Source organism: Phascolarctos cinereus, unplaced genomic scaffold (genome assembly GCF_003287225.1).
Source record: "Phascolarctos cinereus isolate Bilbo 61053 unplaced genomic scaffold, phaCin_HiC Scaffold_9;HRSCAF=440, whole genome shotgun sequence".
Lineage (NCBI taxonomy): Eukaryota > Metazoa > Chordata > Mammalia > Diprotodontia > Phascolarctidae > Phascolarctos > Phascolarctos cinereus.
Window position 1 is genome coordinate 125,642,520 of NW_027556402.1, and position 72,089 is coordinate 125,714,608.

Consider the following 72,089-nt stretch of genomic DNA (forward strand, 5'->3'; position numbering starts at 1 on the left):
AAATCACATTTGCTACTAGGGGCTAAGGACACTTCATTTCTCCCCCACTTTCTTTTTAAAAGATTATGCACTTGCACTCCCTTATGAAGTATGTATCTCCTGCATTTCCTCTAGTCCTTCTTCCTACCTCTTTTTCATGGGAATAGTTCTCGTCTTTAAGCAGTTTACAAGAATGAGATGCCAGGGGGGAAATGGCTAATCCTTTTCCAGCTGCAGTAAATTTAAGACGGTACCAGAGCCCGGCAGTAACCGCAGCAGCTGAAATGTTTCAGAGCCACGTCTGAGGCTGAGAAAGGAGCTACAGTTTATAAGAGGACCTGTGGATCGATGAAAAGGCGATTATGGTGTGTCTGAATATTAATAGTTATTGGATCGCCCCTCTCACTCTCCTACATACACAACACACACACACACACACACACACACACACACACACACACGATTTAAAAAAATGAGATCCTATAGCTGAGTCATCAGATCCGGTAGCATTTTCCCTCTTTTGACAATCCGTGTGTACATCCACGTAGAGAAGGACGTGTCTGCGTGTTTGTGTGTGGCTGTCTGTGTGCGCGCGCGCATGAGTGTGTGCGTGTGTGTGTGTGTGTGAGAAAGAGAGAGAGAGAGAGAGAGAGAGAGAGAGAGAGAGAGAGGAGAGAGAGAGAGAGAGGAGAGAGAGAGATGCGTCTGAATGGCAATGCAGGTTGACGGGGGAAAGGGTTTCTTCCCAAAAATGCAAACCAAGTTCCCATGGACTGAGTCCTCCCCCAAAACATACAGAGGTGGAGATGAATTCGAGGCGAGATAGGCAGATCTGGCTGTAAATAATCACTGCATCCACTTAAGCTGCCTTCCTCTGCTCTCTCCTCCCGCCCCCCACTCCCGCCTAAACCAGATGTAGCTGAACGGGAATCCTCTTCGCAAATATGGGTTACAAGCGTCTCCTAGCGGCCATAGGAGCTCAGTGCATGCAGGTTGCTGCTCGCAGGAGTCCTGAAAGATAAGACCCTTCTTTACAGCCTCTGCTTCTTTCTCTTGATTTTCAAGACCTATGAAGAGGATCATCCAGCCATTTGAGAAAGAAAATTGGCGATACGCTTTCGGAAGAAGTCTCTCTGTGACCCCAAGTCTCCACTGCTTTTCTCCGGCCGGAGCCGAACCACTGCACGGTGGGTGTTTTCGGAAGAGGCGGCAGTGAGGACTTAAGGGGTCCCTAGATCCCCTTCCTCTCCTCCCCTCTTTTCCCCTCACCTTCAACCTTCCCTTTCCCCGTCTCCACCTAGGCACATCCCGCTTTTCCGCTTTGGCTAGTGTCCTTGATGCTGACCCATAGTCCAGATGTGAGGGCTGTGCTGCTGATGGAACCTGCCCTTGCCCCCTTGCCTGAACTCCTAAATCTCTGCCCCCTAACTAAACCTGGTGCTTTTTGCATTTTGGGGTGCATTTTTTCAGTGCCTAGTAGAAGGTCAATTGTTTATTTATTGTCTCCCTGCTGAGCTGTTTGCATTGCCTTCCCATCCCCAGCCTCGAACTCTGCCACACAACACCTCCACCGACTGCAGTAAGGTACTACACTAAGCGGTGTGGCTGAGGCGCGCTTTGTAGTGGCTGAAGAACTAGATTAGCAATGCTTTTCCTGGGGAGCTCAAATGATGGTGGAGTTGAGATCTAGGGGCGGGGGAGGAACGGGAGAGCTCGGGTCTGGTGTGTGTCTGCTCCCAGCGATCATTTGAGTCTAACGGTAAAAGTGCCCACTGCCTGAGACAGAGGGTAAGGAATCTTGGAGCTGGGGCAGCGAGGTTTTTTGTTTTGTTTTGTGTTTTGTTTTGTTTTTGTTTTTGTTTTAAATCATTGCAAGGATACAGTATTTATCGAAAGCTATTTTTTTCATCCAGACAGTCTTTTATTGCACTTTCTAATTGCTGTAACAAAGGTGGAAGAACAACTGGAATGCAACAAATGTTTATTTGAGATATATTGCCTCAAACTTCTCTACCAGACTGTGGGATTTCTGTGCTCCCAGCCATTTTGAGCTGGAGGGGGAAATGAGGGAGCAGCTAGTTAACCTACTAGAGGACATATGAACGAGTATTTGCTGTAATGTAACGCGATTTGAAAGCAATTTGCTTCTAAATCCTTTTATTATTGCGTTGTGTTCAGAGCTTTGAGGGAGGAATTGTAATTGAATGAACATATGTATATATATATATATATATGTGTGTGTGTGTGGATGTGTGTGTGTGGATGTGTGTGTGTGTACACATATAGATACACACATATACATATACTTACATACATAGTGCATATATTTATGTATGTATTTATATAAAGTCTGAATGTGACTATTAACAGTCCTTCAAACGTCAAACTTACCCAGCCACTGGGAAAGGTGATCCCAGGCATTTATCTTGAAAGGCAGGCACAGAGAGAAGAGCCAACCCCAAGGATATTTAAACTGCATTTCATCAGGGCAGGATACCAAGGGGAAGCATGAAATATGCTTATTTTTAGGAGTGAAACATAACTAAGAGGGAAGCACTGTCCTGCTGGGCCACTGCCACAGATAATGTATATGGATCTTGCATATCCAAGATGCACCATCAAATTTTCACAGGAGTTTCTGTAACTGAGTAAAGCAGGGTAATTTCACCTGGTTCAAATGGCTATTTTAATTGCTGCTTTGTGTTGCATTAAAATCACCCGAGAACCGTTTAGTTGGTATTCTTAGAGAGCAGGATATGTGATGTTGCTTCAGGGGGGTGGAACTACATTATCTAAACCTTGCAAGGAGGAATCCACATCTCCATTTTGTGGAAACTGCATGCCAGGATAGAGCTTCCCAGCATTCTGCCCTTTCAGTCATCCGACAGGGCCAACATTTTGTTAAACTCTAAACAGTGAATTAAAAGCACTGACGACTTGGAGCTGCCCTCTAATGCAAAATGACAAATTGTACTTAGACGATACATGCACAAGAAATGATTTATAGATTTTTCATGATGGTCTGAGCAAATGAAGGCACTATGAATTATACATCCTAATGCTCACTGTATCATTTTCTAATAATACCATTTCGGCTGGGTTGCTGGTACACTGTACTCTTCAATAGGAGGTATTGATTAATAAGAAGTCCATGACTATCTATAAATTGGGTATTTGTTTATTTATTTATTTGTCTATTATTTTACTTGTTTGTTAGTTTGTGGTGCTGGGCTCAGATATGGATTTCTCTTTTTGGTCTACTACCTTTCTCTTCTCTACCTCTTTCTTCCTTTTTCCCATTCCTCCTAGGCTACTTAGGAAAATGATCCCTGTCCACACAGCCTATCTTCATGTAGCAGTTACTTTATAAATGAAGACTAATCTCTAGGACATATGCATTTTAATTCAGACTATCCTTCAGAAATGCAAATGCCTAAATTCAGAATGTGCTGTTTCTCCACCCCCCACCCCCCATGTATCAGGACTTCCCTCATCTACCAGTAAAACACATTAGCCTGCCTTACCTAGCTGGCTATCCTTATTCTGGCCATAATTAGAAATCCAGACTTCTCTAAAATTGCCTGTTGTCTTTTAGTGTTGTTATCATAACATCATAGATTTAGAACTGGGAGGGACCTCAGAAGCCATCTAATGCTTTGTTCTTTTATTATTTTAAGAAACATTCTTGTTATTCACTCACATACATTCCTAAAAGTGTTGCAGATCCCCACACCTCAGACAGTGAGACATTCAGCAACCTTACTTGGTTCACATGATGAATGATCTTTCAGAGTTTCTGAAATGGATGGTGGGAGTATCAATCACAGAAAGAGTGCAATATGATACTTGGGTGTTAAGGTACATTCGAACAAGCATTGGCTCTGGAGGCAAGAGACCTTGGTTCAAATGTAGCCTCTGATGTTTACTACTTGTGTGACCTTGGGCACTTAACCTTTCCCTTGGCCCCAGTTTCCTCATTTGTTAAATTCTGTGAATACAGAGGGAGGTCTAACTATTTACAACTCTAAATCTATGACCTTTTGATGTAAGAGAAATAAGGTACCATCCTTTGTCATACAGAATACTTTGGTGAAATAGGTCCCCTGAATTTCCCCTTCAGAAGGCCTGTTTAAGAGGTTATTTCTTGGTCCTTACCATTTTAAACAGTTAACAGTTTCACTATTTTAAAGAAAATCTTAATCTGGAAACTTCTTATCCTGAGATCTCCAGAGTCACATTATTTGGCTTACTTTTAATTATCCAGGTTTACAAACATACACTTTCATATACATAAGAACGAGCTCTCAACTCAATCCCACATTTGGCAGCATTAAAAAGCATTGTTACTGAAAGATTACTGAAATCAACGCTGTGATTAGGATTGTAAAGAACTATAAAACATCGCCATTTACAAAGGAGAAAGCCAACTCCTTTACTAACAGGGAGATGTGTGGGTTTTACCAATGGAGCCCTGAGGCAGAAAATCCAGCTTCAAATATCCAGGTCGATACAGAACAATCTCTGAAATTAATTGCAAGGCCTGATGAAGTTTATTTGTGTGCCAGGGAAGCTTCCCGGATAGGTCTCTTTGCTCCTCCCCCATGAGGTTTCTTCTTATTTGTCAGGGATAGAAAACGAGGGCAGCCCTCATGTTTGGTCTAGTTGGAAAGCATAAATTGCTTGTTTCTCTAAGGGGCTGCCCCTCCATTTGACTAATACAGCAGGAGAGTTAGCAAGTCCTGGCTCAGGGCAGAAGTTAGACAGATGTACTCAGAAGGGCTTCCAAATAATATTGTCAGCCAATAATGGTGGCACTTGTAATCTTGGTAAGACTCTGGAGGTTTCTGGTGTAACGGATAGAGTGCTAGACTTGTAGTCATGAAGACCTGGTTTCATAATTTTACCTCCAACACTCACTAGCTGTGAGTAAGCTCCTTAAGGAGACATTTCAATATTGTGTGTGTGTGTGTATTTCCTCCTATTTTTGTATGCACAGTGGCTAACTTTTTTTTTTTTTGCCTAAACAGTCTTAGAGATATGCTTGGTACACTGAGTGGTTAAAGTATCTTTCTTGTCCAGGGTCACACAGCCAGTATGTATTGAAGGTTGACTTTGAACTCATGATGTCTTTATTTAGGTCAGCCATCTCTCTACTATGCTCTGCTGTCATGTGTATAGCTGATGCTTGATAATATATATCCACTGAATTGAATTGGCTATGATAAGTCTTTTCTTGACTTAGCCTTTCTTAACATCACCTGTAAAATGGAAACAAAATCTCCTTCACAGGCATATGAGACACAAATGAGAAAATGTATGCAGAGTGCTTTGCCAATATAAACAGCAGCATTTAGTTTTAGGAAACATCATCACTCATAGTTTAAAAACAGCTTGATGGAGGGCTTTCCACTCCCCATCATTAAAGAATTCAAAGGCAGCTTTTCCCAGCTGCTTCATAAGGAATTTAGATCTTTCTATTGTATTGCATGGTTGGCTTAACTCTGCATAGAGGGAATCATTCCTTTCAATGTGTTTTCTTAGCATGATGACTTACAAGTGATATTTTCGAAGACAATTTATCTTAGTTTCATTTTATTTAAGAACTTCTTGGATTTAATTTGGTGGATTAACCAAATGTAATTAATGATTACAGAATTTAGACCTTTTCCATGTTTCATTACAGGCTAGGTTTATACAAGTGGGCAGCACTAGTTTACCCTAGTGACAATTGGTTGGTTGATCTCTGGGACATGGGGAAATTGGTGAGGGTTTTCACTAGATTTCATAAGTTCTTTGCATAAGTGAAATTATATACGGACATTTTCTTCCCTTGCAGGACCTTATCCTAAGGAAAATATATTTTGATGAATGGAAATGGCAATAAATGGAAAGAACAGAACCTAAAGGAAAATATCTCTGCTTCTTTGATGATGGATGGACATCATAATGATGGGGTTACTGAACCTAGCCAATTAGTTCAACAGTGATTAAAAGGGTTTAAAAAAAATAAGTAAACTGATCTTACAACTTTTAAAAATAAGATACACTTTTCTTTCCCTATTCATGTAAGTTTTTGAATTGAGCCTTAGTTTAAAATGGAAACAGTAGCACTTTATCATTCTTCATATAATGGCTTTTATTGTCTTCACTTCCATTTAGCCTGAAATTGAGAGATTGAGTACTTGTGTGGTGGCTTGTATTCTTAAAAAAAGTGAATGATTAAATTTGCATGACACTCATGTCAGCAGAAAAAAAAGAAGGCAAACACAAATCAGAAGAAAATTGATGAGAAATAACCAAAGATTGGACATGGAAAGCTGATTGTGGCTTTGTGGTAGTTCAGCGTAAGTATGATTCTTTACATTTTACAGTTAAGAGAATGTTAACATTGCTTGAAAAAAATCTTTTATTAATCCTTTTCTTTTCTCCACTTTCATTTCTGAATATTATCTCTTCCACCTCAACCACAGAATTAGAATCTTCTTTTGTAGCAAAGAAAAGCATAGCAACATATTGTTTTAAACAAAAACAAGCAACATACTGATCCTGCTGCTAATGTATGAAATACTTGACCCTTGGGCTGCTTCACCTTCGAGCTAAAGGGTGAGAATTTCTCATTCCTTACTGGTTTAACATTCTTGTTAAAAGGTTACATAGGAAAGCAAATTTCCTAAGTTCCTTGAGACTTTTTTTCCTGTCATTTGCTTTTCTTTGTTGGAACAATCCATATTCATCAACAGCATTTATTAAGCATGGAACACTGCTCCAATTACTTTAATACTTCACTGATTATGGAATCTCATCAATGTGTATGTTCCACCTAAAGATTAGTTTGTAATCTTTTAGAATCTTTTGCGTTAAAAAAAGAAAAACATGCAATCTTGTTGGGAAAAAAGACATCTGTAATGATTAATATATAAAACTAGACTCTAGTCTACTTTCCATTCTATATAAGCTAACCAGGTCCTTTTAGAAGATCAGCTTTCTATTATGATAATAAACTTATCAAAATATGCTTTGTTTTTCTTTCAGGTGATGTTTCTTTCTGCTATTTGGATGAACCATATCTATAAATCTTCCTTAATGGTTAAAGAAAAAAGATATGTTTTGTATGATTTTGGTAAAATTCCTAATTATTTAGAAATATGGAAAGATAGAACCAAGGTAGAGCTCATTTAAAGATGAATGTGAACTTAAAGATCACCTAACTAAATTTCTTCATTTTACAGATGACAAAAGTCAGGCCCAGAAATGAAAAGTGAATTGTCTAGGGTTACACAGGTAAGTCAGTATCAAAGTTGATAAGAATCCCCTATCTTTTGGCTCCTCTACAAGGTTTTTCTCATTTTACCACACTGTCTTTTCTCTCTATAGCTCAGACTTGAACTAGATGAACTCTACATTCTATACAGATTGAAAATTAGATTATTTTTAACTTTTAATATGTATGTAATATGTAATCATATACATATATTTAATAAAGGACATGGATTTTAACATTTACCCCATATACATATATATATTTAATAAATGACATGGATTGATAGAAAAGAGGAAAATATGGAGCATTACATATACAGAAATAATAATGTGTAGAGGACTAAGCAACTTGCTGCAGAGACTAAAGGAAAAAGTGAATTGTATTTGAGTTCAAGTCAAATCAAGCCAACAAGCCTTTATTAAGTCCTATCTATGTTCCTGGTATTGTGCTAAGTGCTGGGTATACAAAGAAAGAAAAAAAAGTTCACAACCTAGTGGAGTAGACACCATACAAAAAACCACATACAAACAAGATATATATATATACACATATATATGTATATATATATATATGTATATACATACATACATACATATATGATAAATTGGAGATAATCTCAGAGGAAAGGCAGTAGCATTAAGGGGATCTTAGGAAAGGTTACTTGCAGAAGATGAGATTTTAGCTGAGACTTGAAGTAAGCCAGAAGGGAGAAGCAAGGATGGGGTTCTTTATTCCTAGTTCCTGAAATTCCTAGTATCAGCTCGGCTATGATTTTTATGATAGGATTTTACCCCCCCCCTGCAGAATAGGAGCATTTTTTCTGGGATTTATGTTCAGTTTTCATAAAGAAAACTGGGAGCATTTATCTTTGTTTGGACTGAAGGCCAATGTTAAATCATAGAATTAAATAGAGCCCCACATTCCTGTTCATTTGGATATTTCTGTGTAAACTTGGCTAGCTGAAGTTTAAGTAAATCAATCTTATATGTGAGATAGGATCTTTTTTTGAAGTTTTTTTTTCTATAATCAGAAGTTAGTTCTGAAATGCCTTCCCATAAAAGTAATTTATATGATTTTTGAATCTTTATAAAGTGTCTAGACATTGCATAACTCTCTCTCTCTCTCTCTCTCTCTCTCTCTCTCTCTCTCTCTCTCTCTGTATATATATATATGTATATATATACATGTATATATGTGTGTGTGTGTATATATGTATATATGTGTGTGTGTATATATACATGTATATATATTTTAGTCAATTGGGATTAAGTGACTTGCCTAGGGTCACACAGCTTCAGTAAGTGTCAAGTGTTTGGTCTGAGGCCACATTTGAACTCAGATCTTCCTGACTTCAGGACCGGTGCTCTATTCTCTACGCAACCTCACTGCCCCCATAACTATATTTTTAAACAAATATTAAGACTAATTTCAAAAAGTTTAGGAATATCTTTCTTTCAAGTTTGTGCTCATTGCTACAAATTCTTCAGTGTCCTGTGTTGGGAACTTGCCTGTTCAGCATCCCTTGATATCATGTGTAATCATTTGATACCAAGTTGTCCTTTGATTCTTGAAATGAGTGACAATACTTATTTAACATCTCTATCTCTACTTTTGAATGAAGAGTAAGTCTCAGTAAAATCCCCTTGTTTCAGGCTGATAAGATAAGGACAGTTATGTGTTTATGGATAAGGCAGGATTCCCTTGATTTAAAATGTATTCCTTCTTCGGAAAAGAGATTCCACCTCCACTGATGCTCAGAGATGGTAGAGTTTGGAATGTAGAAAGTAAGATGTTCCTCCAGTCCTCATGAAGAAAAAGCTGAACGAACCTAGATGCTAAAAAAAAGGAACATATTTAAGCATGGACTATTTAATTTGATTCAAAATAATAAGCAGAGCTTAAAAAAAAGATTTTCTAAATATTTTCTCCCTTAGTCATTCTCTTGCATTCCTTATAGAAGAGCTGAATTCTCTGTCTCTTTCTCTCTGTCTCCACCCTACCATCCTTTTCTCTTCTGAAGTATTAGAGGATAGAACTGTTGTGAGGATTCTTGATACCTTCTCCGTGAACACTGTTCTGTTAGGCAGAGGAGCAGCAAAGGGAGTGATCAGAGGCCTGCTTTTCTGAGCTGAGAAGTGAAATGACCTTGGTAAGGTAAGCCCAACTGGGCCCATGGGAAGTGTGGTACCTATTCTACTTTCTAAAATAACATGTGTCTCCTTTATTAGGATAATTGTTAAGAATTCTAACATCATTATTTCAGAGTCACTGTTGATAGCGCTATATTTTTGTCCTAGGCTAGCAATTTCTCTGGAGAGTCTGTGACTTTGATGATCCCTTTAATATGTCCCTTTGTGGCTGATACTCTTCCAAACCAACTAGCTAGGGATAGCAGTGTAATCTGTAGCTATGTCAAAGCCTTACTGTACTCCCAGCTTCCCCATCTCTGTTGGAGAAGCAACATAACATAGTACTTAGGAAAACTGGAGCTAGGAAAGCCTCAGTACAGATCCTCTCTCTGAAGCTTACTAGTTAGCTATATGACCTTGGACTCTTTGAACCTTTATGTTTATCTGTAAAGTGGGAATCATGTAAGGCTCAAATGACACGTAAGTAAAAAAGGCATTCCACAAACTTCAAAGTGTTATATGTCTATTAGTATTGTTTCTGTGAAACCCATTCTTCCAGTCATCCAAACTATTCCTCAATCATTCTTTTTTTTTTTTTTTTTGGTGAGGCAGTTTGGAGTAAGTGACTTGCCCAGGGTCACATAGCGAGTGTCTGAGGTCAGATTTGAACAGAGGTCCTTCTGACTCCAATGCTGGAGCTCTATCCACTGCTACACCTGTAGCTGCCCCTATCCTCACTCATTCTTGACTTTTCCTTAAACCCCATAACTACTCAGTTCCTGAGACCTGTGGGTTATACTTTCAGAATTCTCTCTTATCCTTTTTCTTCATATATACCTTTCTTCCTAACAGAGCCCTACATCATTTCCCTGTTTCTTGTCTTTCCCTTCCATCCTTCACATGCCTGCCACATCAATTTGCCTACTGCACTGATCTGGTATTTGCTTGCTCAGAAATCTTTCCTTGACCATTAGCTTTACTTTCAAGGCCTTCTACAATCAGATTTAAACTTGCCTTTTAAACTTTATTTTAATTAATCCCTTGACAAACATTTATTAAACACCATGTGCTAGGTGCTGGGATACAAAACTAAAGCGTTTTTTGCTTAAGATAGTTATTCATTTAAGCTGATTTGAAAAATTAAGTGAAGTGGGAAAACAAATCCATGATCTCAGCCTGTAAATATATGGAAATATAAATGATTTCACACCTGCATACCTTTGCCATTCCATGCCTAGAAGTCGCTCCCTTCTCCCTCTGACTCATAGAATCCCTATTGTAATTCAAAACTAAGCTCATATGCCACTTCCTACAAGAAGCCTTTCCTGATCCCTCTAGCAGTTAACATTTTTATCTGGTTATATGTCTTTTTCTCCTTTCTCCCCTGTGTAATATATTATAAATTACAATTGACAGTTATAGTGTGCTTTTAAAGGTAGGAAAAATGAATTTCATGCATTATCTCATTTGAGCCTGACAAAAATAAGAAATGATCAACATCACCACCACCATTGTTGAGTTGTTATTGTTAAATTTTATTATTGTTATTAATTATTCCCATTTTATATAAAAGGAAATTGAGACTCAGGGAGGTTAAATTACTTGTCCATGGTCACACAACTAGTCAGAGTGAAAGGAAGGATATGAACCCAATTTTTCCTAACTATAACTCCAGTGGAGTTAGCTGTGATGCCTTGTGGCATGGAGGATGAAGTAGCAGTTACCTATGGTGTCATAGTCTTAGTTGAAATACAATAACTAAAGAATATAGAAAATGAAGACTTTCAAAATAATATGATACCAATAGTGTTGAACAGTGTATTTTACTATTTCCTCAGTGGAATTTTTATTTTGTTAAGCTGGAGTTAGTGAAATTGATCCTTATATCTGTCTGGTACATGTGCTGTATTTGTGCGTGTGTGTGTGTGTGTGTGTGTGTATGTGTGTGTATATACATATACATGTGTGTATATATATATACACACACACACACATGCATTTGTTATATACATGTGTGTATGCATGTATTTTAACAAGTGGGGGGCTGAAACTATAGCTATATTATGTATTAGCAGATAGAAGGAGATAGTTTGCTACCTAATTTAAGAACTTTATTCTCTGTCACCACCACTCTATTCTCCTTCTAACCTTTTAAATTTGTATTTAAGAATTTTTAAATTTATTTCCCCTAAAAAGAGGGGCATTAAATGAATGAATGAATGGATGGATGGATATATTTATGATAGGAAAAGTTGTTGGTGAAGTATTATTAAGGAATAGGATCTGTTTAGTGTTCATATTTAGTAAACCCTTATGAACTTTTGATTTAGGTAGGTTATAGCTGATATAAAATAGTGTGGAGACACTGCACATCTTGAAAGATGCTGTGGATTCATGCTAGTTTCTCCTTCATATACTCATTCTCATTTTAAGCATTAATCTTCTTTCAAATATTCCATGATTTCTAAATAGCACAAAATGTGAAATTTTCTGATATTAAATCAAAGATGGTATATCATTTTAACATCCTGGGAAATTTACAAGTAGCATCCCTATTCTCTAAAGCCATAATACCCAATTTGAAAGCATTACATTTAAGGGAATTATGCCTAAAGATTATGTATATAATGAAGAGAAAGTCATATTCTTATGCATATAAGCACACATTATAGGAACCAAAAATTCATAAAAAGAAACAACACTGCATACTTCCTAATTGGATTTTTCAGGATTACCAGAGCCCTTGGGTGGCATCTGAAATGTTCTAGAAGGTAAATGGATAATATAAATCAGCAAAGCATGGCATATACACATACCTGAAGAATCAAGAAAAGGTTAAGAAAAGGTGACTCTTCATAGTACAGCATACATTAGGTAAGCAGTAATTACCTAATTTGCAACCCAGTTTTGCCTTCTAGAATCTAGGTCTTTATCTCTGTGTAGAAATGTTCTCATTTGAAGAGAGGCATGCTAGCTTGGGAACCGGATTTTTTGTGAGAATGGTGCAATGAGATTGCACCAAACTTGAAAATTCATCTATACCAAAAGAGGAAATAGATGAAGAGTTCAGGAAACAGCTCCTAAGCTTAATACACAGGCGCAATATAATAGTCGTGGGGGACTTCAATTATCTGGACATCTGCTGAAGCTCTGTCTCTGCCAAAAACAGAGCAGCTAAACATTTCTTGGCTTGCCTTTATGGTAATTTTATCCTTTGATAGATGGAGGATGCAAAGAAAACTGTTCGCCAAGACCTGATTCTCACCAAGAATGATTGCTGAAATAGAAATGATAAGAACCTTGGAGAGAATTGGCTGCTCCATCTTAGAATTTGGGAGAATAGATTTCAAAGGATCAGAAAAGGGATATCGAAGGATCCTGTGGGCCAAAAAATCAACAGGAAAAATTAAGACAAGTAGTATTTGGCCCAATATGTCTTCTAACTTTGTGCTTTCCTATCTACATATATGATTTAGTAAAGTTAGGATTTACTTTCTTTTAACAATAAAATTTTAGGGTATATAGACACCAGGTTCTCAAGTAACTTTAGATCCCAAAGCTCCAGCTTAACCCAGTTGGAATTCCAGCCATGTTATAGTCATTCTGAAATTAATCTGCACTTTTGGGATCCCATGAAACTTCTAGTTGCAACTGAAAATAATCCAGAGATGTTTATTGTTATATTCTCTAATTGATGAGTTCTTGCTTGTATGGAAATGAAACCTTAAAGGTAGGCCAGATTAAATAGCTCAAATCAGAAATAGTTACCCTATGCTGAAATGTTTCAAATGATAACAGGGTAATCACTTGCTAAATTCCATACACACATACAGGTACACACACATAGACACATACACACACTTGAGTCGCTCAGATTGGACATTGGAAGTTGGTTAACTAGAATTTTTCCTAGATGACCTTTAAGGTCCCTCTAGCCATGGCCAAAGCATGGCATCATATTTATTATCATGCACAAAAGGTAAATTTCCCTCTGTTTGTTGTGTTGATGTGCATTAACTTTTACCCTGAGTATTAACTCTGGAAACTTATTGGGAAGTTACAGGAAAAGAGGGAAAATGGCTTGTTGTCATTGGTTTCATAGCTATCTGATTTCTCCTTGAATTGAACCATGTGGTCAGAGCTCTGCTTAGGAAGGTACATTTTTATAGACTGCCAAATTTCTCAACCTATTTTGGGGCCAGGGTTTTCAATCAAAATCAGATGTTGTTTTCCCAGTGCCACTTGAGATAACGAAAATACATGAAAGATCTAGTACCTCATCAATGTAGGGAAACTTCTAATGTGGGAATTCCCTCTGCCACTGTAAATTATATCTATGTAAATCATCTATGCATTAGTTGCTCAATCCCAGGGAAATACCTGAGGCATGTAAAGGTAAAGGTTAAATGAATAACCTAGGATGACATGCCTCATAAATATTGGTGGCAAGATTTGAACCTAAATCTTCTTGATGCTAAGCCTAGCATTTTGTCCTACAGCTTATATAATGTATTTATTGTATCACAATGTATATTCAACTAGACTGAAAACTCATAGGGGTTAACTCCTGATTTAAGCTGTTTTATTCCACTCCCCACCCCAGTTTCTAGCACAATTCTTTGCAAATTGTTAGTATTTGAAAAATATCAATTGAATAAATAAATTGCTCTCTTGTTTTGCTGAGTTATCCCAGACCCAGTTACAGAAAAAGGGCACACTTGAAAACTCATCAGTTGCCATTTTGTTTCAAGTTGGCACATATCAATCACAATATGTGTTTTGTTGTAATTGTAAAATGTAACAAGTTTCATCAATTAACCAACACCTTCAAAAGTTATCTTGGAATAAAACTCCAAATGTTAATGGCTGAGTTAAAATAAAAATTTCCCTTATTTAGTAGCTTTTGACTTCTGTAGTGGAAAGAGGCATAGTAGATTTTAAGTAGGACTAATTATTTCCAATGCTTATTTGTCCACAAGAAAAAAATAAGGAAAAGGTATCAACAAAAGCATGCATGAAGAAGTGGGGATTATTTGTATATTAGGAATAAGGGATAAAAAGATGGATAGTCTTAGTGTAATACAGGAATATGTAAATTGGAAGAAGATTCTCCATGTATTAAATAATCCTCTATGTAGAACTTATTATAAGATATAGAGAAGAGTCTTCCAGAATGAGAAGCCATGAAGAAGCTACGATCTTCATTGATGTTGAGAGTACCCACATTGATAAGATCATGAGTACATTGATAGAACATATAAAACATTCACAAAACATCAACTCATTTTCACAGCACTTGACTAGCATAGGAAATTAGGACCATTTCAGTTTAAAAATTCTTCTAAACAAACTTCCACAAGTGTAATAAGAGGTTCAGGAATTCCCTGTATGTATTCTTCCTTACACAGGAGCCGCTACTTTGAATGGGCACTAGAGGTGGAAAAGAAGGCTGTTGGGGCTAAAAGTTGCTTGGTGTGCAGTCTCTGCATAAGCCACCAAGTGGTACTATGAAGCATCAAGGCTTCCAGATCAAGTGTTGGCTATGAAGGTGGGCACAGATCAGCTTGGATTATGCATAGCACCCAGCCATGTCATTTAATTTAGTCTAGGGTTGAAAATACAAAGAGTGTCAAAACATTTAATTAATTTAACAAAATGTCTTAGACTGTATTTCTGTCTGTTTCTCTCTCACACCCAGCAGCAACAGCCAGGGGACATTTAAAGAAGAGTGCTAACAAGCATCCTTCTGGTATCAAAGTCACAGAGTGGGGAAACAACAATCTCATCATATTTAGATTGCCATCCTGTTCCTGGTAGAATCAGTTTTTGCTTCCTGGAAAAGCAGGCAGCAACATGTTGAGTCCAATGGTCACTAGGATACCTCAATGACCACTCAGACATAATTCTTGTCCTTTCCCTGAACCTTTGACCCCATGATCATTCATATGGCACTGCACTCTGACTGCTCATGTTGCAACCTGGGTGTGCTTTCCATGTGTTCTCACATTCTCTTCTGGGGTGTTCTCAGTAAGGCAGTTGTGTGCCTTTGTTTTTATAACCTTGCCTTTTTGAGGTCTTGACTTAATGTTAATCCTCTAGGAATCCCACAGGGATGTTATGAAATAGGTGTGAACTGGCTTAGAGAGGCAATTCTTAAATTTTCTTTGTAATTATTTACACCTCAGAAATAAGCAAATGTTAAAAATGCTACAAATTATTTATTATTTTGTTGACTATTTGGACAAAGTGATGGCAAAAATGTTAATAGTGTGTATTAAACATATAAGTGTATACTGGGCGCATTTAAATTTTTCCCCCCAGAGATCCTGGTTGTTAAAAAGTTTACTATTACACTCCAGGCTGTGTAAGTCCCATGTTCTCTGCCCCTTTGGTGCTTTCAGGATTATGCAGGGAAATGCGAAAGAAAGAAAACTGAGGACAAATGAAAGTTTGTCAATAAAGATTCTAGTTTTGGGCCTTGGAATGAAAGGAGGCTCAGCCCTGTATTGGAACTATATAGGTGCTATGTAGGCACAATTCAACAAAAATTTATTGAACCCTAGAGTCTACAAACATTACAGGGGCAGCTAGGTGGTACAGTGGATAGAGCACTGGCCCTGGAGTCAGAAGGACCTGCGTTCAAATCCGGCCTCAGACACTTGACACATACCAGCTGTGTGACCCTAGACAAGTCACTTAACTCCGTTGCCTAGCCAAAAATGAATAAGTAAAATAAAATAAAAATAGAAACATTACAAAGGCATCCACATAACTTTAAAATTCTAGTCCCAGAGTACTATGAAAATCTATTATTCAGAAAAAATATAATAATGGTAGGTCATACATTGTATGTTATATGATCATATCAATCCATATGTGTTAGCATATCTACCCACATAACTCTCCTCATTCTCCCCCACCCACCCTCCACCCCCAATATATTTAACTTTATTTTTTTCGAGGCAATCAGGGTTAATTTAATCCCATGGTCACACAGCCAGTGAGTATCATGTCTCTGAGACCAGATTTGAAAGCAGGTCCTCCTGACTCCAGGACAGGTGCTCCATTCACTGCATTACCTAGCTGCCCCCATATATTTAACTTCTAAAAATAAGAATTCAATTCAACAAACATTTAAGCACTTGGGTACCGACCACTGATCATGGGAGATACAAAGAAAATAAATGAAAGTTTCTGCCCTTGAAGAGTTTACATTCTCTTTGAATATGCAGAAAATTATGAATAAATGAATGGTCATATAGTCCAACATTTTATTCAAGCAGTAAAGAAACCAAGACCCAAAGGTGACATGGCTTACCCAAAGTCACACATCAAGGTTAGTGGTAGAATCAGAAATAGAATCCAAGTCCCCTGACTCCCAGGCCATTATACTTTCCACTATACCATAATGACTCAGAACAACAACATGTATATAATGATAATTCATATATATATTCAAGGTCTCCCAACAGTCTTAGTGTACTTTTAAGCTATTATATCTTGGGGATCTTATATGGTCATGTGCTATTGTTGATAAAAGAAATTCCTAGATGAGGAAACTCACCCTACTAATGCAAGTAGGAACCTTCTCAGCAAGTTATAGATTTAGAAAGGTGCCTTGGGCACCTAGAGGTTAAGTGAGGATTTTTGTTTTGTTTTGTTTTTTTCCCCCAGGTTCACACAGTTGGTGTGTTTCAGAGGCAGGAAGTGAACCAAGGTTTTCCTGACTCTTTAAACATTGTGCAGTGCTGTCATTTATATAATCTAAATAATAATAATAATAAAACTCCAAGTGTTCTTTATAGCTCCCATGTACTCTCTTCACAACAATCCCATAAGAGAAGTAGTGCTAGCAACTTTATCCCTTTTCTACATGTGAGGAAAAAACCTCAGAGAGTTCAAGTGACTTGCACATGGTAGGTAGCTGCTACTAGGTATCAGAGCTGCTACTCTGACCTGGGTCTCCTCCGTCCCTATTCAGAACTGTCCTAAGAATTACAGAATTATTACCCAGTATGATGCCTAGTCAGCTATTCCAGAGTTGAGCATAATTCCATCCCAGAGTTCATGCCCTAAAATACCTCCCCAAAGTCATGTTGGCTCAATAATCTCTTGTCATCTCAAGGTCAGGGAAAATGAAAAAAAAAATAAGCACTAGATTTGCTAATGTTTGATCCCCAAAACAAAGTTAGAAACATACTGTAGAGAAATGACATCTGTAGCACCAAGTGGGTTAGTAATTCGCGGGGTAGGGAGGGGGTCATGGAGGACAGAGTTGGAAATAATTGGAACCTTTAGAGAACTAGTAGATTCTAAAATGGCAGGAGGAAGGAATGAAGCTGTTAAAAGACGTAACAGCCTAGGACTGCTAAGTCTTAAGTTTGTAAGCTTAAACCCCCTCCCTCCTCTTTGAGTTCCTCTTTTCTGCTCAGTATGGCTTGGGTCCTGTGAATAGAATTTGGCCTATTGGTGTCACCCTTCTGGGCTCCAGAGATAGCTCATAAAGAACATTCATCAATAGTTCCTAGCTGGCTTCAGTGTGTGTGTGTGTGGTGTGTGAACAGAGGGGGGCACTAATTGGCCTAGCAAGGTGAAGACCATCTCATGTCCCACCTTTATAGGAGATGCCAAAGGTTGTTTTCCCCTGCTCCACAGGGGAAACTTTGTGTTGCTACACAGTGCTCAAATTCTTCCCAAGGCTGTACTAGTAAGTGAACTCACCATATATTTTGTGGGGTTCCAAACGGTTTCTGTTGACGATAACTGACTTCCAGGGAGGGATAGTATAAGAATGAGCAGTCATTTCCAATTTCTTCAGTATTTTCTATAGAGGAATGTTCTGGGAAGCAAGCTGAACTTGAACAAATTCTGTATGCCTCAGACTGTTTGGGCTTTTTCTCAAAGGTTTAAGTTGCGGTTTCTATTGCACCATTGAAAGAGAAAACAGAAACCTCAGCTATTTTGGTTTACTTTTGCTTTGAGCTGGGCAATCCTGGAGTGCCACACCATTTAAAGCAGATTTCCCATTAACCACTAAATTGAAAGTCTTCCTAGTAGGCAGTTCAGCAGAAGGGCTTGGTTTCACTGGAGGACCACGATAGTGGTTCTGGCTTCAGGCAGAAAGAGGAGAGGAAAGCTTTTAAAGCCTCGTTGTGGTTTGATGGAGAGTGATTCTCATCTGAAAGAGGATGGCTTTTTTTGAGTTTTGGCAGAGGTAACAAGCAGCATTTAAGAATGTGTCTGGGGAAACACACAACTTCAATTTATGGTTTGGTGAGGTCCCTAAAGGAGGACCAGCTGCCCAGAATTCTTAGAGGTCTTTAGCCCATGCATTGCCACTTCAGAACCTCAGAGAACAAATAGAGAAACAAACAAAAAGCCTCAATTCTTTATGGGAAAACATACTGAGGAGGGAAGAGGAGCACAGAACATTCAGTTGTTATACACACTAAATCACTGCCCCTTCTCCCAAGTGATGATGAAATCCTTCGAAGAAGATATATTACAAAGGTATAGGGCTTATTAAAAGGGATAGTTGACTAGGGCTTTGCCTCAGTGCAGAAAATATGGAGAATGATAACAGCACTGTGTCCAGGGAGGCACTTTCTCCCCTGACTGGCTCACTTTGTTACTGGGGAAGTAACAACGATGGTCTTGCCCTGAGGCATTTTCTTCTTTAGTAGGTTAAAAAACCTTGTGATGCCCCAGAGTATGCTTTCTCTGACTGGAAGCCACATTGCAGATGTGCCTAACCCACTTCCCAACCCCTGTCACTTGTACCATGTACAAAAAGTACTAGATATAGCTCTGCTCTGAGATGATCCTTCCACTGGGAACTTTGGATGGTGTATAGGGCAGCTGCAAGTGGAATGCCAAGATCATAGACTCTAGTTTTAATGAGACTTCAGAGATTATTTAGCCCACCCTCTACCTGAATAGGATCCGTTTCTACAATATCCCCAACTAGTAATGGTCAAGAGAATATAAATGTGAAGGTAGGAAGCATCTTTCTCTCTCTCCCTCCCTCTCTCCCCCCCCTTCTCCTTCTGTATCTCTTACTCTCTCTGTGTCTCTGTGTCTATCCATGTCTCTCTGTCTCTGTCTCTCTCAGTGTGTGTGTGTCTACGTCTCTCTGTGTCTCTCTCTGTCTCTCAGGGTCTCTGGGTCTCTCTCTCTCTGTCTCTGTGTGTGTGTCTTCGTCTCTTTCTGTGTCTCTCTGTCTGTGTCTCTGTGTCTCTGTCTCTCGGGGTCTCTGGGTCTCTCTCTCTCTCTGTCTCTGTGTGTGTCTTCGTCTCTTTCTGTGTCTCTCTGTCTCTGTGTGTTTGTGTCTCTGTCTCTCTATCTGTCTGTCTGTCTGTGTCTCTGTGTCTCTGTCTCTCGGGGTCTCTGGGTCTCTCTCTCTCTGTCTCTGTGTGTGTGTCTTTGTCTCTTTCTGTGTCTCTCTGTCTCTGTGTCTCTGTGCCTCTGTGTGTGTGTCTGTCTGTCTGTCTCTATCTTTCTCTGTCTGCCCCCTGCCCTATCCTGTTAGAATCACAGAATTCTAGAGTGGGTAGCAAACTCAGAAGTTACCTACTTCAACCCACATCTCAACAAGTACTCCCGCTACAATACACCTGACGAAGAGTCAGCCAGCTTCAAAGACCTTGGCTGTAGGGGAGCTCACCGTTTCCTTAAGAAGCCCATGGTATTTATGGACAATGCTAAGTTTTAGAAATTGTTTCCTTGCCTCAAGCCTAAATATCTTTGAGTCTCAGGCAGTTAGTATAGTGATTTAAATCAGATACTTAAAAAAAATTTGTTGAATAGATCAGTATATGAATGGTTACCTAGCCTTCACTTGTATACCTCCAATTATAGGAAAACTACTGCCTCCTGAGGCAGCTCATTGCACTTTTGAGTGACTCTAATTATTAGAATGATTGTCCTCTTATCACCTCTGAAAGCTGCTTCTTTTCCATCTTTAACCATTACTCCTGGCTCTGCCTTCTAGGGTCAATGGGAACAAGATGAATCCCTCTCTTGCATGACAGCCCTTCACAGACATCTGTCAAATTCCTTTGAAGACTTCTCTTCTCCAGGCTAAATATCTAAGTTCTTTCAAATGATCCTTGTATGACAAAGTTTCCAGTAATCTCACCATACTGGTCACGCTCCTCTGGATCCCCTCCAATTTATCAATGTCCTTCCCAAAATGTTCGTGCTAGTCCTGGAAACAATGATAACAACTTCCAGAACACCAGCTGCCCCCCAGGTGCCTCTCATAGCTTACTCACTAGTTATATTTTTCCCCTTAAGAAATATAAAAGAGGGGAAAAAAAGAAATATAAAAGGGGAAACATTATACAATGGAAAGTACACTGGACCTGAAATCAACATGGATGAATTCAGACCCTGGCTCTATCACTAATTATGTTGTTGTGGCCAGATCATTTTAGCTCTCTGAGCCTCAGTTTACTCATCTGTAAATGAAGACAGTATTTTACCTATCTCAAAGGTTTGTTGTGAATAAATTGCTTTGTAAATTTGAAAATGGCATAAAAATTAGATTTATTCTTAAAGTTGAGTTTACCTCCCTCAAACTAATTATTTCTCATTCAACAGATATTCCTGGAGGAATGCATATGCTATTTTAAAAAGTTTATAGACATAAATGTTAATCCCAGCTACTATGGAGGTATCAGAAAGCCCAGCTCTTAGTATTTTTTTTTTCCTAGAGTATGTTCTTTATGGAAGTCAGTTTAGTGCCATCACCTACTAATGACATGTGACATGAAGCCCAGTGGAAACTATTCAGGGAGAAGAGGAAGGAAGAAGACTAACAATAAATAGTTGGGCATGAAGATGTCAGGGCCAGTAGACTTGTTGTTTGCAAATGAAAAGGAAAAGTAGATGAGGCCTTGACACAGGTTGAACCACTAGCCATGTAAAAATGAGACTAAATGAGGAAAGGGAAGAAAATGTATCTATGTGGATGCATTTTGGGGAAGCTGCTGGCATGGGTGGTTGCTAAAATAACACACCATCTTTGTGATAGATCTAATTTCTTGTTCTTGGTTTTCTTTCCTTCCTTCCTTCCTTCCTTCCTTCCTTCCTTCCTTCCTTCCTTCCTTCTTCTTTCTTCCTTCCTTCTTCTTCCTTCCTTCCTTCCTTCCTTCCTTCCTTCCTTCCTTCCTTCCTTCCTTCCTTCCTTCCTTCCTTCCTTCCTTCCTTTCCCCTTCCTTCTTTCTTCCTTCCTTCCTTCCTTTTATTTTTCTCAGAGAAACATCAATGTAGGAGATCACTAATATGCAGATAGTTTCTAGCAGTGTGTAACAGACTTTTTTCAACAGAAGTGCTCTCAAAACTCTTGTTTTCTCTAATTCTCACTGAAATTCTACATTAAATTTACATATCCCCAGGAGGTTTCACTACACTAGGAAGCTTTTATTGTATTATATTGGTTCAATTTCAAATTTATCATTGACTTCCTTTTTACTGTAATTAAAGATTTCAATACTTCCATGGACCCGTGATCTCAGTAATAGGGGCACCGCCTACAGCAATGCATATAAAAACCCACCCGTGTCTGTGTACTCTGCAGTTCTTCTCCGTATACTCCCGTAAACTCTGATGATTTATTTGATGGCCCAAAAGTCTTCCTCTAGCTCTTTATGTTTTTTTGCACTTAATAGTATTTTATTTTTTCCAATTACATACAAAGATAGTTTTCAACATTCATTTTTGTGAGATTTTGAGTTCCAATTTTTTCTCCCTCCCTTTCTTCCACAAGACAGCAAGCAATCTAACATAGGTTATACATGTACAATCACGTTAAACATGTTTTCACAGTCATATTGTGAAAGAAGAATCAGAACAAAAGGGAAAAGCCACATGAAAGAAAAAAAATTTAAAAAGTGAAAATAGTATGCTCTGATCTGCATTCAGATTTCATAGTTCTTTTTCTGGATGTGGATAGCTTTTTCCATCAGGAGTCTTTTGGAATTGTTTTAGATTATTGTATTGCTTAGAAGAGCTAAGTCTGTCATAGTTGATCATAGCACAATGTTGCTGTTATTGTGTATGATGTTCTCTTGGTTCTGCTCACTTCACTCGGCATCAGTTCATGTAAATCTTTCCAGGTTTTTTTTTTTTTAATATGAAATCAGCCTGCTCATCATTTCTTATAACACAATAACATTCCATTACATTCAGATACCACAACTTGTTCAGTCATTCCCCAACTGATGGGCATTCCCTCAATTTCCAATTCCTTGCCACTGCAAAAAGAGCTGCTATAATATTTTTGTACACGTGAGGAGTTTCCTTTTTTTATAATCTCTTTGGGATACAGACCTAGTAGTAGTATTGCTGGATCAAAGGGTATACACAGTTTTATAGCCCCTTTGAGCATAGTTCCAAATTGCTCTCCAGAATGGTTGGATCAGTTCACAACTTCAACAATGCTTTAGTGTTCCAGTTTTCCCACATCTTCAACACTTATCAATTTCATTTTCTGTCATATTAGCCATTCTGATAGGTGTGAGGTGGTACCTCAGAGTTGTTTTAATTTGTATTCTCTAGTCAAAAGTGATTTAGATTTTATATGACTACAGACAGCTTTAATTCCTTCCTCTGAAAACTGCCTCTTTTTACTTTTACTATTTATCAGTTGGAGAATGACTTGTATTATAAATTTGACTCAGTTCTCTATATATTTGAAAAATGAGGCCTTTATCAGAGACACTTGCTGTAAAGATTGTTTCCCAGCTTTCTACTTTTCTTCTAATCTTCATTAGATTGGTTTTGTTTGTACAAAACCTTTTAATTTAATGTAATCAAAATTATCCATTTTGCATTTCATAATGTTTTCTGTCTCTTGTTTAGTCATAAATTCTTCCCTTCTCCATAGCCCTGACAGTTAAACTATTCCTTGCGGTCTTATTTTGCTTATGGTATCATCCTTCATGACTAAATCATAAACCCATTTTCACCTTATCTTGGTATAGGGTATGAGATGTTGGTCTATGCCCAGTTTTTGCCATACTATTTTCCCGTTTTCCCAACAGTTTTTGTCAAATAGTGAGATCTTATCCCAGAAGGTAGAATCTTTGGGTTTATCAAAGGGTAGATTACTATCGTCATTTACTACTGTGTTTTATGTTCCTAACCTATTCCACTGATCCACCACTCTATTTCTTATTCAGTACCAAATAGTTTTGATGATTGCCACTTTATAATATAGTTTTAGATCTGATACAGCTAGGCCACCTTCCTTTGCATTTTTTTTCACTAATCCCTTGATATTCTTGACCTTTTCTTCTTCCAGATGAATTTTGTTATTATTTTTTCTAACTCTATAAAATAATTTTTTGGTAGCTGTATTGATATGACACTGAATGAGTAAATTAATTTAGGTAGAATTGTCATTTTTATTATATTAGCTTGGCCTATCCATGAGCAATTGATATTTTCCTAATTATTTAGATCTGATTTTATTTGTGTGAAAAGTGTGTTGTAATTGTTTTCATATAGGTTCTGGGTTTGTCTTGCAGGTAGACTTCTAAATATCTTATGTTGTCTACAGTTATTTTAAATGGAATTTCTCTTTTTATTGCTTGTTGCCAGGCTTTGTTGGTAATATATAGAAATACTATTGATTTATATGGGTTTATCTCATAATCTTCAATTTTGCTAAAGTTGTTTTATTGTTTCAAGTAGTTTTCTAGTTGATTCTCTATCACAAAAGAAATAGTTTTGTTTCCTCATTGTCCATTCTTAGTGGTGATAATGGGCATCCTTGTTTCATCCTTGATCTTATTGGGAATGTTTCTAGCTTATCTCCATTAAGTATAATGCTTGCTGATGGTTTTAGATAGATACTGCTTATCATTTTAAGGACAACTCCATCTGTTTCTATGCTCTCTCATGTTTTTAATAAGAATGGATGTTGTATTTTGTCAAAAGCTTTTTCTTCATCTATTGAAATAATCATATGTTTTCTGTTAGTTTTGTTGATATGGTCAATTATGCTGATAGTTTTCCTAATATTGAACTAGCCTTGAATTCCTTGTATAAATCCCACCTGGTCATAGTCTATTATCATTGTGATAAATTGTTGCAATCTCTTTGCTAATATTTTATTTAATTGTTTTTTGCATCAATATTCATTAGGGAAATGGTCTATAATTTTATTTCTGTGTTTTAGATCTTCTTGGTTTAGGTATCAGCACCTTATTCGCGTCTTAACATGAATTTGGTAGGACTCCTTTCCCAATTTTTCCAAATATATTATATAGTATTGGAATTAGTTTTTCTTTAAATGTTTGGCAGAATTCACTTGTAAATCTATCTGGCCCTGGAGTTTTTTTTTTTTCTTAGAGAGTTCATTAGTGGCTTGTTCAATTTCTCTTTCTAAAGTGGGGTTAAGTATTTTGCTTCCTCTTCTGTTAATCTGGACAATTTACATTTTTGTAACTATGCATCCATTTCATTTAGACTGTCAGATTTATTGGAATACTGTTGGGCAAAATACCTCCTAATTATTGTTTTAATTTTCTTTTCATTGTGAATTTACTCTTTTCATTTTTATACTGGTAGTTTGATTTTCTTCTCTCCTTTTAAAAATCAAATTAAACAAAAGTTATCTATTTTATTGGCTTTTTTAAAAAATAAAACTGGCTCTTAGTTTTATTTTTAGTTCAGTAGTTTCTTTCCTTTCAATTTTATAAATTTCTCCTTTGATTTTCAGAATTTATAATTTGGTATTTTGTTGAAGATTTTTAATGTGTTCCTTTTCTAGCTTTTTTAGTTGCATGCCCAATTCATTAATCTCCTCTTTCTCTGCTTTATTTATGTAAGCATTTAGAGTTATAAAATTTCCCCTAAAAACTGCTCTGAGGGCCATCTAGGTGGCGCAGTGGATGGCACACCAGCCCTGAAGTCAGGAGGATCTGAGTTCAAATCTGGCCTTAGACCAAACACTTGACACTTACTAGCTGTATGACCCTGGGCAAGTCACTTAACCCCAATTGCCTAAAAAAAAAAAAGAACCGCTCTGGCTGCATCACATAAGTTTTGATATGTTGTCTCAATATTGTTCTCCTTGATGAAATTGATTGTTTCTATTATTTGTTCTTTGACCCCACTCATTCTTTAGGATTACATTATTTAGTTTCCAATTAATTTTTAGTCTATCTTTCCATGGTCCCCTTTATGCTTTCTATGAGCAATAATGTAGCACTCAGATTATCTGTTGTCTCTTAGATGAAGATGATAATGATTATAACTCTTCAAGGTTTGCAGAGCCCTTTACAAATATTATCTTCTTTGATCCTCACAAAACCTCTGGAAATAGGTGCCATTATTATTCTCCTTTTACAGATGAGGAAACTGAGATAGACAGAGGTTAAATGATTTACCCACAATCACATAGCTAGTAAGCATTTGAAACCAATTTGAACTCAGGTTTTCCTGACCCTGGGTTTAGCAATCTATCATCATCATCCTGGACAACATCATCATCATTATTATTATCTATTTTGCAAAACTTCTTTCATGCAAGTCATTGTTGGTAATATATTAAAATCTAGTTATACTCACTATTCATGTTCAATCTAACAAGCATTTTAAAGTGTTTTCTGTGTGCAAGGCTAGAAAACTGCAAGGCATGAGTGGATAGTGGGCTGGTCTTATGGTCTAGAAGACCTGGTTTCAAAGCCTGTCTCTACTTACTTAAAGTGTAATCACTGAAAAGTCATAACTTCTCAGTGTCCCCAATAAACTGCCTAGGATGACAAGTCACAGATGAGTTGCTGATCTTCATCAATGTAGGGGGTTACTCTATTGAGAATTCTTTACATCATCACAGCTCAACAAAAGAAAAAAGGGGAAAAAAGACAGTGCTAGCTATAATACTAATCTAAAAACAGTCCTTGCTTTTAGATAACACATAAAGAGTGAGAAGGGCCCTTAGAGGGCATCAAGTCCTATCTCTTAATTTTGCTGATGAGGAAACTGAGACTTAAAGAGAAATGGCTGGTTTGAAATAACACAGCTAGTGAGGGTTTGAGTTGCGAATCGAGCCTAGATCATCCTGCCTCTAAGTCTAGCCTTTTATCTACTATACCACATTGCCTTCAAGGAGTTTATAATTTATTGGGAGAATAAAACGTGTAAACACAACTGTTTGTACCTGCTAATTTGAGAAGGGTGTGAAAGCCAAATCTAACCTTCCATCTATTTTTCTATAGCTAAGAATGTTTTTTAATATTTTTAAAATAAAGTTTTATTGTTTTTAAAACTGCAAAATTTTACATTTTGAAATATTAATTATATTTAAATTTTAATAAAATATATTTGTTGTACCTCATTCAATAAATAGGACAGCCATGTGGAATAGTATATAAAGACAGGCTTGAAGTCAGGAAGATTCATCTGCTTGAGTTCAAATCTGGTCTCAGATAGTTACTAGTTGTGTGACCTGAGACAAGTCATTTAACTCTGCCTCAGTTCCTCATCTGTAAAATGAGCTGCAGGGTGAAATGGCATACCATTCCAGGATCTTTGCCAAGAAAATAGCAAATGGGTACATAAAGAATCAGACATGTCTGAAACAACTGAGCAACGACAACAACATTCAATAAACACAAAGACCATTCTTAGTTCTAATGACATATAAAAATAGTTTGTGGACCCTAGTTTTAGAAGATGGTACATGAGGTAAATCTTATAAGAAACTGGAGATTCAAAGAAAACAGGAGAGGATAGAGTACATTCCAGATATGAGGGACAGTTTGTACAGAAACTGAGGTAAGGGACAGAGTTCAGGGAACAAATACGACAATTTTGCTGAAATATAGAGGGCTCAGAGGGAGTAATGTTCAATAAATCTGGAAAGGCAGACTGGAGTAAGATTGAGAAGGCCTTTAAATGCAAAGCTGAGGAGTCTGTCCTTTTTTTTTTTCCTGGAGGCAAGTGGGATTCATCAAAAATTCTTAAGAATTCTTAAATTCTTAAAAGTGAGATGATCAGATGCACTTTAGGAAGTTTTGTTGATACTTATGTGGAGGATGGATTGGAGAAGGGGGAGACAGAAGCCAGGTGTTCAAATAAAAGGGAATTGTAATAGTCCCGATGAGAAGTGCCAGGGCCTTGAAATAGGGTAGCCTTTCTATTGACCTTTGGGTCACCTCAAATTTTAATTCTTTGAATATTGTGATGTTCTATGATTTGAATCCCTTTGTCCCTACCAAGAGAATATTGCTGTTAAAAAAGGAATTCCTCTCCCATACCCCTACTCCCTGACAGGGAGCAATTTGAAAGTATTAAAAGTGCTATAGAATTTTCAAAATGCAATAAACTTTGATCTTCCCATTCAATTCTGATCCCGGCCCAATATCTACAATGCCTATCTAAGATATAGATAATAATGCACTAGTGAAATGGTCTGCCCTTCCAAATGCATGTCATTGTCTAGACCATAGACATCATTTAGGCATTAGGTTTTTCCTCTTCAGATCTTGAGCCTAATCCCTTTGGGTCTTTATAAAGCTCACTGAGAAAACCCTGCAGTGCTGGGTATCTTGATGCAATCAGTACAATGTTATCTGCAAGCAGGAACATCTAGAGCACTAACTATAGAGAATCCTTCCTTTTTGAGTCTTTATAGAGGGCACCATCTATGGCAGTGGTGAGCATCTTTGACAATCTTGGTTCTCCGTTTCTTAATCTTACTTGACACTGATAATCAGATGATTTCTTTACTTTTCTTTTTCTTTTTTTTTTTGGCTAGGCAATGGAGTTAAGTCACTTGCCCAGGGTCACGCAGCTAGTAAGTGTCATGTGTCTGAGACTGGATTTGAACTCAGGTCCTCCTGAATCCAGGGCCAGTGCTCTATCCGCTGCACCACCTAGCTGCCCTCCAGCTGATTTCTTAAAAAGCTATTTTTGCATTGATCTCTATCAAAGAACACCGATCCTCATTTGAGAACATCCAGTGATCAAGACCCCACCACCTCCTAAGGAAACCTGCTCTATGTTAAGATTTCTCTAGGAAGTTCTTCCCTACAAATATCCCAGTTCTGCTGCTTAACAACTTCCACCCACTGTGCCTAGTTCTCTTGCATGATCTTAAAATTATGCACGTGAAAAGCTTCAGTGCAAAATCAGAGGAGTTTCGTGGTCAGGTGAAGAGTAATCACAATCTCTCTCCCAGTTAAACAGAATGCATGTGCCTTTAGGAAACAAAAGATGCAAATAAATTATAGAGCAAGGACACTCTATGCCTAGCATTCAGTTTCGAAGTTAGAACACAGTAATATTAAAGAATCTCAGAATCACTTATGTCCTCACAGGCCATTTAAACATACATACATAAACATATATTATATATATATGTGTATATATATATATATATAATATATATATGTTATATATTATATATATGTTATATATTATATATGTATATATATGTTATATATTATATATATGTTATATATTATATATATGTGTGTGTATATATATATATATGTATATATATATATACATATGTATGTGTATGTGTAATTGTTAGTAATATTTTTCCTTAAATCTGCCTCCTCAAAACTTACACCTGTTGATCTGACAAGGATTGAGTACAGTGGGACTCTCACTTCCCATGTTCACCATCCAGTCCTCCAAACAGAGGGTAGAAGAGGCAGAGAAAGGTGGTACGAATCAAGGTTTGAGTTGTCAGTAGGGTGATGAGATTAGAAGAGATGAGCTTATCCTGGGAGGAGCATCTTGTTCCTTAGAATTTAAAGCAGGCAGAGCAGCAGAAGCAAGTGAGTTCTTGAAGTCTCTAGAACAGTAAGCTGGGGAGAGAAACATGATGGAGACGGCTAGGTCCTCTCACGTCTTCCCAAAAAGTCTTTTCCTCCAGCATACTAAAATGGGATACTAAAGTGGTAGGCATCTTCTATCTTCCCTTTCCAAGCTGGAGGCAAGAAATGCCTGAAGCAACTGTGGGGCATGAAGAAACTGGAAGTACTTAAGAGCTCTTTCTCTCTCCAACTTTACCCCACACTTTACACAGTCTGTGGACACTGATCTGCACCTATAAGGAGAGAATCTCATACCAATAGGCTTTAAGACTAGGGTCACATTCTTATGAGAAAACTGAGGCCCAGAATTCTAGATCTTAGGGTTAGAACTGTAAGGGACTTTAGAGGCCATATAATCTAACCCTAATAATCTAATCTACAGCTGAGGAAATTGGGACCTATCCAGGCTAATTAGCTTACCTAATGTCACATAGGTAATAAGTGACTCATGTAGGATTTGAACCCAAGTCCTCTGTCTCCAAAGCCACTGCTGTTTCCATTGTGCTATGTCAATCAGAAGAGATACTGAGAGCATACAAATTCCTTGAGAGCAGAGATTTTATTTTTTATCATTGTATATCCCTAATGCTAAAAAAACAGTGCCTAGCACTTAGCATGTGGTTAATAAATGCTTATTGATTTGAATTGAATTAATTTTCAAGAAATAAGTTGTTTATCACCCAAATGGAAAGGGGTTATTTAACTGATGAAGGTAGGGAACTCTTTTGAAATGAAATTATTCCTACAACTTCCTGATGTGCATATTTAATGACAACCAGAGAACTACTGTTTAATTTATTGTAAATTATTTTCTTTCCATAAATAAACGTTTCTAGATAATAGACTAAACTAAAATCGAGTTGGTTCTGCAGGGTTTGAAGCTGAAACCTCACTGTTTTTACATCTGTGATATGACTGCTTCATTGGATTTCCATCCTATTTCCCCACCCTGCTATGAGACCTGATTAAAATGGCAAGGATCAGATCTCTGTTTTGTAGCGTTCCCCTTACTTATATGGGAACAGAGTGCTGAGGAATTAATTTTAGGAGTCAGTGCCAAAAAATACACTGAGTACTCTCATCTTCCAAAGGGAATCAAAGAGTATGTCATCAAAATGAACATTAAATGTTCAGATTTATTGAATGTCTTCATTTTAAAAGTGAAAAACCTGATCAAGTCACAGATGACAATATTAAAATGTGATTGCTAGAGGAGAGAAAAGGAAATGTACTGATTCAGCAAAGGTGTGTTTACACCACCTCAACAAAATGTCTTATAAAGACTTCTTTTTGTGGGTCTGCTAATTTGTCCTCCCTTCTAAACTTAATGCTTATGAGAGCAATCTTGCTGAGACATCTCCAGATAAAACAATATATCAGTGGTCCTATTCAGGCAGAAACAATCATAGAATGGGCATTTCACATTTTCTTATTGATATATCTGATATCTTAATTAGCCACAGTCTTAAACTCACCACTTTTTCCAGTCAAGACAATGTTGGAAAAAGAACATACCAAAGAATTTTTCTATTAAAAAATCATTTCAGTACCTTATCTGGCCTTCTAACCTTTATCTTACATAAGCTTAACATTTAACTGATGATTTGTGAAGTGTCTACTATGTGTAAGGAGGTAGCATTTAAGATACTCCATGATAGATAGAGTGGATTCTGACACCTAAAAATAGTGGAGGAGAGTTCTCTAGGGGGAGGAATTGAACAAAGGTACAGAGAAGGGCAAGCATGGGATACATTCAGGAGATGAAATAGTCTAGGTTGATTGGAGCATAAGGTAGATCAGTAGGGGAACAGTTGGGGGTGGGGCAGGGCAATGGAAAAAAAAACATAGACATAGAGGTGCAGGAGACATTAGAGGCAATCTAGTGCAAACCCTTTATTTTACAGACAAGGAAACTGAAGGCCATGGAAATTAAATGACTTGGTACAGGTCATTCAAAAAAAAAGAGTCAAGAGAGATAAAATTTGAATATAGGTCATATGAGTGTATGGGCAATTTTTTCCCCACATTGTGCCAGCATGTTTTCCATATGTTGGAGGGGAAGATTGTGGAATTTAAGCTTAATTCAATAGATAGTAGGTAGGCAGTAAACAAGGGGGTGGTGGAAAAGAAATATGAGAGAGAGAAGAAGAAGAAGAAGAAGAAGAAGAAGAAGAAGAAGAAGAAGAAGAAGAAGAAGAAGAAGAAGAAGAAGGAGGAGGAGGAGAGGAGGAGGAGGAGGAGGAGGAGGAGGAGGAGGAGGAGGAGGAGAAGAAGGAGGAGGAGGAGGAGAAAGAGGAGGAGGAGGAGGAGGAGAAAGAAGGGAGGGGAAGAGAAAAAAGAAGGAAAGAAGGGGAGAGAGGGAGAAGAGAGAAGGAGGGAGGGGGAAAGGGAAGGGGAGAGAGAAAGGGAGGGAAGAGGGAGAGAGGGAGGGAGGAGGAGGAGAGGGAGGGAGGAAAGAAGGAAGGAAGATGGAGGGGGAGAGAGAGAGAGAGAGAGAGAGAGACAGAGAGAGAGACAGAAAGAGAGAGAGAGAGAGACAGAGAGAGAGAGAGAGAGAAAGTCAAGCTAGCCCCCACAGTTGATACTTTCTGGGCAACATAGGGAAAACTTTCCTACTAAAAGAAGTATAATGAACTTCTTTTTAGAGATAATACAGTCTGGATGGCCTCAAGCAAAAAGCTCATTCAGAGATGGGTTGAATGGTTAGATGGTCTCTCAAGTCCCTTATTGCTCCGAGATACAGTTTTTCTGTATACATAATTCTGGAATTCCAGGGTGTGGGAAAAATACTCAAGTTGATTCAGCTGGACATCTATGTATTATTTCCCTTACTATGTTCATCAAATGAATCAACTCTTGCTATGTGTGCTGAATAGTTATTTTCCTCAATCCCAGAAAACACCTTGCCAGCTAGACTAAAATAGATATTACACTTGGGTATAGTGGTATAAGTTTACAATCCCAGGTCTGAGGCTGGTGGATCTCTTGAGCTTGGGAGTTCTGAGTTGCACTGGGGTTGTGTAAATAGGCTGTCTGTAGCAAATTCTTTATTAATATGGTGAGTTCTTTGGTTTTGAAGGGCCTTCCTGTGGAAGAGCAAACCTACTCACATTGAAAAATAGAGTAGGTTAAAGTTGAGTGTCAATCAGTAGTGAAATTGGGCCCCTGCATTTCCAGCTTGGGCAAAATGGAGAGACCCGATCTTTAAAAAATAAAATAAAATAGATGTTATAGCTGACTATATCCACCCCTCCTCCAACTCTCTGCAAATGAAGGTGTTAAAACTCTTTGCTAGAAAAATCATTATCTCAGGAACTTTTTATACATCTTGCTTAAATCGCAGCCAGTCTTCAACATAAAAAAACCCAGTTTACAAAAAATGTGGAAGTAAAACTGAAAAATGAATTCAACTGAGAAAATACTGATTTAGCTCCTACTATATTTAAATTATTATGTTATACCTGACTTTAATGACCTTACAATCTAGTAGAAAATAGCTATCACAAAATTTGTCCTACTTTATACATAGAAAGAACTTTAAGATAAAACCTTATTAATATAGAGATGTAAATAAAATACCCTTGTGTAGGTAAAAGGGATCTTTCTGCACCCAAAATTAACAGATCAAGAAAGACACTATAAGCCCCTATTCTTCCCCGACACAACTGAGGTTTTTTTTTAACTTGAGGAACCAAAGATTACTGAATAAGAGTGTAGAAGGAACAGGCCTTAGAGTAATTTATTTCACCTAAGATTAAGGTATCAAATCTTACTTCCTACATCTAAAAACTGATTTGTCTGTTTGAAAGAACCTCACCCTCCATACTGAGGTATATGAGATGTTCAAGGATTAGCACTTCTAGTGTGAGGGCTTGTTGAGCCCTTTCAGCACTACTCATTAACCTTTGGTATCCAAATCTTCCCCAACTCCCACCTGTTGCTCCAGAAACTGTAGCATGTGCAGCAGCCATGCCCAGGTAAAAGTGTCTGGAAAAGATGGATTAAACCAGTTTGAGGGCAATTGATAGGACTCAAATTACCTGTGAGGTAGGGGGAATATCTATTCCAAACATGTGAAGACTTCCCCAGGGAATGAATGAATGAAAACAGTTTATCCCAATTACTATGAAGGTGGCTGAAGCAGCCTCTGTGGAGTGCTTTGAGCTTGGTCAAAGATCCAAGGTTTTCCACTGCATCACAGGACATAGCCAGTCATTCTGATGTTTGTCTTGCCATGTTTGATGTTTGAGAACTCTGGGAGAGAAAGTAAGGCTGATAACTGTGCAACTCTTCCTCACTTAAATCCAATTCATGTGCAAGTTAAGACATTACCTTAAGTAGTCATTGTTCCTCTTTGAAAACAAAGGATGGACCACAACCTCCCATATTGATTGAAGCTTGACTAAACTCATAAAATATTATTATACTCTACTTTTTTAGTATTATCTTTCCACATTGTCCAGGTGCTTGTATGGGCTTTCTGGAAAAGAACTTTACCTCCAAGAGAACTGTTTCTTGTCTCCACTACCATCATCAACCCTGCCACTTCCTCTACTTGCAAACCTTACTGGTTACAAGTTTCATGGGAATTATAAAATCATAGACCCCAAAACTGGAAGAGACTTTAACATCTATCTAGTCTAGAAGTTTTCAATCTTTTTGGTTTCGAGACCCCTTTACACTCTTAAAAATCATTGAAGATTCTACCAAAAGAGTTTTTTTTTTAATTTATGTGGATAATATCAACTGATATTTACTATATTAGAAATGTAAACATCTTAATATGTTTAAAAAATAGTTTGGATTTCACAGACCCTAGAGAAAATATCTAGTCTAATCTGAACTTGAAGAAAAATTCTTTTACAAAATATCCAAAAAATCAATAACCCTTCAGGCTCTGCTTGAAGATCTCCAGTAAGAGGCAACCCACCATATCTTTAGCCAAATTCTTTTAATTTTGGATAGCTCAAATTATCTGTATGTTCCATTAATCAGTCTTAGATTTGCCTCTGCAATTTTGTCTCCCCAATGCTCCTACTTCAGCCAGTTAAGGTGAAGAATAGGTCTAATATTTCTCTTGAATCACAGTTATCAGGTCTGGTTTACTGTAGTAATCAGTTGACTACATTACAACACACAGCAGGTTAGAAGGAATAAAATGGAATGAGAGAAGTGAAAGTAGAGTATGAGAATGAAAATATAAGCCCAACCATCAGATATGGTATTAAAAACCTCCAGTGAGTGGTCTGACAAACCCAATCGTTTCAACAGTAGAGGGGTGTATCCCTCCCCATAGCACATAAAGAGCTATAAAGGAATTTAGAAATCATTGAGTCTCTCACTGCTTCCATCCCATTTACTCCCACATCATTTATTAATATGGAGTGACAAAATAACTTGTTCACAGGGAGCTACATTAGTAACATATGACAGAACCAATATTTAAATACTGATCCCTAGACTAGAAATTCATGATCACAATGAAATATTTGTGTTTATAGGAAAAGTTATGAGAATTTGGGCTAACTTATGTTTAACTTGATCTGTTTGTAAAGGGAAATGCATTTCAGAAAAAAAATAAATTTAAATTTAAAATTAAGTTTGCAGAATTAAAATTAAAAATCTGAAAATTTTATTTATAAGGAACAGCTAATTTTCACCTAATCTTAGGTAAATACAAGATCACCCCATCTAAAATTTTATTGGGGATATACAGGCCCAAAATACTCTTATCAGTTACTTACATATTACCTGCTCAATTTATTGATATTTTTCTCAGTCTCACTCTTATTTTCATGTACATATGTTATATGTATCTTTCAGATTTGCATCATCTGCTTTGCCTCTTCCTTTATTATATTCCAAAGTCAAGTAATGTCAAATCTGAAGGAATTTGAACTAGGCTTTGTAATATTTTAAATTAAATACATACATACATATATATGTAATTTTAAATTATATATAAACCACATTTAGATCATCTTTCCATTTTTTGTCTTTTTTTAATGTATAACTAAGTCATTGTAGCGTAAATTTAGATCTAGATGGAATCTTGGTATCTACTCTAAGACCATATTTTCAAAGGTAAGAAATCTGAGACTCAAGGGCATGAAAGGCCACGCATGGAATAAGTGTCACAGGTAGAACATCAACCCAGGTTCTCTGATTCTAAATCTGGTTTCTTTCCTTTTCACTTTATAATCACTTCTAATGTTGTTATTGTTGTTGCTGTTTTTTAATGAGAAAAATGACATTTTCTTACTCCTACTCTGGTTTCTCCAATAAATCATGAGTTCTTCCAATGGAACTCAAGTTCCTCCACGAGAGAGTAAGAATTTTTGAGGTCAGAGATTGTTATAGGTTTTCTCTTGGTATCAATAGGGTCCATCTCAGTGGTTGGCACACAGTAGGTACTCAGTAAATGCCTCTTGGATTGATTTGGATTTAAATGATATGGTCAGTTGTAGGACTTCAAGTGATGATGGCTTGCCAAGCACTACTGAATTTTGAGCTTACATTTATTAACTTAATCAATATATTTTTACACCTCTGGTTCAGTGTAATATTTATATTCCATAGGCTTTCTTTCATTGAAGAAACAAAAAAACTCAGAAACACAAAGTTACCCATTGAATCAGACCATTCACATCCTAAGAAGCTTCTTTTGGAGTTCAAAGGCAGAGGGAGGTCCCTTGTAGTTCACATCACCTATTCACTTCCTCCTTTCTCATATGGTTATGTTTCATTGTCTCCAAGATATCCCCAAATAAATTAATACTGGATGTTTACTGGACATTCAATTTGAGATATCTGGAGTCCAAATTGGAGATGCAAGTTTGGAGTTCAACAGAGGGTTTGAGGCAAGAAAGTTAGGTTTCAAAATCATTAGTATAGAGATGGTAATTAAATCTGTGGGAGCTGATGAGATCAGCAAGTGAAGTAGTATAGAGAAAGAAAAGAAAATTGAATCACATATTCTTATTAACTAATGTTATAACTTGCAGAGATGCACTTCCATACATGACATTTTTTCTTCATAGACCTCAGTAAAAGGCACATTTGAGAAACCTTAACATCTGTGGACTCACTTATGAACTCTATCAGTTTAGGGAGGGGGCAACCATCTTAGGAGAAGGTCACTCCCAATTTGGATATGGGAGGGGTGAATTTTTCAATAACAAGTCTGTGAAACCATCTTTATCCTAGAGGATTCCGCATCCATACCACCAAAATCATAGAACTTCTAAGTTTTGAAATGATATACTTCTCAATAAGAGGCTGCTTGTCAGGTCACTCAGTCTGCATATTTATAATCCCTTGCAGGCTTCACAGAGAGCCAGGAAATGGGCAACTGACAACAGCACACCCTTGGTTCCTTTATTTCATTAAGAATCTGACCATCCCCATTTCACAAGATCTTCCTTTTAGACGTGGGAGGGACCTCAAAAGTCATCTAATCCAACCCTCCCCTTCTTTCACAGATGAGTGAATGGAAGCTCACAGAGACTAAGTGACCAGCCAAAGGTCACCTAGATAATAAATGTAGAGCCAGTAATTGACCTCAAGTCCTCTTACTCCAAATTTAGGGTACCACCTTACCTCTCATTTCTTTAAGTATTCAGATAAACTAATTGGTCAAAAGATCCCTGTGAATGTACTGCTCTGAGTGTCATTTGGTTGGAGGTTGGTTTACCATATAATGAACTTCAAAGGCCACTTTTATTCATCCTGAAATATTGTAGTGGAGCATTGCTAGATGGAAGCTGGAAGCCCAAACATGTTTTGATAATAATAATCTTGCTGTCACTCAATACTTTCTTTGTATCACATTGATCAAATATTCAGTGTGGTCCAGTAATTTCTTGACATCCCCAGGCTATTAACACTATTCTTATAGTGTCATAGTCTTATATAGATTTTTTTAAAAATCACTTAATTTCCTTCAGAAGAGAAATTACTGTTTAGTAAGGAGAAAGCATAAGAATTGTTGGAATCATTGTCTTAGAATGTAATTTTTTTTTTTGGTGGGGAGGGGAGGGAGAAAACATCTTCAGTAGGAGATTCCATATTTATTCTCAATAGAATTCAGATATCTTTAGTGAAATGGCTAGGTATGAGCTAGTGTCAGGGTGGGAGATTGTTGTCCCTGAAGTTCATTCCGCAACTGGTTCAATTGTATTGGTGGAAATGGGGAGCAGTTCATCAGAATGTTATTTTCATTGGCCCCTTAGTTGATGGTGATGACCCAGTCCTTGGTCTTTGCTTTTGTGTAGGTAATTATTTGTAATTAACACACTGATTATGCATATATATCCAACATTTGCTAAAATGTATTTGAACCCCACTCTTAAAGAGCTAAACTTCTTTTTCTTAACTATTGTGCCTCACATACAAACTTTCAGTGATTTGACAGATGAGGTTGAGCTGTTTCCTGCCTTGTTTCACTATTTTCCAAGCAAGGAAGTCCTTTTATTTTTCATCGTAAATGATGAACTTGTATCCTGACTGCAGTTAATGTGTTAATCGCAATAATTCTTATCTGCTCAATAAAACAAGATTTCCTAAGATAAAATGAATGAATGAATGGTTAAATTAAGGCAACATTTATCAAACAATTAAATATATGTTAGGTACTCTGCTAGTCACAGGGGATAGACAGAAAGACAAAAAGGGAAAAAGTAAGTGGCTAAATGGTATCATTCTTTTAATTTTTTTTTTGAGAAACCCTGTTTCTCTCTTGAACTTTTTAGTTTAGATCAAGCCAATGGTGTGTGTGTGTGTGTGTGTGTGTGTGTGTATAGACGGGGGTGTCAGTGGTGGAGCCAAATATGCCTCACATACTCTTTCTAGATTGAGGAAAACAGCAGCTGCCATTTCAGGACCATAAGCCCTGGACCCCCCCTAGTGAAGTCATTTCTAGCCTGCTGAGTTGAAAAAGTTTAAAGGTCTATTGTAAAAGACACAAGAATTCTATTCATTAATTAGACTAGTCAGAGGCTGCTTTGTATTTGCAACAATGAATAACCTTTCTTTCCAGGGGTGCACAGTTAAACCCTTAAGCTAATTTGATTTTCTGTGCCCGGTTCCACTTAACTTTCATGTTTCACCTTTATAAATTTATTTGCCATTGGATCAATTGTAGTATAATGTTTTGACCCTTCTTTCAGCTTGATAAGAAAGTGAAGAATAATTTCTCTATGAATTAGCAGCCCCAAAAGGGGACCTATGAGCAGAGCGAATGGAGGCTCACCTTTGCTGCAAGCCCCCCCTGGAAATGGTTTCATGATTTCCCTGATCTTCAAATGGAAAGTAGAAATCTATCCATCCCTGACCCTCCCATCCTTTTATCAAGACTTTTTTTTCAATCCTCTTTGAACAGTCAGTGGGCTCTTAACCTGGAGTTCATAATTTTTTTTTTATAACTGCTTTAATGTAATTGGTTTCCTTTGTAATGTTGTGGGTTTTGTTTTTGTTTTTGTATTTAAAAACATTATTCTGAAAAAATAGCCATAGGTATTACTAGACTGCCAAAGAGGTCCACCAGAGACAAAAAAAGGTTAAGAATACCTGTCTTGAAGCTGTTGTTTTTTCTTTCTCTTTTCTTTTCTTTTCTTTTTTTATACTTTCTTCAGCTCCGTTCCTTGCAACTGAGGTTTGATTCAAAGGAGGGACTTAACAATGTGTGAATTTCTGAAACCTAGAGAGAGAATGACCAAACTGTGTTAATTCAAACTTTAGGAATTCAGCAAATGAATAGCATAAACAAGAGTGAAAAAGAAATGTTTACTTTCTTGGGACAGCAAACTGTTTTTTTAGCACTTGAGAAGTATCATTTACACACAAACCAAGTAATTACTAAGTAAGTAGAGACCAGCATGGTTGATGGTATTGCTTTGATATGCTAATTACAGATCACTTATCTATTCATTAAATCACACTTTTTTCTAAACAGTCTAGTTTTTGTTTTTTGCTTATTTCTAGTAATAAAAGTATTACATTTCTTTTAAAATATTCTATAATTCACCAATTCAGTACAAACCAAAGTAATGAAGTTATTCAGTTCAATGATTTAATTAAGTGCATGCTACATGTAAAGTTGTAGCTCTAGGGACCAGGGATAAAAAGTCAAAAATGAAAAAAAAAATAGTCCTTACTCTCAGGGAACTCACACTGTAATGGGTTATGTAATAGAAAGATCGTCTTGCGAAGAAACAGGAATTTTTCTTATATGATCCTAAGGCAATAGATTTAAAACTGAAAGGAGCCTCAGAGGTGATCTGATCCAAGCCCCTCATTTTACAGGTAAGAAATTTAGGCCTAGAGCTTTTAAATGACTTGCCCAGCAACATACAGCTAGTATCAGTTAGAATGAAAACCCAAGCCTGATAGCTGGATCTGACACTGAGTCCATTGCACTATGCTGATACTCCTTGCTGTTATTAAACTGTTTATAAGATTAAAAATTAACCTATTTTTATAGAAATGATAAAGCTTTTTTTTACAAGCATATGTATTTTGATAACTTACTTAGAAATAATGAAAGACCCCAATTTAACTAAATCTTTTAACCTATTTTACTAACAATAAACCATATCATGAAATCATATAATAATTGATATGAAGCTAAACAAAGCCTTAGATTTTTTTTTTTAATATTAACTGATCACTTTGAGATAGGAAAACTGCGGCTCTAAGACGTTAGGCTACTTAGCAAATGTCACAGAAGCAGTAAGTAGAAGCATTAATCCTAGGCTACTTAGTACTTCTTGTACAATTTTGCACAATGTAGAAAGGTAAATTTGACTAGTGAAGAAATTATCCAGCTGCTTGTCTTCATGATTATCATCTGAAACAACAATATTTGCTCTCAGGATATTGATATCAATGACTGATTTCAAGAATTGATAGTCATGAACTATGGAAGAAAATTTGAATCTATTTTATAAAATTTTAACTATTCATATCATTGGGGGGTTTTAAGCATATTTAACAAGTATTTCATGGAATACTTAAGAGATGTAAGATTAAACATTACACTGATTCTCATTTATATAGTCCATCTGCTGTTTGCCAAGAAGTAGGAAGCATAATTTATCATCTGTCTTCTGGAATAGTAATTGCATTGATCAGAGCTCTTAAGTCTTTTGAAGTTTTGGGTTTTTTGTTTGTACCTTTACAATATTGTACTCATAATATAAATTGTTCTCCTGGTTATATTCACCCCATGCTGCCTTAGTTCATTTAAGTCTTCCTAAGTTTCTCTAAATCTAAAACTTCAATTATTTCTTAGGTCAGAATTATTTCCCATTATATTCATATACCATTGTTTTTTCATTTATTACACATTTGATAGAAATCACTTTATTTTCAGGTCTCTACTGCAATGAAGAGTGCCGCTATAGAGAATTTTGTGCATTTAGGCACATTCCCTCTTTTAAAAGAAATCTCTTTGGGGCTATATATCTAGTGCTGGTATTACTGAGTAAGCAGAATATGTGCAGTTTAGTGACTTCGTATATAGTTTCAAATTGATTTCAGAATTGTTGCACCAATTCATAGCTCCACCAAAAGTGCATCAGGGTGTCCACCTTCCCACAGCAATTCCAACAATAGTAGGATCTTTATTTTGCCATTTTTGCAAACTATGCAATGATTGAGTTAATTACCCTTTGAATATATGATGTAATTTACTTGTGAATCCATCTGGTCCTGAGGTTTTTATCCTTGGAAATTCCTTTAAGACTTGTTCATTATCTTTTTATGAGATTAGGTTATTCAAATTATTTTGTTGTTCTCTTAATAGGGATATTGAGTATTTTTATAAATATTCATCCATTTTATTTTTTTTAAATCATCTGGGGGCATATAATTGGTAAAATAATTTCTGATAATTTCTTTTTTTTGGCAAATTCTCTTGTTCTTTTTTTAAATTTTGGAAACTGATTTTCCTCTCTCTTTTTAAAAATCAAATCAATGGCTTGTCTAACAATTTTTTTTCTGTTTGTTTCCAGGTTTGTTTATTATTTCTTTGTTGTTGTTCTTGTTTTTCAGAATCTCTCTTCATGCTTGGTTCTGTTTTTATTTTTCTTTCTTTTTTTTTTGCTTTTTTTCTTTTTCTTTTTCTTTTTTAGCTTGTTTAATGACTAATTCACTGATCTGCCTGTTTTTTCTTTCAGTGAAGAGAAAAATTTTCTCCTAAGATCTGTTTTATTATGTTGTCTAGTTGTCATTTGCTCTGATGAAATTATCTATTGTTGCTATGATTTGTGCTTGACCTACTTTTTTTAGGATTAAATTATTTAGTTTCCATTTAAGTTTAGATCTGTCAAGTATACAAAAACTCAAATCAGCTAGGTGGTCAGCATAATAATAGTGAGCCATTTTATTCAGGGTCAAGGAATTGCAATGAGGGCACTGCATTATCTTGCTCAGACAGAGATGCCCAGAGAGGGGAATTACAGAGGTTATATACACACAAGAAGGGGGTGGCTAGATAGAAAGATGGAACAGTGGGTCACAAATAATTTATAGCAGAGTGATAGCACCTTCCTGGAAAAACCACAGGATTGGTTTAAGCTGCCTCTAGGTAGCAGAGACAGGCAACTGACTGGTCCTCAAGTTTGGGTCAACAAAATAAAGAACTGCAGGAAAGGAGGGGTTGCAGAAGTGTCCTTGACATTATCTCTGTCTAGGAGCAGGTAGAAACTTCTGGTCTAAGCAGAGTTTCTCAGGAGTTTACCTTAGGAATAGTGACCAGTGATGGAGAGAGGAGAATGAAAGAGGTTTACTGTTAGTAAGAACAGGGTAGGGGCCCAGAATTTCCCAGGGGTTGATATTCCTCCCTTTTGGTCAAGATGGACCAAAAATTTGCCCTAGACTGATGAGAGGCTTTGGGTCAATTCCAGGCACTGCTGAATCATGGCAGTGTCAGTAACAGGGATCCCAGTATGAGTAGGGACATGTAGGCAACATTTAATTCCTCTCAAAAGAGTAAGATGCATACAAGGATAGCAAGGAGTCCCTGAAAAGATGGGATAGATAACATCCTTAAGGCCAAAAAGACTACCAGGGGTGGGAAGAATCAAACTCAACCTCACCATGAAAAGAAACCTCTGAGCCAGGAATGTCAAAAGTCAAATCTTTCTACCAAGGAATTATGGGTTAGAAATGACCGGCATCCAATGTCTATTTAATCAGCACATTTTATCTTTAATCTCAGATGTCCTTTGTAACCATCTGGTCTTCTGGAAAGATCTTCCCTGGGGTCAGCTCTTAAGTGGACTACTGTTTAGTGGATTGGCTTCTCTGGTTCAATATCATTTGTAGCTCCTTAGATGTTCTTGCTAAAATCTTTTACAAAACTTAGATCTCAACACAATTTAGTACAACCTCTTAAACATTTCTTTTCCAATAACTGGATCATGTGGTGGCAACTAGTTCAAACCTTGTGGTTCTGATCTTATTAACAATGGAGCCAAATTGAGAACTCATAGTTCACTTGAAACTTTAGAGAATTTCAGTTCTTAAATATCCCTTGCTATTTCTGTCGTTTTCTAAATCCTGTGCTTGATATAAACATTGTCATCAACAGGCTGAAGGATCTTAAAAATCTGTGAGAATCTGACTTGAAAATGGGCCCAGAGTTTCTCAGGGTTTGACAGATCCTTTCTTTAAAAGCTCTATATTGGTTATAATTTTTATTGTGTTGTTCTAAATAAAAGATTCTTAACTTTTCTGCTTTTCTGCATTTGTTTAAGAGGTTATATCCTAGCATGCAGTCAATTTTTGTTAAGTCTTATATGCTGACATATATCTGTGTTAGTATATATATATATATATATATATATATATATATATATATTTACATATACATATATACACATATATGAATATATACATACATTTGTGCACATGTGTATATACTTATGTATATGCTTATATACATCTATGTATATACTCCAATGTCTGTGTGTATTTATATTGTTTCCAAAAATCTTAGTGCAATTTTAAGCTATTAAGCTCTATTTAAATTTCTGTTCAGTAAGCTCTAAAGATCTATAATATCTACCTTTTTAAATAATCTATTTAAACCTTTAACTTATTTCTTGTTTATCTTTTGTTAAATTAATCTAGGTGTTCAAAACGGACATTGAAGTTCCTAACTATTATTGTTTTACTATCTATTTCTTCTTGTATTTGGTTAACTTTTTCTTTAAGCATTTAAGTGCTATGACTTCAGTTAATATACATATTAAATATCAGTATTAACCCATTATCTATGGTACCTTTGAGAATAATGTAATTTTCCTGCACTTTTCTTTTTAACCATATCTGTGTTTACTGTTGCTTTGCCTGAAATTGTGATTATCACTCTCTACTTTAAAAACTTTACTTGATGCATAATAAATCCCTTATTTTAACTCAGTAGTCATCATTTTTAAAATTTGGGATGAAGGTGTGTTCAGGGAGGACTAGCACCTTTGATGTGAGGGCTTGCTGAGACCTTTTCAGGGCTGCTCATCTACCTTTGGTATCTACCTCTCCCCCAAATCTCACCAGTGGTTCCAAGAAGCTATAGCATATACATAGTGGCCACGTTCTGGTAAAACCATCTTGGGCAGATGGGCTAAACCTGGTTGAGTGTATCCAACAGGAAACCTGTCAATGAGTTAGAGGAATGTTTACCCCAATCATGTGAAGACTTTTCCCAGTGCAATGGATAGATCAGAACGATTTGTACTAGTGGACATGAAAGTGGCTGAAGCAGGCTCTGTGGAGCATTAGAGCTTGGTCAGGCATCAAAGATGCCAAGGTCATCCACTGTATCGTGGACCATCACCAGTCATCTTCAGTTTTGTCCTGCCATTGGATTTTGATGACTCAGGAAGAGAGAATGCAAGTGACAACTTTGTGTAATTCGGCCTCACTTAAATCCAATTCATGCAAAAACCAAGACATCACCCATAATGGCATCGATCCTCTTCAAAAAAGGACAAACAACATATTTTTTTGTAAAGAATATATTATTAAATACTACATCCTAATATATTCTGTTACCCTCCTCAGTTTCATAGGTGAGTTCATGCTATTATTCTATTCATGTTCATAGTTATTTGTTAATTGTGTATTTTCTTCCAGTTTCTTTTATTCACTAAGGCCCTCCCCCTTCACATAGAAGATGAAATAGAAGCAGTGTGATCAGCAATAGTAAGTTCTAACTGAAGTGATCTCAGGTATCTGCTCCCCTCAATCCACTTCAACGAGACTAGGATCTGATCATTGTTTCTTACACTTTCTCTTTTAATGTATGCTCTAACTTATGTCCTACCCACTGAAGTTTTAGTCTATTACTTTAGACCTTTGCCCCTCTGATTCTGCCGTCTTCTTAAATGCTGCTCTCCCTTCTCCCTAAGCCTGCCTGTTTCCTTACTGAATTTAATGTATTTCTATATCTGTGAACTACTTTCTTATTGATAACTTCCATATTTGATTGTCTATTTTGTCACTTGGGGTTGAAGTAGAGTAGAAGGAACATATGGATGATCTCAACAGAAATCACATAAATCTCAAATTAAAAATGCCATTATTTCATCATGCTTGATTTATCACCCGTTCTTGTAAGTGCTTTGTTATTGTTAACTATGTAATCCTGTGAATTAGTTCAGGATGAGATTTTATCTCTGCTTTATAGAAATCAAAACTTGGGATAAAAGTAAGCAATCATTTACTTAGCATTGCTCACTGGGGACCAAGACTATAATTTGTCTTTCTAATTCAAATCTATAGTTCCTCTTATGGGACATATGATAGCTAGGCCTTTGCAACTTGTTTGCTTAACCCTTGACATAAATATCCATCAAAGAAGTCTGGCTGGGGGAAACAACATGAGAATGAGTTTATGCATGTGTGTAGATAACTATGTATATATATGCATATATATATATGTATATATATATATATATACATACACACATGACTGTGTATATGTAACCATACCTATATACACTGCATGCATGTATACACATGCACAATGACACACACATTTCCCTTGATGGTAGGGACTATTTTTCTTTTGCCTTCCTTTCCCCAACTCCCAGCATTTTTTTGTATGTAGTAGTTGCTTAATAAATATTAGTTGATTGAATAGTTTACTATTACTTTCTGCTGCCAGCTTCATATCTTCCTTGCTACCTGCAAGTCATATCACCTCCAGTCTTCTATGATATAATAAAAGGCTCAATAAACCTGGCCTTGATAAGGATGGCCTTCCTGCTCTTTAGTCATGGTCTTCACATCAAAGGACTAAAAAAAGCCAATAATAATGCCATAAGGCTAAAATTTAAGGTTTTTCTTTTTCCATTTGCCCTCCATTTCTGGGGCAGAAATTGTAGTCCTCTGTCTTGGAAAACTATCTCATTTGCTAGAAATGCCCAAGAGTGTCTTTGTCAGCATGTGAATGACTATAAGCTAGAACAAAAGGTGAGCTAAGGAGGCAAGGTTGTTATTCTCCACCCACTCATTCCACATGTTCAGTGGCTGCTTGGGTGCTTTATTTCAGCTGGCAAACTATCTTGCTGTTTACTTCTACATGGAGCTTTTTTTTTTAAGTGAATAACAATAAAGAAGAATACAACATTTGCGACCGGATAGTATAGCCTCATTTCAATTTAAGTTACAAAACTCATATCCCTTCTTTGGGAAAAAAAAAAAAAAAACTCTTGCCTTTACAGGCATGTACAAGAAAAGTACAATTATTTCTTCATATGAGCATTAACTGTGAGCAAGTAAAAGTTCACATTAAACCAGAATTTTTTAAGGCCTATCACATATTTAAAGTATATAATTTTAAAAAGGATGTTCTTAGAGGATTTTGTGTTTCTCAGTCTCATAGGAAGCCACCACGGGTAAGCATACAGTACCTTAAAAAAAAGGACATTAACAATTCTAAATTTATTGAAGCTCTTCTAGCATATCACAAAGGGTTTTTCTATCATATTGACAACTGTTTTTATTTTTTGGCAGATTTTAATGGATCTATAGCCAGAAAAAAATGTTACTACAATGTATGAGCTCACCCACAGCCTCTTCTAAAGCTGAAAGTAACTGTCAGTTGTAAGAATAGCAGAGGAAGATTTAACACCTCATCAAAATATCAGCAAAGAACTTTACTTAGGGACTTAAAAGCTTAATATAGAAAGCCAGAGAGAGAGAGAGAGAGAGAGAGTTAAAATGTGGGAGAAGACTGAATCTTGCATTCTACTCAGGAGCTTTCTCATCTGGGTTGCAAAGCAATGAAATCTTGGAAATTGGAGCAATATTTCATAATGCTCATAATCCATAAACAACAAATGGTTATCCATAAATAACAATAGGTCACTGTACCTACATGGGCCTCAATTTCCCTATCTGGAAAATGGAATTGAATTATATGGCCTCTGAGGCCTCTTCCAGCTTTAGGCCTATGAACCTATGGTCCTAACTGCATGATAAAGCTAAAGGGACAACTATTCACATACATAGATGTGACTTGTACATACATATACATACATATTATTATTCAGTCGTTTTTCAGTCGTGTCCAATTCTTTATGAGCCCATTTTTTGGGGTTTTCTTGCAAAGATACTAGAGTGGTTTACTATTTCCTTCTCCAGTTCATTTTCCCAATGAGGAAACTGAGGTAAACAGGGTTAAGTGACTTGCCTAGGGTCACACAGTTAGTAAGTATCAGAGGCAAGATTTGAACTCAGAGAGTTGACTGCAGGGCCAGTTTGCTATCTACTGCACCACCTAGTGTGTCGTATTTGACTAAAGGGTAATGGAAGGATAGAAGAGGCAATGAGTTGTAATAAAATGCCAGGTTTGGAGTCAGAGAGAGGATCTGAGTACAGATCCTGTCCTACTACTTACTACCTGACTTTGATCTTTCTACTTAACTTCTCTAGACCTCAGTTTCCTCTTCTTAAAAGCAAGGAGATGACCCAGAGGAATCCTCAGGCTCTTCCAGTTTCACACCTGTAATTGTGTGAAGAAGGGTTCACAGTCTGAACACTGGACAGAATGCTGATCCTGGAGTCAGAAAGACCTGCCACAAGCTATGTGACCCTGGACAAATCATTTAACCTCTCTGAGACTCAGTTTTTTCAAATATAAGATGGGGGCAATGCTAACATCTCCCAAACAGGATTATTGTGAAGCTGAGACGAAAATGTATTAGAAGTAGTTTGCAAAGCTTAAAGAGCTATTGAAATGTCATTTATCATCATCCTTACTTTAGTGGCATAGTGCATATAATGTTGGACCTGGAGTTAGGGACACTTGAAATCAAATCCTGTCTCAGATATTTATTCAGACATTTACAATTACACATTATTTTGAAAGAAAAATCCTACCATCAGTATCATACTAAAGATTTATACATTTGTTCATCCATTCCAAAGTGGCATTAGGTGGAACTTGATGGTAAAGTGTTAATAATATTATTGTAAAATAGTTATGGATTGTATATTTGTGGTATGAAGTAGCAAAATATGTTCGAGTAATAAAAATAACGTCACAGTAATGTGGATTGTACCTGTGATTTCATTGTTATAAGGAACTCCCAGGTATGGAAATTTTCTCCACCGATTTAGGTCACCATATTCTCTACAACATATAATCCTAGAGAGTTGCTTAGCATTAAAGTGTTAAGTGATTTATCCACAGTCAAATAGCCAGTGTATGTCAGAGGCAAACCTTGAACCCAGGTCTTCCTGGCTACCTGCCCAGATCTCTTATGCCATACTGCCTCTCTGGTACTATGTGAGTAGCATTCTTTAAATCTTGAGATGACCACAAATTAAGCTAGTACACTGGAGGAAGTCAAAACAACTGATAAAATAGAGAAATACAGTTATAAGAAATAATCAGAATTGGATTTAATTGAAATATGTATCTTTTTATTTTATTTTTAATAATATTTTATTTTACCTCAATTACATGTAAAAACAATTTTTAAAATTTTTAAAAAGTTTTGAATATGTGTCTTACAAGTAATTTAGGCAAATGTTAAGTTGAAAATATGGATACATACAAATGGAATTAGTTGTATTCAAGCCAATAGAATCATTTGGGAGCTTAGAGTAGGAAGGGATCTATCTCAGTATGAATAAATCCAATCCCTATTTGAGCAGGAATGATTTCTACAATACCGATTGCAGAAAGTAATCTGGCCTCTGATTGTCTCCTCAAGTGATGGGGACCTCAGTACTTTCTGTGACAAGCTATTCCACTTTGGGTCAACTTTAATTATCAAGAAAATAATAAATCCTTATATTGAGCCAAAATCTTTTAAAAATAAATCAATGAGCATTTGTTAAGTTCCTGCTATGTGCCACATCTTGATCTAAGAGGTTATTTTTGCCATTTCCAGCCTCTGGAACAGAAGTGTGCTGGTAAATGCTTACCAACTAGTTCTTCAGGGGAAAAATGTACTCGAGACATATTCTTAAATTTAGTCAGCATAGTTAGTATTTTCTTCATCTCTTTCCTAATTCTAGACATTCAACAAAACAATGAATCAAGCCCTGATTTGTAATGTTTGCCAGTTCCCAAGGTATAAATGCTCATGCTGAAAATTTAATAATCACCTCTTACAAGCATAAGGACTAGATCTAGCACACCTCTGTGAGTCTGTAGCCAAGCATAATTCCTTTTAAATGTGATAGCTTTTCAAAAGCTTGAAGACAAAAATCATGTCTTCTGTAAGTCTTCACTTTTGTCTTTACATCCAGTGTCCACATGGCATAGTTACATGTCTCTTCACTGTCTATTTTCCTTCTTCTGGACTTGTTACAACTCGACAGTGTCCTTTCTAAAATGTGATATCCAGAATTGAACCCAATACTTTGAACGTGGTTTGATCACCTGGAGGGCATCTAGATCAAAGGAATTACAATGATGAGAAGACTAGCTGCCATGTCCTATAAAGATTTATTAAAAGCACAGTAGACTTTCACTTGGATAAGAGATTTGAGGCAAAGGTGGGGGGCAGGGGGAATGATGACTGCTTTCTTCAAATATTCAAAGATCTTTCACATTGTAAAAGGATTAAACTTCTTTTGTCCTTTGCAGAACTAGGAACAATGATGAAGAAGTTGTAGAGAAGTAGATTTTGGTTGGATAGGAAGACAAAACATTCTAAGAAGTAGGACTTTCTAAAATGGAATAAACTGTTTTTGGAGACTGTCACATTAAAATAAATTAAATTGGAATGGAGCCAAGATGCTGAGAAAAAGCAGGGACTCATCTGAGTTTTCCCCAAAACCCCTCTTGAACACCTTTAAATAATGCCATAAAACAATTCCTGGAACAGGAGAATCTACAAAAGGACTGGGTAAAATAATTTTATAGCCAAAAACAACTTAGAAGGTGGGCAGGAAAGGTCTCTCACACTTGGGTAAGAGTAGAGCACAGTCCAGCACAGGCCACACCATCACATGCCCAGTCCCAGCAAACCAGGAATAGGCCTTAAAAGCCGCTGAAATAGCAGTGGCGGTAGCTGCTTCCAGACCTCTCAGCTCACAAATGGTAAGGGGATTGAACAAATGGTCAAAAGAAGATTACAGGGGGGTCTCTTTGCTAGCACTGAGGCAGTACTCTGTTGTTTTGCCTGTACTCAGATCTGTGTCACAGTCCTGTGTGGTAGTCCCAGGGCAAGGAGGAGCAATGTTGCAACCAGTCCAGAAATAACTCCCTGAGGAACACATTTCTGGGATTCTGGCTCAGCAGAAACAAGCTGAGATGCTGCTCTTGGACATATATTTGGTGGGACTAACACCATGTGAAAACTGAGCTAGATTGTGAGTTTAATACACTACCAAACACTGAGGTAGTGTGGAGGGGATTATGCCTCTGAAGTGTTGGGGGGAAATGCATGCTTGTTCTTCCTGTTTCTGTGAAATAAACCCCCCTTTTCTAAAAGCCAATTGTTATTAAATGGAACTGGGGATTCTATTCACTAGTTCCCTAAAATGAGAATAACACACTCAGTCAGGGCAGGATTCCTTGCCAGAATAAAAAAGATACAGCAAACCCCTTAGGTTATCTGAGCACCCTGAAGGGAAACATTTAATAGGTCTGGTCCTCAGAGAGTAGGAAACAAGCCTGCATGTTACATTATTTACCACAATAACTGTTATGACCCCAACTTGTTTCCTTAGATCTGTAAATTAAACTGTATATTCTTCAAATTTTGTGAATTATGTGCTTGCAAAGAAGAATTGATAATGAATGGTACCTTGGGCAATTTCACATGGGAAAGTTTCTAGATTGTCTGAGTGATGGCAACATACTAGAGAATGAGGACATCTCCCAAACTATATCCGGGCCCTTTGTGTTGTGTTCGTGCCTCTGATACAAGGGTTGCAGATGCAACTACAGAGATAACTGTGTTCAAGGATCCTGAGCATCAGCATCAAGGGAGGCATAAAACAGAAAGCCATATGCTTACTGAAGGTGTTTGACGGTGTCATGGAGGCCGTCCCGTGAAAAGTCCAGATAGAAGCAGGATTGTTTACGCATGCTGAAATTCTCCAGATGCTCTTGTTTGTTCAGGAGATACTGTGGATTTCATTGAACCTCAAAATATTGGAGATCTTCCCTGAGGTCAGTGCTTCCACAAATGAGATCAGCCCTTTCATTCAAACAAGATAAAAAAAAGTGAATGAAATATGTATATGGCCCAGATTATTACTTGCAGTTGGATGGGCAGGCTGATGAATATCACATATATATGTATGTTGTGTGCGTGTGTTTGTGTATATGTGTATATATGCGCACTGACATATATGTGCATACATACACACATATACATATAAATATATTTGTGTGTATATACATATGTATGTGTGTGTACATATATATGTATATATGTGTATATATATGTGTGTGTGTGTATATATATATATATATATATGTATGTATGTATAAAAGAAGGACTGACAGTGGAAAATGAACTGGGTTGGAAATTGAATAGGAAAAAGAGTTAAACTGCCTATGGGAAATTGTACAAGATATCCAAAGACAATAATTACAAGTTGTTACCTACTACAAAACTCCATTGCTGTAAAGCTAATTTTCTCCTTTGCCTGTATATGAACCATGGAATGTTAGAGGGATATGAATTTCAGGTGATCAATGCAAATGCCATGGAAAGATACATGACTGGATCCAGTGATGCTGCTACTAGGTCCATATTCCAAAGAGGTCAAAGAAAGAAGAGAAGAACTCATATGTACAGAAAATATTTATAGCAGTTCTTTTTGTGGTGGTAAAGAATTGGAAGCTGAGAAGGTGACTATCAACTGTGGAATGGTTAAACAAGTTACGGTATATGAATGTAATGGAATACTGTTTTATTGTAACAAATGATGAAAGGGATAGCCTCAGAGAAACCTGGAAGAATTTGTATGGATTGATGCAAAGTGAAGTGAACAGAACTAAGAGAACAATTTTTATGATAAAAACAACCTTATAAAGACATATGCATAAACAAACACACATATACATATAAGCATGCACTTGAGTGTGTGTGCATGCATACGTATATATATCTCTCTCTCTGTTTCTAGAAAATATGGGAATTTGTTTTGCTTAAATGTACATATTTGTTATGTGTTTTTTTCTTGTGTTTTCAATGGGGTTGGGGTAAGGGAAGAGGGAGGAAGAGAATTCAGAGCTGAAAATAAAATAATATTGATTTTTAAAAAAAGATGCATGACAGGTGCTAAGGTGGCTCCAATATATTTTCACCAATGATTTGGGTTGGTGAATCAGTTTAAAAGACATTCTGGAGGATAGGAATGAAAGGGAAATGAGAAAATTGGCTCATGCAGTCAGTGTAAGAGATAAAAGATAGACAGCCTTCATGTTGCATTGGTGTCTTTTAAGTTTCCATTGAAGGTCTCGAGAACACTGGTTACTTCATCTATGGAGGATTTATGATACATGAGCAAGAATTACTCAGGAGGAGAGGGTGAGGACGCATTGTAGTGTACACTGCTGGAGAGAGCACAATTTCATTGATTCAAAAATCACAGATCCATAGCTAGATGTGCATAAGAAAACTTCAAGTCACCAAGGGAAAAGAAATCATATTCTTACACATGACCTATCACAAACTATATTTTATCAAAGGTGAGAAAAAGTTATTTATCAAATGCACAGATGATAAATGAATAGATTGTAGTACTTCCATAGCATTTTCAGAGGAAATGAAATCCTAAGGAATTATTCCAGGAAATTATTTGGAGTTAACACATCTTCCCAAATTGTTTCCTAAAAAGCAGAAATCTTAAAGCACCTCCTTTTAGGGGTATAGCTACATTTGTGATCCTTTGGGAGAACAGCACTTATTCCAACAAATTCTTGATGGTTTTGGACTGATTGATACTACAATTTTCTTAGTTAATATATTATTACTGTGTAGCCTGCTGATAAGACACATAGTGTTGTATTGTCTGAATGCTATCTTGTATAACTAGGCAGGTGCTCGAGGGAAGAGTCATTTGAATAATTGAAGCCTCTCACTGGAAGGTTGGAAGAGAATGGTAGTAGAGCATATCAGTTCTGCTCCATGGTATGCTATCATAATTTTGAATTTTGCTATCAATAACAGCAGCTTATAAAGGAATCTTTTCTACCTGGAACAGTAGTCTGTTGAAATGCTTCATAAATTCTTTCTTAAAATAAAAAAGGAATATAATTACTCTTTTAAAAACACATCGGAGATAATCTTCCCCTCAAACAGAAAATCTTGCCATTTTTTTCTAAGATGTATTTATCTGCAATTCCCTCTCCAAAGTGAACTATGACAGATGAGTGTAACCTCTGTGCTTTAACTGTAGTATATTTTTATGGAAATTGAATGTCTGTAGGTGTATTTATCACAATTGAAGACATAGCACAATAAATTTATCTCTCAATATTCAGGGGAAAAGGTACAGGAATCAAAGATGATATACTTTCAAGGTAAAACAATCTTTCACTAGGGAAAATGTCTGGAATTTCTGTGGTGGTGAAAAGCTTCATCCAAGTTTTTTTTCCCATCAGATATCCCATGTCAACAAGTTTGGGGAGGGTCACAAGCTTTATCTTGTAACCTGTTTGCCAGTCTCAAGGATGGGATTACTCTTAGTCTTCAGACTGAGCTCATGATTCACGACTGCAATGAAGATTGGGGCTGGAAAGAATTTAAAATATGCCCCCCTGTACCACCAGGACAATGGACTTTTTTTGCAAGCACTAGAAGTTGGCAGAACTGCTGAAATGAAAGGTCACTTTTTTGAATGAAATCACTGCATCCTCATGCTTATGAACATTGTTTAACAAAAGTGGGTTGGGAGAGAAATTGATCCTGTACCTAAATATGACTTGTTTGTAAAATGTTTTAGTCTGCCTTTTCAGAAAGAGCCATAATGATGGAAATATGTATCAATCCCTAAATTCCTTTCAATATTGCTCATTCAAATGTTCTCTGTGGGTAATGAGATGAAAAGGGAATTGAGTAGTCTCTGTGTCTGTGTGGTCATGTGTTGTGTGTGTGTGTGTGTGTGTGTGTGTGTGTGTGTGTTGAGATGTTCCTCCCTCTTCCCCAAAAGAAGAGAAATGATTAGGGAAGCCTAATAGCAGTTGGCTCAAGGAGCAAAAGACACACTGGGAAAAAAAAAGAAAAAAGAAAAAGAAAAGGCATGGCTATAGACTAGGGCTTAGCAACCTTTGACCTTTGTCCCAAGGATCCATGTTTTCATAGACTATACTATAGATGAGCTCCTTATGTTATAACTAAATCCGCTTTGGGTGTAGTCTCAAATAAAATATCAAATCTGGTGCTTTCTCCCTCAATATAATGAAGCTTTGGTATATATTTTAAATCTATTTAAAATCTAGAATATATTATATATGAAAAATGATTCTTAACACAGTCTATAAATTGAAGGTATTTTTTCTCTCTAAAGAATCAGATGAAACTGAGACTGTATTTTTTTCTTTAGTGATTTATTTTATTATGAGATCTGACAGAGGCAACCAAGGAGAGAGAGAAGAGAAACCCCCAAAGACCTTTGGTTTTCTTAGCTGACAAAAAACAACATCACTTTTAGTAATTCGTCTTTCTATATCTATTTTGTATATGATCTGACTGAGACAAGACAAGGAATGAAAAATACACAAGATTACTCAGCTAAGAGAAAAGTTTAAACCAGCTTTTCAAGGTTATTTCCTAGGTGATTTTTCTTTCGTTTTTAATCTAGCTTATTTTTCTGTAGAGATACAAAACACGCATTCCTGTACAGCAGGTGTCTATTAATAGTCTTGTGATGAACTGGAGAGTAGAACAGGCCCCTGTTAATCTAAACAGGTTAAAATTGAGTAAAAGGCGATTGAGAAGACCTTTTCCTCCCTCATCAGAAAGTGTCTTAAAAGCAGGCTCTGAGTGAGAGACTTCAATCAGAATTAGAGAGTACTAGAATGAGAAAGGACTTAGGTAGACACTGTGGTGAGGTGACACACCCAAGGTGATACAGACAGTAAGAGCTAAGATTCAAAGCCAGCTTGAAAACTATTGTTTCAAAATTATAGAAACTTATAGGCTTCCTGAAGGCAGGGATTGCATTTTTTTGGTTTGTTTTTATATCGCCAGCACCCAGCACTGTTCTTGGAACTTAGAAGACATTTAATATAAACTTGTTGGATTTAATTGAATTGCTAAAGGTCTCTTCGATCAGGTTGTTTTGAGTAAGTCCACAATCAATGAACAGAAAGCTAATCATGGTGGTCTTGACAGAGACATATTTTTTCTTCTTTTATTCCTATTCCTTAAAAATTTTGCCAAAATGAAATTTCTTGGAAAAGTGTCTTTTCCATCCTGAACTTCTTTGACTTCTCTTGTCAGATGCCAATGGTTGTAGCCCTCTTTTCCATATAGGACTGCCAGACATTTTACAGAATAGTTACCAAGAAACTCCATCTCAACAGTGCCATCTCAGCTGCAAGTAAAGGCTCCAACTTTGCATTAGGTACAAAAATACCTAAGGGACCTGGAGACAAGAAAGAGTTATGCAAATGAAATATCTAATTGTGTTATTTTTATTCACACTGCTTATTATCATCACTATTTATCTGAGCCTTGGGTTGAAATGAATGCAAAAAGCTTTGGTGCTAATTTGACATAGGTGTGGCAAACTGATCACTTGTACTGGAGCTATCATATGTTCTGCGAAGACCTGTCAGGGTTTTTCAAAATTGCAAACATTTTGTATCATAGCAAAATGCCAGCAAAGGAAAGGGAAAAAAAATCAAAATAGCTGCCAAATCATTACTGTGGAGATATTGCTGATGTAAAATCACCTCACGCTCAAACATATAGGCATATAACAGCTGTTATTGCCATTAATACATTGATGCCCAATATTTTCAGAGTAGTAGCAATTTTTTGTTACTTGCTTTTGAGACACCTCCAATTTTGAATGACACCCCCCCACCAAAAAAGTTGTAATTCATAATAATAATAGCTAATACTATTTATATATAGCACTTTAAAGTTTGTAAAACACTTTACAAATATTATATCATAATATCCTCACAACCACTCCAGAAGGTATGTGGCATTATTATCTCTATTTTACAGATGAGAAAACTGAGGTTCACAGAAGTTTAGTGAATTGCTTAGTGTTAAACAGCTAGTAAATGTCTGAAGCAAGTATGTGAGGCAGGAATTGAACACAGTTCTTCCTGACTCCTGGTCCAATGCTCATTCACAGCATCACTTAGCAGTATGCATGGCATAGTGGCACAGTGGGTGGAGTGCTGGGCCTGGAGTCAGATTCATCTTTGTGAGTTCAGATCTGGCCTCAAATACTTAATAGCTATGTGCCCCCGGGCAAGTCACTTAACCTTGTTTGCCTCAGTCTCCTCATCTGTAAAATGAGTTGGAGAGAAAATGGCAAACCACTCCAGTATCTTTGCCAAGAGAGCCCCAAATGAGATCACAAAAAAACTTGGACGTGACTGAGCAAATCAAATCAAATTTCACAAGTACTTTATTAACAGACTGACTATGTACAGGACACAATACTAGACATTAGGGACAAAGACAGACCAAAAAAGATAAACAGATAAGTATATGGAAGATAATTTGATGGAGGAGCACTAATATCTAGAGATCAGGAAAGTTTTACAGTACAGCTGAGATTGTTTACCTTTTTGTTTCGTGGATTCTTATGGTAGAAAGGTAAAACCCTCCTCAGAATATTATTCTTACATGCATAAAATTAAATACATAAGATTACAAAAGAAACCAATTAGATTTAAATACAATTATCAAAATACTTTAAAAATAAGTTCATTAACTCTAGGTTAAGAATTCTTGCTATAGGTGATGGTGTATGACCTGGACAATGAAGGAAAAGGACGGATGGAGGGTGCCTGATTTGGTGGGATAATAAACTAGTTCAATTACTTTAGGACACAGATTATATGAATTGTCATAATTTTCAATAACCTGGAAAAGTAGATGAAATCAGACTACATGTGGCTTTGAATGTCAAGCTAAAGGGCTTGTATTTTATCCCTACAGGCAATAGATAGACTAAGGTTCTTTAGCAAGGGAATGACATATTATTATTATTTTATTTTATTTATTTTCTGGGGATGAGGGGGAGTCATTCAAAATTAGGAATTTGTCAAAAGAAAGTATAAACTTGTGCTTTACGAAGATCATTTTGACAGCTGGGTAAAGGAGGAAATGGAGAGAGGAGTCCAATTTGGAGACTGATGCAATAGTCCAGGAGAGACACATCAGGGACCTTAAGTAGGATGGTAGCCTGGGAAGACTGAGAATAGGATGGATATGAAAAGTATGACAAGGTTAGGGTCCATAAAACTTGACAATTGATTTACCATTCAATTCAATAAACATTTATTAAGTAACTACTATTTACCAGGCACTCTGCTAAGCCCTGGGGATACAAAAAGTAGCAAAAGACTTTCTGGTGGAGGTGATGAGGAAAAAGGAAAAGTTGCAGTGACTTTGAGATTGCAAACAGAAGTGATTGGAAGGTTACTGGTACCCTCAACAGAAATAAGGAAGTTTAGAGGATAGATGAATCTAAGGAGTAAAATAAAGAGTTTGGTTTTAGACATATTGAATTTAAGATAAATATAGGACATGCCAATTGAGATAGATGTCCAAAGGACAGTTGGTGACTTTGTCCTAAAGTAGATTTATGACATCCTAAGCGTGAATTAGGGGATAGAGAATGAGATGTTAGAAAATATGAGCAATAAGACTTGGCCTGATTGGATAAGACTGATTGTATAGGTGAGGAAGGTGAGGAAGGTGAGGAAGAAGAAAGAGTTAGGGATGATTCTGAAGTTACAAAATTGAATACACCAGAAAACCTTCATTTTTCCCCCTTACAATGACTCTGAGACAGGTACAGAGACAGTTGTAAAGATGAAGAATATATATATGTGGCATTCTGCTGCATGCTCATAAGTAATGATGGTCCATATGCTTTTCTATAAGCAGAAGAGTTATTTGGCTCTACATGTAAGAATACAGAACAAAGATTATCCATTTTACCTTGCCCCCTCCAAGCCTTGCTTGCCAAGTAGAAACTATGACATCACTTAAAAAAATGAACGTTTTGATAGTCAAAGACACAAAGAAGATTAGTATGAAAACATGAACTTCTTTAAGCATAATTTTAAGTATATATTAAATTGTTTGGCATTAACAAAACTGTCATGCTTTTTCATAATCTGTTGTTTTTTAAAATATATTTTTATTAACCTTTTGTTTTTCTGTCCCTAGATTTCCCTTTTACCCTTTTCCCTCCTTGAAAGCTACCACTAATAACAATAGCTAGGCAGTATAATATATGGAGTGTCAGGAAGTCTTGAGTTCTAATTCTGCTGCAAGTACTTACTGGTTTGGTAAGCCTGGGAAAGTCACTAAAACTCTCTTACCTGGTTTCCTCATCCATAAAATGAGGATAATAATAGCAACTACATCACAAGCTTATTGTAAGGATCAAATGAGATAACAGTACTGTATCAATGCCACATATTATTTTAAAAAGAAAACAAGAAAAAAAGGAAGGGAAAATCATAAAAAGATCAATACATCCAAAATTAACATTATATACATTGTTTTATACCCATTTCTTCTCCCCATCCACCCCCCTGAAAAAAAAAGAGGGAAGAGAGATGTCTTTTTATTTCCCTTCTTTGTGGCCTATTCCTTATAATTTTCCAGCATTCATCTTTGATTGTTCCTTGTACAGGAGATTAAATCTCTTATCTCTATCCCTTTGCATTAACAATCTCATGCCTGGAATGTTTTTACTCCTTACCTACTACTCATATACAACCCAGATCCAAAGCCTATGTATGAGACTCTGTACTCATTGGTGGAGATCAATGTTCTGCACCTGTGTGTGGGGAGGAAGAGGTAGGGTAGAGTTGGTTGGTGAGAGGGGGGATCTGCTCTCTTTTGACTTTCTTTGGGCTTCTTCAGTTTCTTTGGACTCTACAGCTGCTTCTGGCTTCCAGTTTTCCTTTTTGACCGAAAATACAATTTTCCTTGGAGAAGGGTGGGGAAAGAAGAAGCTAGAGATGTCTGTTCTGCCTCCCTTTGAGCTACACTCTGACAACCCCATGCTAATCCTTAGCTTCTTTTAAAGCTCAGCTCAAACACTTCCTTTTGCACAAGACCTTTCTTGTCCCCTTCAGACATTAAAGACTTTCTCTCTAAGGTTACCCATCCACCTAGTCTGTATGTATCTTATGTATACTTAATTTTTTATATGTATCTCCCACTAGAATGTAAGCTCTTTCAGGGCAGAAATTGTTTTGTCTTTCTTTGAATCACCAGTGCTTGCAGTGCCTGGAAAGTAGTAAGTTAAAAATATATTTAATAAATGCTTATTGATTGGTTGATTTTTGCAGGGGTACAGACGAACTCTCATAGAGTAAAGCCAGTATGAGGACGTTATACAGGTGAGGGGCAAGGGAGACAAAAGGGAAAGGGAAGGAATTCTTCCCAAGTCCCTGCTCCTGGCTGGTGGGACACTGACTATATTCTTGGTGCTGTGCTTGGTGTGCACTTTGGCTGTAGACTGCTAATACTTGAGTTTGGCTGTGTCAGAATTTTCTCAAAAACCTACAAGTCTCAGTCTAGCTTCTCTAATTCAGCCCACCATTGCCACATCTAATTTTTTCTCTACCTATACATGTTGTATGTTTGTAGTGGGAAGGGGGATGAATGAGAAAGGCAGAAGGAGAAGGAAGAGATATTTATCAGTTATCTGTCACTTTCCAATTGTTTCATCATTCTTCTCTTCTTAGACTTCCTCCCTGCCCCACTCTCCTCCCCAAATCATCTATGAGTATTTACAGATTTCTCCATTCAGGAAGACATTTCCAACCTATACCCTGTGAATGCCAAGGTCATTCTTTATAAAAAGCAACAGAAACTGCAGTTGAATTAATGGGCTCCCTTTAACACCAAAAAAGAACCTAAAAAAAACCATATTCTTATAAGTTATTAGGTGGAAGATTTTTAGAACTTTGTGAGAATCTAGACTTCAGAGATGCCTTATGTAATGTCATCGTCTGTCATATTAAAAATAGTTATTAAAGATTCAACTAAGTATCCAGTTGCTTCAATTCCCTTTCCCAGGGTCCTTCAATAGTACATCAAGTTCCTGGTCAGTGGAATACTACCCAAATACTTGTTCTGGTAATCTGACTTTGTTAATAGCAACAACCACTGTAAATCAGGAAAAGTATTATGCTGCTCTCCGAAAACAGTTAAATGAATATGTATCTATCATTTGTTTTAATTGTTTGCTTATTCCTTAGATAATGGCAAAGTCATCACTAATTGTAAGGAAACTTTAAATAACTAATTAATATCTGATGAAATTAACCAACTAAATTAGTTAACTACCTAATTAAGTTAACTGTATTTACTGACTGTCATTAGTTAATTAATAAACTCTTACAAGGAATTAATTAAATGCAATCAATTAAGCGTACATTTAAAAAATTCATCTCACTTCAATAAATGATATGCCTATTGGACAGTAATGCTCTAAACTGGTGGTATCTATAAGACATGGGCATAGGTCATCAGTTAACAAACATTTATTAAACTCTTACTGTGTGTTGAACTCTAAAATAATCCTTGCCCTCAAGGAGCTCACACTCTAATGAGAGAGAAAAGAAGCAAACAACTGTTTTAGATAGATAAAGAGTAGACAGGCATATCTATATCTATCTATAAACTGGAGTTAATATTAGTGTGAAGTTACTTTAAAAGTGAACTATTCAGTTATCCATTAAAAAAATTCAATGTTGGCACATGCATACCTCCACCCCATTCTCATCAATTGATTAATTATTGGACATCATTTCTTTTGTGATAATTTTTTATTTTAAAAACCAGATCTGCTAGTGAAGAACTTCTACCAATGCAAGTAAACATCTGTGCAATTCATAATCTTAGAGAGCATTCTAAGGCAGTGAGAGGCTAAGTGACTTCCTTGCAGTCACATAGCCAGAATATGCCAGAATCAGTTTTGTCATGAATTGGACTTGTACCCAGTTCTTCCTGATTGAGCTGGAGAGTGGCTCCCCACTATGCCATATTGCCTCCTCAATGTGTTCATAGGGTTATATCAATCCAGAATAGCTCTGGTATCTCAAAGGCTTTGACAGCAGATAAAAAGCATTGGAATATTCTATTATGATGAATAAATTTCATACATGGTCTTAGCCACAGGCTCTGTTTGCATTCAGATGACCAGCTAAGCACAAAATCCCAGCATCCCACAGCAGAAGGAAAATAAAGAAGTCCATGTCCTGAAAAAAAAAGAATCATCTCTCCAAAATCCATTGATGAGAAATCCATTATATGACTTGTCAAGGCTCACACTAATAGAAAGTTATCCATTATATTTAATCCAAATCTGCCCCACAACAACTCATACATCATCCTCCTGTTTCTACCCTTTGGAAGTAAATTAAATCATCACATACATCAATATTCAGTGACTTCAGTGTAGTTAATACTATCCAGAATCCTATACCAGATAATGGTAAAAATAATGTTTCAAGAATAAGAAACAAGAGAGACCAAAGGCTTGTAGATTCTGTAGAAGCCTCATATCTACTTATCTTGAAAATTCTAGTCAATTACAAAACATCACATATCATCATCACATAACATCGAGTCGATTATATTTTGACAGAAAACAGTTACCACTGTAAGAGATATTTCTGAATCTGTAGTTAAGCTATCAACTTTTTGGAGAAATGGCTAAGGTCATGATAATATCAGAAAAAAAAGTAAGATGATATGATGTTCAGTTGAAGAAACTCTAACCTGACCTAGTTAAACAGGCTGTTGATGCTGAAAAATGAGAAATGAATTAAAGAATAGATATTGATATAGACCATCACTGTTTCCTAAGTAATATTAATTGATGACAATCAATCAGTATGTTAAGGTGGCCAAGAGTCTATAAATCACTTGATGGTCTTGCCACTTGGGGAGATATGGGAGTCAAAGACAATGTTGGCTTAAAATCTAATCTCATATGTAAAATCTTACAGAGGGAGGTGAGGGAGATTAGAAGCAATATAGCTTAATATGAGTGAGAAGCAGTAGTGAGGAATTAAAAAAGAATCACTTCATGAAAGATCTAGTTGAATCAAATCAGTCTGAGGACGTTTAATGATGAAACTAGAAGAAGGAAAATGTAAAATAGAAATGGTGTGTCAAGGTTTCTAGAACAAATTCTTTTCTCCCTTAATGCCTGTGGACTCACTATACTTGCATTGTAGCACAGTAGTCTACAGCTTGTAGGAAGTAGAAATAGCAATAAAGCAGTAAAGAAAACAAAATGGGAATGATAAGCTAAACTAGACTAGACATCTAAAGAGGATGTCTTTGCTGGAGGTGGCACAGTTTTCATGACATTGATGTTAGATTTTAAAGATATCTAATGCTTGAAAAAATCATGGATCTTATTGTTGCTGAAACATCAGCTCATATCCCTATTTTCTTGTCTTTATAAAATCATTATGAGAGTAAATGCCACATGTATTGATGGCATGAGAAACAAATAAGTATGTTTTCTACAAACGAAATTCTACAGTTTGCAAAATCACAGTTATGCAATTGAATGAAAGGTACAATTAATCCTTTGAAATTCTATGATGCTATGGATATAAGATCCTACTGTTCTTGTGGAGTGTTCCCTACCAACAGGCATTAGGGCTGGTAAAGCAAAATGTTTGAAGACCCTTTTCCAAGAAATTATCTCCTAAACATAACAAATTTCATACAAGATTCATATGATTCATTGAAAGATGTCAGAATAGAGATAATAATGTTGCTTAACAATAATATCTAGCAATAAGTATCAAGCAAGGTATAAGCTCTACAACAAGTAAATGTGGACTCAACAAAGGTATTTCATAAACTTTCATGAACAATATCCAGAATGCAAACCAAATAGAGGAATGATTCCCTACAGTTGGTGAAATTATCCAGATATACCTCTTAGCTAATGACTTTGTTCTAATCACATCAAGTCATAGAACTCTACTAAGATGACTCAAATGAAATACATGATCACTGAGAAGAATTTGGCCTAATCTACAAAGTAGAAAACGGGCAAAATGTGTCCATTGTACAGCTTATGACACAGTCAGTTGGTCAACAGACCTGGTCTATCAGTACAAATATGTTAAGCAAATGTTTCACATGGTAGTGAACTGAGTCCGTAATTGTATAGGAGGAATTACCATATTGGTGCTAGACTTAGTGTGGGTGACACTTGACTTTAGCCCTACTGCAGTTCAGAACTCTCAAGGTCAAATAATCTACTAGTAGCAGTAGCAGCAATTACAGATGTCCACCCTAACGGTAAGCTTATGCTTAAATAATAATGATGAAACAGTAAATTAACAAACACTTCTATATTTGTATGAAAGAGGGTTGAGAAATGTTATTTTCCAAGTACTTTACATCTATTACCTCAATTAATACTAATACAGTCAACTAACTTGGGAAATATTCATTGCTACTGCTGAGTATAGAAAGGCAAGAGGGCAGCCGAATGGAATGTGTCCTGACCCTGAGTCTAGAGAGCTGGATTTGAATCCCTACTCTGATTTGTAATAACTATGTAATTATGAAAAAAGTTACTTTATGTTTCTGAGACTCACCTTTGTCATCTATATGATGAGAATTATAGTATTTGTACTATCGATTTTGTCAGGTTATTACAATGAAAGCACTTTGTAAACTTTAAATGTGGGCTATTATCATTATAGTACCATCTGGTTGCAAGTCTAAAGCCATCACTTAACACAGGAGATTTTACTCCACACAGATGCTACTGCTGTGGACCCAGTGTGGCTACAAAAGCTATTTAGAAAGCTTAATTAATAGGGTGACCCTCTGAACAATTCTTCCCTGTAATTGGGTCAAATCAAGAACTGAGAGGCAGGATTTTCTTTTATTAGTGATCTTGAACCCCCATTTGTGCTTCCCTCTATTCATAAAGGTCAATATGGAATTTAAATAGGGAATTAGGGGCAAGGGCATTACTAAACAAAATAAGTATTTGTTAGAAGAGTATGGATTTATTATTTAACATATTGTTTCTTATTCTGTAAATAACCTGTAGCTCAGGGTCTATAAAACTTCTGGACTCAGATGGACCAGAAACACATTAAAGGCCTGATCAAAGAGGTCAGTTGAACAATTAATCTGTATTATCTCTCTCTCTCTCTCTCTCTCTCTCACTCTCTCTGTGTCTCTGTCTCTCTCTGTCTCTCTGTCTCTGTCTCTGTCTCTCTCTTTCACACACACACACACACACACACACACACGCACACACACAAACACACACACACACACATTCTTTCTTTCTGGTGGCACCCCACTGGAGCTATTCTAAGAAATCTCCAAATATATCTGTAGCTCTTTTTTTGTTTTGTTTTGTTTTGTTTTTCCAAATGAGGGTAACAGTCTCCAGCTATTGCATAAGTCTTCAAGGTACTAAATGCATATTGGACAGAATGGGCTTTATTTTATGCCACAGCAAATCCAGAAAATTCAGAAGATTCACAGGAACTCGTAAATAAATTCAGCAAAGACCTAAGGCACAAAGACTTACAGGAGCTCATAAGCAGATACTGAAAAATATATATAGCATGCAAATAACCTATAAGCTCTCCTCAGGAGAAAGAAAGCTAAATTCTGATATCACTCTCTAACAGGAAGTTGGAGTTCAGGAGCATTGTCTATGAGCTCCCTTTGGAGTAGAGTGGGCACATATACTTCTGCAGGAAATCTACTAGCATCCTAGTTGTTGTCATCCTGTGGCTATTTCCCACACTTGGGATCTCTCCTTTTAGCCCATGTGCAAACATGTTACCTTTGCCATGTGCTTCTGCTTTAAATTGTCTGAAATTGTTTCTGGAGGAAGGAAGAAATGAAACTCACAGCTTTCAGCTCCCACAAAACACTGAAAGCAGGATGTAAGATAACAGGGAAAAAACAAGACTGAAAAGAACCTGGCTGTTCTAATAGCTCACTTTTATAGACTATGGAGAGGGGCAGATCCCCATAAGGGTTGGTTCACTTGAGTCTAAGCCAGCCTCAATCCCTAGAAATGAATCAGAAGTTATTTGTTCTTCTAACAAGACACCAAAGTATATATCCATAGTGCATGGGAGAAGGCATACTGAGATTGATCAAGGGGAATCATTTGATTAAAAAGTTCCTTCCATATGTGTTTCAGAGAAAACATGTTTGAATTAATGAAGGCAAAATTAATAAGTGGCTACTATGTAAAAAGCCCATTGCTATGTTATGAAAATACTAGAATAAAAATGCCAGTCCCTGCCCTTCTGGAGCTCGCATTCTACTAGAGAGCCACGACATACATTCATATATACATACATATATACATACACGCACACACACATATATGTAAGTAGAGGGTATTTTGAGGAGGAACAGAATAGTAGCAATAATGAGATAATCAAGGAAGTCTTCACAGAATAGGTGACACTTGAGCTAGGCCTCAAGGAAATAATGACCTTGGGAGGCAAAAAGGAGAGTGAACCTTCCTTGGAGTGGAAAAATCTTCTGCAAAAAACATAGTCAAGAAATGTAACGTTAAGTTCAGGGAGCAGGAACTAGGCTAGTTTGGCTACAGGACAGAGTGCCTGAAGAGGATTAATAAGGCTGGAAAGGTAGGTTGGAAACAAATAAAAAATAGATTGGAGTTATTTTTCATAAAACAACAGTGATCCTTCATTGTAGCTATAATAATAGCCAATTTTTTTTTTCAGTTTCACTATTTCAGATGCTTCAGAAGACATTTTTGTTAGCAAGTCAGAAGACATTTTGTTAACCTGAAAATGGGTATCCCATTTAGATTTCTACTAACATCAGTAGGTTCAATTAATTAAATTTCTAATTGTCTAATTTGTTTTAATAGTGCAGCATGTGGATTTTTTCAGTGAGAGTTGTATTGAATTTTGTCCCCTCACCTTTAAAAACATTAGTCATGAATGAAGATATCTTGTTTTGCCTTTCTAATAACTAAATTATCCAGAATGCAATGTTGAGGTCACTTGTAGTCTTGATTGGAAATGTCAGGTCAATAGTAGTGGATTTTCCAAATGATAAATAGAACCAAAATAAATTATTTCTTATGTGAATGGATTTTAAAGATCATCTTTGCTTATGTTGTCTTTGAAGATGCTTATAAAGTAACTACATATATATATATATGTAAATGTATATGTATATGTATATGTATATATATAAAGAAAAAATGTAACTAATACATATAGAAGCATTGTATGAATATATGGAATGCAGAATGAATAGAGGGCTGTCCTTCAAGTCAGGAGAACTTGATTAGAGTACCTACTGATTCTGTTGTACACTGATTTTGTCATCCCAGACAAATCATTTAACCACCATACCACAGGGACTTCTCTAGGAGTGTAAATTACACAGTAATAATTGATCTGGATTGGTGGAGGGAATTTCTATTAGAAGAGTTCCTAACCCCAATAATATTATAGATCTAAATTCCTTTCACCATTTCTCCTACCAAAATATACAATACACACATAGATATCTATGTACAGATGTTCATATGTGTAAAAGCAAATGTATCTCCCAGTTATTACAGCAAACTCTGACCACATTCTTTTGTTGCATTGGAATTTATTGTATGAAATACTGCTTGAAATATGTGGACCAGTAGTTGAAACTTCAAAATGTTTCTTTTCTGCAGATTATTATTGTGATAGCAATTGCTATAATGGGATGTGGCCTTCACTATTCAGTGTTCCCTCTTTTATTACCTTTGTACAGTCTGCCCTTATGTAAGTTCTTGAACCAGGCTATTTGCAGACCAAAACGTTGTTAGTTTGTCCCAGAAAACATTCACTGATGGACACTCAAAAACTAAATGTTCCTACATTACTATTGATTCTCCACAAGATACTCAGGGACATTGTGGTTATACCCCTATAAACTTCGTGTAAGCTCTTGCAAGTAATTTTCCACACTGAATCACCTGCACTGTGCCAGGACATCTCCTGGATATTGTTGAATGGATTTAAAAATTGGAATAGACTCTTCCACCTCCAGGTCATCACCTGCCCAATATTCTATTACAACCTGATAGTTGCGTGCAAAACACTAAGCAGGTTAGAAAAATTTACTTTTGACAATTTCTCTTCTGGTTAGTAAGGTGATAACAAAGATCTCTTAGATGGAGAGATTCTAGTACTAACGTATGGGAAGATTGGACTAATTTTTTTTTATATCAATACTTGTATTTGCACATCATCAGATTTCTTTCAAATCTCATTTCCTACAGCCCTATGCTGCTTCTCAGCTCTATTCTAAAATCCAATTAAGTTTTTCCTTCCATGTACTTCCCTTAAATATTTGGGAGTACTATACACACATATGTACATACGTGTATGTATAGATGTATATACGCACAATTGTATTTTTCCTCATAGGTTTGTCCTACACTTAAATGAATAGCTGGCTTCATCAACATGGGAAATCCCTCCACCACATAGGTTATAACTCAAACATATTCTATATGGACTCATATAATAGCAGAGGTGGAAGAGGGACATTAGAAGTCACAGGATCATAAGATGACAGATTGGGAGCTTGAAAGCAGCTCAAAATACGTCTACTCCACATCCTTAGTTCCTTTATATGTAAAATGAGCTGGGAAGGAAATGACAAATCACTCCAATATCTTTGTCAAGAAAACCCCCAAAATTGGGTCATGAAGAGTCAGACATGACTCAACAAAAATAACAGGACCTGGTAGGGCTTGTGCTTCCCTGATAAGCCTTTCTCTCCAGATGTATTATGGCTTAATGGATAGCAATTTGGCTACAGAATCAAGAGATCTAGGTTCAAGTCTTATCTCAGACACTTGCTATGTGAATATGGGCAAATGACATCTCAATTTCCTCAAAAATTGAAGGAGGAAATATCTTACTTATTTATACAGAATATTCTCTTTTGTTATTATTGGTTTGTTTGTTTTTAAATTACAATCCTTAACATGCTATGTAAGTATTAATCATTATTAACATAGGTCTGGAACACCCAGAGTCACCTATGAGACTCCAAGATGAGACTTTCTAGTATGTACTCAACAGAGGGATATACTAGATATTCAGTAGTATCTATTTTTATTCCCAACTATCAGAATGGAATTGAAACCGTGGGGCATTAATTAGAAACCCACTAATTTTTAATGGAATATATGGAATACAAATAACTTTGTCTGCAAACCTAACCAAAAGAAAGAAGTCTGGAAGCACATTGCATAGATTGGGAGGACCCACTGCCGGAAACTCCGTTTGCAAAACAAATTAACCCTAATAGCTCTACGAAGAGAACTAGAACTGGTTTGAAGGTTGGACGCAGGTGACAAAATACAGGGAATGATGAAGAAATGTATGAAACTAAACATCTACAATAGCAACAACAGCAGCGGCAGCAGGCATTAGTAACAAATACCACCCTCTGGATGGGCTCTCTCACCTATTTTAAGACTCGCTATAGTCAGATTGTCTTGTCTCCCATTCCCTTGCTGTCCCTTCCCCACTTCCCTACCACACACACTTTTCTACCCTTAACTGACATAGTTTATACTTGGAAACTGATATGGCTCATGTTCTATACTTTACCTAGCCTAACCTCATTGTTGTTCTACCTGTGATATCAGAGATGGGAAACCAATCAGATGCAACTGACCCCTGACTCCCCCTCCCCATAAAACTCCTGGGTCTTACCTGAATCATCCTACTCTCCCGACATGCTCTTCTTCCACCCTTTCCCTACCATTGACTGAAAAGAGCAAAGAGAGCTTGGAGGAATCTGGAGGCACCAGATCCTGGGGGAGGCGGTGGGAAGTGGCATGTGCCAGTCTCTCTGGGCTTTATCTTCATCTCCTTCCTACTTTGTCTTTAAGATCTATGCCCTAAGTTCCAGAGATCTCACTAGCTGTAATCCTTCATTGTCACTGCTCCCACACCCAGGTGTCTCAAGATAGACTTCCTTTGGTAAATACTGAAACCTTCCTGGAGGAACTTTTCCTTTTTTTATCCTGAGCACTTGACACTGCTTGGCACTTAGGTACTTAATAAGTGTCTGTTGATTGATTGATTGTGTTCCTTTGCATAAGACCTCCTTGTCTACCTAATTCCTATTATGCTAAAAGATAGTGCTGCTTTACACATGCCTGGAGGGAGAAGATTTTTTTTTTAAGGCTCTTAAATCTTCAGGCACCTTGGTACTTCCTTTAAATTCTTCTTGTAGTTATTGGAATTTTACTCTGTTGCAAAACTACTAAGAAACAAAGTCTCCCCTCGGAACCAGAGATCTCATTGCTAGATGCATATCTCAAGAAAGTCACAGACAAAACCATCTTATACATATAAAAATATTCACAGTAGCGCATTTATGGTAGCAAATAATTAGAAACATAGCCAGTATATATTGGAGGTGGGACTTGAATCTAGCTCTTCTACATCTTTCTGCTGCACCACACTTCCTCTTATATTTATTATATTTTACATAAAATGAATTTGATATAGATTTTCCACCCTAACAAAAGCACAGACTATTTTATTTTCTAATAGCAGATAAGTGATAACTGTATTTGGTACCAGTGAATAGACCACTCAATTTCTCTGGCTTCAAAATATATAAGGTGCTCCCCTAGAATACATGCAGCTATCTATAGAGGTTAAGTCCTTGTCCTGGTATACAGCCTATGTCTAAGGCTACATAAACAATAATTGTGAGATAAATGATTATTAATAGCCAACAATGTGGAGACAACCAGAGTTTCCCCTTTTTCTAAAGTTCTCATTTCAAAAACAGTCTCTGAAGGTTGAACTTTCTCCTCTAGCTGACTCCACCCAACCTTGCAAGGAATCTCTAATCTAAGGTGAATTCCACTTAGGAAAGCTTAGGTGAGGTAGATCCTTGTCTAGATTGCCCAGGGGGGTGGTCTGGGTATAGGGCTAGTCTCTCAGTCCAAGAGTGACTTGATGTCATTCTCAGCCTCTTACTGGAGTAAGCTTACTTCTCTTTGTAAAGTCCACCTCTCATTAATTGTTAACCAGAGTTGATTGCAGCCTGCAGGCACACCTCTAGTCCAAGGGTATATAAAGCTCAAGAAATGCCATGTTTCCTCTTTGAACTTCAGTAGATCCCTTTTTGTTAATCTGTTACTGGCTGTGATTGATAAAATTCATTATAATTTACCCCAAAACTTTGTCTCTCAAAATTATTTTTACTTGCTACAACTGGTAAATATTAGATCCAGGACTGGAACACATCATCTGTCTCTAAATTTAAAACTCTTTACTGTACCAGGCCTTATACACTTAATTCAATTTGCTTCAACAAGTATTTATTAAGCACTGCATGATGCTGTGCTAATAATAATAATAACAGCATTTATATAGTGCCTACTATGTGCCAAGCTCTGTCCTAAGCACTTCACAATTATTACATTTGATCTTTAGAACAATCCTAGGAGGTAGATGCTGTTATTAATTATCCACATTTAATAGTTAAAGAAACTGAGGCAAACAGAGGTTAAATGACTTACCTAGGTACATATAGCTAGAAAATGCATAAGGCTATATTCCTGGCTTCAGGCCCAGTCCTCTATATATTGTGCCATTTGAATATGCAGAGGTCAAAAAGAAAAAAAGAATAAAAGTCCTCGTTCTCAAGGATTTCAATGTGGAATGCTGCATTTAAGTAAACAGGCAAATGCAAGATAATTAGAGGAAGGAGATATCACTAATGATTGGGGGAAATTAGAAAAGGCTTCCTACTAGAGGGGACAAAGGAATAGAAGCTTGAAAAAAAATTCCAAGCCTTCTAAGGATTTGGAGGGAACACATTCCTGGCAGCTCCTATGCAAAGACAAGAAGGTGTAAAAAGGAATGAGCTGGGGAAAAGTTGTGGAATAGGGATTAGACCAGTGGTTTTACTATTATGGAGAACTTCGTGGGTAATTAAACTCCTACCAGTACAGGTTGCTACCTTCTCTTTAACTTATAATCTTAAAGATTTGCCTAGGACTCTGAAAGATTCAGTTGACTTGTCTTGGGTTAAATAGTATTTGTCAGAGCCAGGGCTTCCTGCCTTCAAGACCTTTACTGTCTCCACTCACTATATATAGTCCCTTGGGCAGAATAAAGCATGTAAAAAAGAAGCAAGGAGAAATGAGTCCAAAAAGGAAATCTGAAACAAGATTGTGAAGGGCTTTAACTAAATGTCAAATTGAGTAGTTTGTATTTTATACTAGAGGAAATACTAAAGAAGGAGAAAAAAAAAAAACTAGGAGACACTAATGATTCATCAGTTGGGATTACTCAAGCTATATTTTAGGAAGAATATTTTGGCAACTATTTTTGGATGGACTAATAAGGATAGAGATTGGAAACAGGATGATAAGTTATGACACTATTACAGTGGTTCAGGTGAGAGGTAATGAAGGCATAGATTAAGATGGTGGCCATATAAATGGAGAAAAGGGGATTTATGTGGCTAGTGTTGTGTAAGTAAAATAAGACTTGAAAACTGATGGGATATGGGGGAGTTAAGGGAGAAGAAAGAGTTGACTCCAGCACTGCAAACCTGAATGACTGAAAAGGTGGTGGTACTCTCAATATGTTTGTATGTTCAATGATTTTTTCTGAACTTTTAAAATTTGTATGAAAAGAGACATGATATGATATACATATCATGTTTGTATCTCTATTTGAGATTATTTTATTTTTAGAAGAAATTATAGATAGCTGATAGAGTGATTGATAGAGATAGATAGATACATAGATACATAGATACATAGAAACATAGATAGACAGGTTACCCATTAAGTGCTTAAAATGTGCCAGGAACTATACTAAGTACTGGGGATATAAATATAAGCAAGAAAGACAGTTTCTCCACTCAAGGAACTTACTTATATTATCATGGGCAAGATAATATACAAAGAGGACCTGGAAAAGAAGAATAAAAACTCACCTCTACGTAGATCAACATAAAGTATCTTTTTTTTTTTGACACATACACATATGCAAATGGATCCATTATTGATTTGATTGAGGAGTTGCCTCCAACAATACAGATCCCAACCAATCTATGCCTTCCTATCCTATGCAACTCTTGTCCACAGTTTACTAAAAGTTTACCAGAGGAGGTCCATCCAACATCCTGGATGCTGTCATTATCT

The 72,089-nt window shown here is 36.6% G+C and overlaps 1 long non-coding RNA gene across 1 annotated transcript; it reads left to right on the plus strand.

Annotated features, from left to right (window-relative positions):
* Window positions 1-695: 695 nt before the first annotated feature.
* Window positions 696-47,784, plus strand: LOC110201139 (uncharacterized). Its single transcript, XR_013484034.1, has 6 exons — window positions 696-1,166; window positions 5,816-6,044; window positions 6,139-6,323; window positions 7,209-7,260; window positions 44,346-44,414; window positions 47,151-47,784. It is a non-coding gene; the product is annotated as an uncharacterized LOC110201139 (long non-coding RNA).
* Window positions 47,785-72,089: the final 24,305 nt, after the last annotated feature.